At 36.7% G+C, this 72,089-nt stretch overlaps 1 non-coding gene across 1 annotated transcript; it reads right to left on the reverse strand.

Moving 5' to 3' along the window:
* Positions 1 to 9,820: 9,820 nt before the first annotated feature.
* On the reverse strand, positions 9,821 to 9,927 carry LOC122752088. Its single transcript, XR_006355889.1, has one exon. It is a non-coding gene; the product is annotated as a U6 spliceosomal RNA (small nuclear RNA).
* Between the last annotated feature and the right edge of the window lie 62,162 nt (positions 9,928 to 72,089).

The following is a 72,089-nucleotide window of genomic DNA, read 5'->3' on the forward strand; positions in this document are numbered from 1 at the left end:
CTGTAAATCAGGGCTTATAGCATCTGCCTTACAGGGTTGCTGTGTGGATCAATTGAGATGACATGTGTAATATAATGCATGTACGTATTAAGGCACACATGTAATATATAAACATATGTAATGCACACACATGTAATGCTTATCTATCATCTATCTATTTGTACATGTATATATATACATCTATCTATCTATTTGTACATGTATATATATATATACATCTATCTATCTATTTGTACATGTATATATATATACATCTATCTATTTGTACATGTATATATATATACATCTATTTGTACATGTGTATACACACACACACACACACATATATATATATATATATACACTGATCAAAATTGGGGGACATTTTTTGCGTCTGTTTTGTATATCTGAACTCACAGATGTACTGCTTTTACTCCTGCTGTGATCCTTGTAAAGCCCTCTCTTGCAGGTTCTATGTAGCTTGGGCCAAGAACATGTATTCACTCTCCACTGTACTTTGAAGGTGTTGTATATATGTATTTATACACACATATATACAATATATATACACATATGTTCATACATACATATATACATGGACACACATATACATATACATACATATACATACATATACATATATACACACACACACACACACACACACATATATATATATATATAACGTTTTGCAAGCCTTAACGTGCTATACAAATGTTAGTTCTTTATATTATGGTTACTGCACTCCTTGACAAAGGAGAGAAAATGACCTGGGAGCCCGTAGATGACTGTTAGGAGGATCTGCATATGGTGATAGTGTTTAGTACTAATAAGTATTTCAGGAGCAGAAGGAAAGGTAATGATAGTTCCTTCCATTACCACATATCTCTTTGGCAAGGAAAAAGCTGTAAGATCACAAATCACCATAAAAAGAGATTGGTCTGGAGCAGCTAGGTGGCGCAGTGGATAGAGCACCGGCCCTGGAGTCACAAGGACCTGAGTTCAAATCTGACCTCAGACACTTAACACTTACTAGCTGTGTGACCCTGGGCAAGTCACTTAACCCCAATTGCCTCGGAAAAAAAGAGATTGGTCTAGCTAGTTCAGCTTCAAGGGCTCAGAAAGAAACAAAGGAGTTGGCCATAGCTGCCTAAATAATGAAAAAGAAAAGCCAGTTTGTAAAATCTTCGAGGACTAGGACCATATCTTATTCATCTTTGTTAACATCCACAACAAACTAACACTATGCCTTATACATTTAGGGTGATTTAATAAAAGAATAAAAGAAGGCTTCAGGAAGAAAATCCAAAAGAGTAAACAAGTTATTGATTTCAACTTATAGTAGGGCAATATGAGAAGAAATATTGAATCATAACTTGGAATTAATAAGAAAGAAGGTACAGTAAGGAGTTAGCAAGAAAAAAATAGAGGAAAGATACAAGGCAGACTTGTTTCAAGGCCTTGAATGTGTCTGAGGCCCAGAGTGAAAAGGTTGGTGGAGAGAATGTGGAAAAATCATTGTCAGGGAAAAGGCACAGAGGACAATTTTGCCAGTTTGTTTGCCAAAACAGTACTGATATTTCCTCAAACATCTCATTTCCCACCCAGCTGTACTAATTCTGGACTTCTTTATCTTCTTCAACATGCTCCAGGAAACTTAGCATTGAGAAATCTCATCATTTTCTAAGATCCAATCAGCCTTTTTACTAACACCACACCAGGACTCTCTGTCCCTCTTCTTGGAGAGTGGAGACATAGACTCCATTTTTAAGGAGAGAGAACAGGACTGACATTTCCTTATCTCCCTCCTATCTGGCTGAACTACTTTTAGACTCTTTGACTTCTCCACCATACCTTCATGTCTTCAGTTACACCGTCACCTCCTTCCTCCCCTCACCTCACTTTCAGCTTTCTTTTGTGTGCTGGCTTTCCCCCTTAGATTGTAAACTCCTTGAGGTTGTTGTATTCCCAGAGTTTAGCACAGTGTTGGGCACATAGTAGGCATTTAAAAAAATGGTTATTGACCTTGAAAACTTGCCACTGCATAGTATCACTATATGAATTATAAAAGGAAGAGAAATAAATTATTTAAGAGAAACATATACAGACCTTGGGAAAGTAAAGAAAGACATCTGTTCAAAGAGGGATTTCTAAAGAACCACCCCCCCCCAAATAAAACCAACCTTTTTCAATCTAGATAAAAATGGTATAAGCCATAACAGCATGAACATCCAATATATATGGCACTGATAATTTCATAGCATAGTGAAGAGATTTTGTTTCAAATTTTGAACTCAATACTTATTCACTATGTCACCCTAAGCAAATCATTTGTGGTCTCTGAGCCTTAGTTTACTCATCTCTAAGAAGGTGATAATGATACATATATTGCCTGTTCCTCAGAGTTCTTTCAAGGAAATGAAGACACCAGGCATGAGATTTCAGTAATATAGGAAGAAAATTCCCCCTACCAATGCAGGTTCACACCTTTTCTACAAATTTGAGTTTTAGCAAATTACCTACACTAGAGGCCTGTGGGAATGAGTGACTTGCCCTGTGAATCATAGTCATTGTCAGAGGAGGGATTTAGACTCTGTTGTTTCTGGCTGTAAGGATGGCTTTCTATCTGATTTTGGCAGTTGTAAGCAAGGAACTATAGAAATAAATACAAGTTTTATTAAGAATGTAGAAGGCAGGGCAGCTAGGTGCTACAGTGGATAGAGCACTGGTCCTGGATTCAGGAGAACCTGAGTTCAAATCTGGCTTCAGACCCTTGACATTTAATAGCTGTGTGACACTGGCCAAATCACTTAGCCCCAATTGCCTCACCAAAAAACCTCACAAACCAGAATGTAGAAGGCAGTAGATGCAAATAACAGAGCCCTAGAGGAAATAAAGATGAAAAAAGGACAAAGGAAATAAATGAGAGTACATGTCTATTTATTAAGGACTGAGCTTTGCTGGAATATTTGTAGATTTTTATCTTTTTTGCTTCCTGGCGGGTAATAGAAATATGTCATTTAAAATATATTAAAATGAGGCATTTTTATGATATATTTTGGGTTGTAAAGCAATCTTTGTTTTTTTAATGTTATATTCTATTTTTCTTTAAATTTCACAAAAATAAGATCAATTATAAGAGAACATTATGAGAGCAAATTGAGGTTCAGAAGAGAAGATTCCTCTAAGACAGAGGTGTCAAACGTGACCTACTTGTGTCATTGAGGCTAGCAACACTCCTGAGTGTGGCCTGATCCAGATGAAAATGGAATTGGGAAATATTTAACAAAATAACTAAACTTACAATAGAACATAGATAATGTTAACATGTGGTTTTCTAAGTCAATAAGCAGCCAATAGGTATCCTTATGTGGGGTTTAGTGACCCTGTTTCTATTTGAGATTGACATAGCTACTCTAGGAAGATCCCTCTAAGAGAGAGGATCTATTTTACCCAGTCAAAGAAGAATTGACATTGTGAGCTGAATTTTTTCACCATCAGAATTGCTTCAGAATAAAATAGAGAAACAACTAATAGAACTGTCAGGCCTCTGGGGGCAACCTTATTAGTGCCTTCCTTTACAGGGTTTCTCTAGAGCTGTCTAAACCAGCTGCTCTCCCCTGGGCTTTCTTTGGCCTGGGTATGTATAAACAAATTATTTCTAAGTAGGAACTATAATATTAAGATCAAAAGAATAAAGTTTAGTAGAAATTGCCCATCCCTCTCTTGTGGCCACTTATGCTTCTCTTTAGACAGCAACTTGGCGTCCATCAGGAAATCTGCTGTAACTTCCTTCTTGTGCCAAACCAGCCCAAATCTTTTAACTGGCATAAGCTTTTAAGCAAGTCCAACTGAGGGGGAAGGCCTCTGATGAGTAGTTTCAGGCATGGGTAAGTGATAGCATGAGAACTGAAATATATTCACACAGGAATGAAAATATCAATTCTTGGCTCCAAGATGGTATTATGAAAAACAAGTTATATTACTCTTTTTTGTTTTTGTGTCAAAGTCATTTCTGGAAATGAGCCCATCTCTCTCCCTACCCCCAACTCTGATCGCTATTCTTTGGCAGACTGAACCTAGGAATTAAGAAAAAAATAATAAAAAACAGCCAATATAGTAAACACAAGATAATTTGTTTATGTGTGCTTGGGCCAAAAAAAGCACATGGGAAACCAGTTGGCTTGAAGACTCCTGGAAAAATTCCATGAAGGAAGATATTTCCAATGCTTCACAAAGACAAGCATACAACATCCTGTCCTAATAGTCCCTGGTATTTCTGTCATAAAGAAGGGAGGTATATTTCATCATCTGTTCTCTGAGTCTCTTATTGGCTTAACAGTTACTCAGGGTTCAGTCTCCTTATAATAATCTTTTTATTTGCATTATTGTAGTCATTTGTTCTTTTGTTTCTCTTATTTTGCACTATAACTTCCAACATTTCTCTGATTTCTTACTATTCAATAATATTACGTTCATATATGACAACAAATTATTTGTTCATTATGCAAATTATATATGTTAACATTATTTCCAATACTTTGTTGCCACAAAAATTGTTATGAATATTTTGACATAAATAGGACCTCTGACTATTTTTGACAACCCTGGAATATATGCCCATTTGTGACAGAGAATTGACATTTTAATTATACTTCTTGCACAATTTCAAATTGATATCTGGAATGATCAGACCAATTCATAATCCCACCAACAATGTATTTATCATCCCACAGCCTGCCTATCACTAAGTATTCTTGTTTTTGTTCTATTCCTTTCTATTTGGCTAGGTGTCAGGTAAAACTTCAATTTCGATTTGCTTCTTTGTTACCTATAGTGATTGGGAGCATATTTTCATATTGTTATCATAATTTACAACTCTTTGGTAAACTGCTCATATTCTTTACCCACTTATGTATTAAGAATGGCTCTTGGTCTTATATCTTGGATACCAAACATTTACGAGAAATATTTGATACAATTTTCTCCTTCACAAATGAGAGCTATTCATCTGTATTATCTTTCCTGCTACACCAATAATTTTGATTAACCAATAAACAAAAGAATGTTAAAGCCATTTAGATAGTGATGAATTATTAAGAAATTAAAAGTATGTTTTCATGTGTCTATATCTAAATTGGCACATGAGTATGGGATGAGGCAGGTTTTTATTTTAAATTTAAAATAGTCAAACATCATCACAGAATCACCAAGAAAGCAGTGAACTAAAGGGTCTAAGGAGATAAGAGATAAGGGGAAAAATCAGGAGTACTCAGTCAAATGTTATTTTTTTATTAGTTACTCTTTTGGTTTTTGTTGTTTGCTTGTTTTAGGGGTTGTAGGTGATGCAGTAGATGGAGCACTAGGCCTGAAGTTAGGAAGACAACTTTGTGAGTTCAAATCTGTCCTCAGACACTTACTAGCTGTGTGACCCTGAGCAAGTTACTTAACCCTTTTTGCCTCAGTCAACTTATCTGTAAAATGAGCTGGAAAAGGAAATAGTAAATCACTCTAGTATCTCTGCCAGGATAATCCCAAATAGGATCATGGAGAGTGAGACATGCTGGAAAAAAAAATTTGCTGATTTTTCTATTGTCTCATTACTATAAATGTGCTTCTTTCTGTCAACTTTTTCCCCTTCTTTAAGTCCATTGCTGTTGTTCCTGTCTTTCATGTTTTACTGCCTAGTCTCTTTTCTTTTAGATGTTATGTTTGGTATAGAAATTTGGCCCTCAAGAGATAAGAATGACTAGATGAGACATTACCACAATGAGACTCAAAGAAGACTCTAATTGGCCTTGTTCCCCACTTTTCTCTCAGTGAGCAACTTACTTTAGACCTTAGACTGAGTCTAGGAACTACTCTGAAATTATATATATTCTCTACCTTTCATTTATTCTCTCCACTGACTGTTTCTTCTTATAGAATACTAACCATTGACGTCCAGCATTGAATTTCTGAATATTTCCTTCTTTGATAATCAATCAACAAGCATTTATAAAGTCTTTACTAAGTGTCTAGCATGCTACACACAGATGATATAAATAATAAAATTTTTTTAAAAAGACAGCCCCTGCCCTAAAAAGGAGCTAAGATTCTAATGAGGGAAACAAAACATATTAATCAGAAAAATAAAAGATAAAATACAGAGTAGATAAAAGGTAGCTTTAGAAGGAATGGAATTCAGAAGGGGGGAGGGTGGGAAAGAGGAGGAAAGGAAAGGGATGCAAGGAAATGTTTCCTACAGGAAATGGAATTTGAGTTGCATGTCCAAAGGAAGTCAAGAATCCTGAGTGGGTGGTGAGAAGGAAGAACATTCCAGACATGAAACTGACAATCAAAGGGCATAAAGATGGGAGATAGTGTATTGTTTGTGAGGAATGGCTGCAGGCCAATGCAGCTAGATTGTTGAGTGAGTAGAAGGGAGGAGAATAGTCAGTCAAAAATCATTTATTAAGTGCCTACTATGTTCCAAGGCATATAATAGCAGAGGTTTAGAAATTCAACTACAGGTTCATTCTATTCAGTTACATTGGATGCCAGTGTTTTCAAGGGTATTACCACATAGCAGAAGAGAAAAAAAATAAAAACCTCACAACCAAAACTTATTGTCGTTAATTATACCTGAGGAGTTAATATTATATGTCACATTTTTATAGCACTTTCAGATTTAAAAATCACTTTCCTCATAACAACTCTATGGAGTTTGATATTGTAAACATTAATCCTAAATTAAATATGAAAAAAGAAGAGGCACATTGGTTGTGGTACTGACCCATGGTCATAAAGCTAATACATATTAGACTGAAGCTTTAAATCTAGGTCTCCATATTATGTTCAAAACTTTTCCCATGATGACATAATGTTTCTGTCAAGCACAGTAGTTTCTACATGGAAGCAGAGGAAAAGGAAAATGATTTTACTCAAGAAAAATGAAAGGAACCTTAGACTTTTTAATATGTTCTGAACCTTCAGGTCAATTAGTAATTATCAATCACTCTCTGTGTGTCAGGCAAAGAAAGGAAAAATACAAAATAGTCCCTGCCCTCGAGCAGCTTATATTATTTCTAATAGGGAGGATAAAATGCAAATAAGTAGGTACATATAAGGTAGGTACATATAAAGAAGAAGAAAAGTGGGGGGCAGCTAGGTGTCACAGTGGATAAAGCATCAATCCTGGATTCAGGAGGACCTGAGTTAAAATCCAACCTCAGACACTTGACACTTACTAGCTGGGTGACCCTGGGCAAGTCACTTAACTCTCATTGCCCTGCAAAATAAATAAATAATATTTATTTTTTTAAAAAGGAGAAAAGTAAACTTAGAAGGGAAGACTCATGTGGTTCCTATAGCCAGCTAGATTCCTCCTTCAGGAGCCTTGCAGGTGGTCTAGTAATTAATGGTACTCATACTACCCTGGAAACAGCTGTCCCTAGTATACTGCCAAGGTAACTAGGTGGTACAGTGTAGAGTATTGGACCTGGAGTCAGAATGAGCTGAGTTCAAATTCAGGCTTAGACATTCACTATCTAAATGCACCTAGGCAAGCCACTCAACCTCTATTTGCATCAATTTTCTTAACTACAACATGGGGATCTTAACTACTTAAAAGAGTAGTGAAGGGTGGTACAGTAGATAAAGCACCAGCCCTGGATTCAGGATTACCTGAGTTCAAATCCGGCCTCAAATACTTGACACTTACTAGTTGTGTGACCCTGGGCAAGTCACTTAACCCCCACTGCCCCACCAAAAAAAAAAAAAAGAGTAGTGAAGATCAAATGAGGGAGTATTTGCAAAAGTACTTAGCACAATGCCTAGCATGCAATGAATGCTTAATAAATGCTTCCTTTCTTCATTTTGAAAGGTGAGTTCTAAAATTTGAGGGCTAGAACCACAACCATTGTGGACAAAGTAAAAAGAAAACACACACTCATACAAACAGTAGTTCCTGCTCTGAAGAAGCTCACATTCTACATTATGTTCTATATTTCTATAACATTTACTACATTGAGTACATTACTCAGTTTTGTACCTCTGTGCCCAATATAATTCTATACATGATAATAGTATTTGTTGCCTGTTGTGGTATGTTAAAGTATGATGATAGCACAATCATGGTCATCCTGTCCAAAGTAGTGGGGATGGGGGTGGAGGGTATGTGCCACAGTTCCCCTTCCCTGTAATGGTCACAGCATCTGGCCCTCAATGAATAATACAGAACAGCACAGGAAGAGATCATTTATCTGTTGTGGATGACTCATATTGTTCTGTCTGAGCTTTAGCCATCTGGACCTTGTTATCTATAATGAATTTTTAAAAATATTAAATGTTTAAAATACTAAGTAAAGTTATTCATTCTGTTAATAAAAACACTCTGGTTAATGTATTAATCCTTTTGACTGGAAGAGATAGAGGTAAGGCCTTATTCTTAAAACCTTAGGAATCATATTTATTGGCTTTTTAAATTTAGAGGAGTATTTTTAAAATCCTGTCATTGGAAATTCTAGACATTTACTCTTTCATTTCATTCCCTATCCACCATTAAAAATACTAACATTACATTATTATGCTCCCAGGATTGCTATCTGTCCATACTTTGGTTGTTGTGAGAGCATCCCCAGGCATCATATGCCTTCTTAATATCCCCTTCACCTTTTTTCCACATCAGTGGATTTTATTGCCTGTTAACTATTTTCTGTTTCTTTTTTTAATTCATAAGGAGACAGCCTAAAAAAAAATCTGGTATTTTATTCATTGCTTTTGATTTCTTCAGCAATCCCCTTACCATTTTTTCTTCCAACCCCTGACAGATAAGTGACTTCCCTCCCTTCATTCAAGGTTCATTTAAAAAAAATTATTTTTTATTTTTTTTCTTAGTGAGGCAATTGGGGTTAAGTGACTTGCCCAGAGTCACACAGCTAGTAAGTGTTAGGTGTCTGAGGCCAGATTTGAACTCAGGTACTCCTGATTCCAGGGATGGTGCTCTATCCACTGTGCCACCTAGCTGCCCCTAAGGTTCATTTATTTTTAAAAAATTGTGTTCACCCATTTATATCAGCCTGTTTCCATTATCTCTGGCCACATTTTCCTTTCAGTACTCTAAGCTGGGAATGTGGGGGCAGGGGAGACTCTATGGCAGTCAGTTACACAGTAAATGCTTCAGATTTACAGATTTACAATGAGCAATTTTAATGAAGAAAAGGAAGGTTTCTGATTTTTAAGTAAATTGAGCTCATGGTAAGTAAATTCTGGTCTTAAAGATAACATACCAAAACTTATGGGATACAGCCAAAACAGCTCTTAGGGGAGATATATGTCTCTAAATTCTTACATGAATAAAATGAAAAGCAGATTGATGAATTAGGCATGCAACTGAAAAGAGTAGGGCCAAAAAAAAAAAACCCAAAACAAATTAAAAATCTCCAAGTAAATACCAAATTAGAAATACTGAAAATCAAAGGAAAAATTAATAAAATTGAAAGTAAGAAAAAATGCTAAGGGGATTTCAGAAGAAATCAAAAGGATTTTTTTCTGTGTCAACAGTAACTGAAAATAATTTTATTTTCCAAAACATATGTAAAAAAACAAATTTTGACATAAGTTGTTTTTTTGTTTTTGTTTTTGTTTAATGAGGCAATTGGGGTTAAGTGACTTGCCCAGGGTCACAAAGCTAGTAAGCATTAAATATCTGGGGCCAGATTTGAACTCAGGTACTCCTGACTCCAGAGCCGGTGTTCTATCTACTGCACCACCTAGCTGCCCCGACATAAGTTTTTTTTTTTTTTTTTAATCAGAGAGGGATTAGCTTTTATTGTTTGGGAATTAATTAGCCAACAAACAGAAAAATATGGAACGCTTCACAAATTTGCGTGTCATCCTTGTGCAGGGGCCATGCTAATCTTCTCTGTATCGCTCCAATTTTAGTATTCATGCTGCCGAAACGAGCACCTGACATAGTTTTTAAAAACTTTGTGTTCCTAATGCATTGTTGGTGGAGCTGTGAGCTGATCCAACCATTCTGGAGAGCAATTTGGAATTATGCCCAAAGGGCGATAAAGCTGTGCATACCCTTTGACCCATCAATCCCACTTTTAGGTCTTTTGCCCAAAGAAATCATGGAAGGGGGAAAGGGACCCACGTGTACAAAAATATTTATAGCTGCTCTTTACGTGGTAGCAAGGAATTGGAAGTTGAGGGGGTGCCCATCAATTGGGGAATGGCTGGACAAGTTGTGGTATATGAATACAATGGAATACTATTGTGCTGTAAGAAATGATGAGCAGGAAGAGTTCAGAGAAACCTGGAGGGTCTTACGTGAGCTGATGATGAGTGAGATGAGCAGAACCAGAAGAACATTGTACACAGTATCATCAACATTGAGTGTTGACCTACTGTGATGGACTATATTCTTCTCACCAATGCAATGGTACAGAAGAGTTCCAGGGAACTCGTGATAGAAGAGGATCTCCAAATCCAAGAAAAAAAAAGAAAGAAAGAACTGTGGAGTATAGATGCTGATTGAACCATATTATTTCTTTTGTTTTGGGTGCTGTTGTTTTTTTTTCTATTTTGAGGTTTTGCATCACTGCTCTGATTCTTTCTCTTGTAACAGGATTAATGCAGAAATAGGATTAATGTTATTATGTGTATATATATGTGTGTGTATATATATATCTATATGTATATGTATAGATATATATAGATATAACCTATATCAGATTACCTGCTGTCTAGGGGAGGGGGGAGGGAGGGGAGGGAGGGAGGGAGAAAAATCTGAAATTGCAAAGCATGTATAAACAAAAGTTGAGAATTATCTTTACATGTAACGGAAAAAATAAAATATCTCAAAAAAAAAAAAAAAAAAAAAAAAAAAACTTTGTGTTCCAACTTCTCTTCCTTCCTCCCTTCCCACCCACCCACAAGAACTCAAGTAATTCAAAATAAGCTGAAAACACAAAGTTTTTAAAAATTTTATGTCAAAATTTGTTTTTTTTTACATATATTTTGGAAAATAAAATTCTATTCAGACAGTTACTGTTCACACACACACGCACATGCACACGCACACGCACACGCACACGCACACACACACATACACAAAAGAAACACTGTATTTAAAACATTGTTTCCCAGCTTTCTGCTTTCTTTTTAATCTTGGTTGCATTGGTTTTGTCTATGCAAAACATTTTTAATTTAACATACTCAAAATTATCCATGTTGCATTTTATAATATTCACTATCTCTTGTTTGGTCACAAATTCTTCCCTACTCCATAGATCTGACAGGTAAACTACTTTCTCTTTTAATTTGCCTATAGTATAACCTTTTATAAGTCTAACTCATGTTCCTGTTTTCACCTTATTTTTATAAATGGTGTAAGATGTTGATCTCTGCCTAGTTTATGTCATACTATTTTCCAGTTTTCCTAGCAGTTTTTGCCAGAGTTCTTTTCCCAGAAGCTAGAGTTTTTGGGTTTATCAAATAGTAGGTTATTATAGTAATTTACTATTGTGTCCCATGTGCTCAAACTATTCTAATGTTCCACTGCTCTACTTCTTAGCCAGTACCAAATAATCTTGATGACTACCACTTTATATTACAGTTTTAGGTCTGGTAGAGCTACATTACCTTCCTTAGCATATATTTTCACTAATTCCCTTGATATTCTTAACCTTTTGTTCTTCCTGATGAATTTTGTTTTTATTTTGTTTAGCTCTATAAAATATATTTTGGCACTTTGGTTAGTATGACACTGAATAAGTAAAATAATTTAGGTAGAATTGTCATTTTTATTCTATTAGCTCAGCCTACCTATGAGCAATTGATGTTTTTCCAGTGTTTAAATCTGATTTTATTTGTGTGAAGTGTTTTGTAATTGTATTCATATAGTTCCTGGGTTTGTCTTGCCAGATAGATGCCCAAATATTTTATATTGTCTACAGTTATTTTAAATGGAATTTCTCTTTCTAAATCTCCCTTCTTGACTTTATTGAACATATACAGCAGTGCTAATTATTTATGTGGATTTATTTTATATACTGCAACTTTGCTAAAGTTAATTATTTCAAGTAGATTTTTACCTGATTCTCTACAATGAGTGTGTATGTTATTCCCTCTTTGAACCAAATCTGATGAGATTAAGGTTTAAACTATGCTCACCCCTTCCTTTCTTTCCCTCTACTGTAATAGATCTTTTTTTAGTGATTTCTAAATGTCTATTTTTAATTAATTTATTTAGAATTTTCCCCAAGGTACATGTAAAAAAATCCCAATTTTTCACGTAGATTTTTTTTTTATTTTTAATGTATAAGGTATTTTATTTTTTCCGTTACATGTAAAGATAGTTCTCAACTTTTGTTTATACAAGCTTTACAATTTCAGATTTTTCTCCCTCCCTCCCCTCCCTCCCCCCCTCCCCTAGACAGCAGGTAATCTGATATAGGTTATATCTATATATCTCTATACATATACATATACATATAGATATATATACACACATATATATATACATAATAACATTAATCCTATTTCTGCATTAATCCTGTTACAAGAGAAAAAATCAGAGCAGTGATGCAAAACCTCAAAATAGAAAAAAAAACCAACAGCACCCAAAACAAAAGAAATAATATGGTTCAATCAGCATCTATACACCACAGTTCTTTCTTTCTTTTTTTTTCTTGGATTTGGAGATCCTCTTCTATCATGAGTTCCCTGGAACTCTTCTGTACCATTGCATTGGTGAGAAGAATATAGTCCATCACAGTAGGTCAACACTCAATGTTGATGATACTGTGTACAATGTTCTTCTGGTTCTGCTCATCTCACTCATCATCACCTCACGTAAGACCCTCCAGGTTTCTCTGAACTCATCCTGCTCATCATTTCTTACAGCACAATAGTATTCCATTGTATTCATATACCACAACTTGTCCAGCCATTCCCCAATTGATGGGCACCCCCTCAACTTCCAATTCCTTGCTACCACATAAAGAGCAGCTATAAATATTTTTGTACATGTGGGTCCCTTTCCCCCTTCCATGATTTCTTTGGGCAAAAGACCTAAAAGTGGAATTGCTGGGTCAAAGGGTATGCACAGCTTTATTGCCCTTTGGGCATAATTCCAAATTGCTCTCCAGAATGGTTGGATCAGCTCACAGCTCCACCAACAATGTATTAGTGTTCCAATTTTCCCACAGCCTCTCCAACATTTATTATCTTCCTTTTTTGTCATTTTAGCCAATCTGATAGGTGTCAGGTGGTACCTCAGAGTTGTTTTAATTTGCATCTCTCTAATCATTAGAGATTTAGAGCATTTTTTCATATGGGAATAGATAGCTTTGGTTTCTTCATCAGAAAACTGCCTGTTCATATCCTTTGACCATTTCTCAATTGGGGAATGACTTGGATTCTTATAAATTTTATTTAATTCCCTATATATTTTAGAGATGAGGCCTTTATCAGAAGCACTGGCCTCAAAAATTGTTTCCCAGTTTTCTGCCTCCCTTCCAATTTTGGATGCATTGCTTCTGTTTGTACAAAATTTTTTTAATTTAATATAATCAAAATCATCCATTTTGCATTTTATAATATACTCTATCTCTTGTTTGGTCAAAAACTGTTTTCCTTTCCAAAGATCTGATAGGTACACTATTCCTTTCTCTCCTAATTTACCTATGGTATCACCTCTTATGTCGAAATCATGTATCCATTTTGACCTTATTTTAGTATAAGGTGTAAGATGTTGGTCTATGCCTAATTTCTGCCATACTATCTTCCAGTTTTCCCAGCAGTTTTTGTCAAATACTGAGTTCCTATCCCAGAAGCTGGAGTCTTTGGGTTTATCAAACACTACATTACTAGTGTCATTTACTACTGCATTTCCTGAGCCTAGCCTATTCCATTGATCTACCACTCTATTTTTTAGCCAGTACCTGATAGTTTTGATGACTGCCGCTTTATAGTAAAGCTCCAGGTTTGGTACTGCTAACCCACCTTCCTGTGAATTTTTTTTCATTATTTCCCTGGATAGTCTTGATTTTTTGTTTTTCCAGATGAATTTTGTTATTATTTTTTCTAGCTGTATAAAATAATTTTTAGGTAGTCTGATTGGTATGGCACTGAATAAGTAAATTAATTTAGGCAGTATTGTCATTTTTACTATATTAGCTCTGCCTATCCATGAGCAATTGATATCTTTCCAATTATTTAGATCTGATTTGATTTGTGTGAAGAGTGTTTGGTAGTTGTGTTCATAGAGTTCCTGGGTTTGTCTTGGCAAGTAGACTCCCAAGTATTTTATATTATCTACTGTTACTTTAAATGGAATTTTTCTTTCTATCTCTTGCTGCTGGACTTTGTTGGTCATGTATAGAAATGCTGATAATTTATGTGGATTTATTTTATATTCTGCTACTTTGCTAAAGTTGTTAATTGTTTCAAGTAATTTTTGACTTGATTCTCGAGGATTCCTTAAGTATACCATCATATCATCTGCAAAGAGTGATAGTTTTGTTTCCTCCTTGCCTATTCTAATTCCTTTAATTCCTTTCTCTTCTCTGATTGCTAAAGCTAACATTTCTAGGACAATATTAAATAATAGGGGTGATAATGGACATCCCTGTTTCACCCCTGATCTTATTGGGAAGGCCTCTAATTTATCTCCATTGCATATAATACTTGCTGATGGCTTTAGGTAGATACTGTTTATTATTCTAAGGAAAGCTCCCCCTATTCCTAAACTCTCTAGTGTTTTTATTAGGAATGGGTGCTGTACTTTGTCAAAAGCTTTCTCTGCATCTATTGAGATAATCATATGATTTTGGTTGGTTTTCTTATTGATGTGGTTGATTATGTTAATAGTTTTCCTAATGTTGAACCAGCCCTGCATTCCTGGTATAAATCCCACCTGGTCATAGTGTATTATCCTGGTGATCACTTGCTGTAACCTCCTTGCTAATATCTTATTTAAGATTTTAGCATCAATATTCATTAGGGAAATTGGTCTATAATTTTCTTTCTCTGTTTTTGCTTTGCCTGGTTTTGGTATCACCACCATATTTGTGTCATAAAATGAATTTGGTAGAACTCCTTCTTCACCTATTTTTCCAAATAATTTGTATAATATTGGAATTAATTGTTCTTTAAATGTTTGGTAAAATTCACCCGTAAACCCATCTGGCCCTGGGGATTTTTTCTTAGGGAGTTCATTAATAGCTTGTTCAATTTCTTTTCCTAATATGGGTTTATTTAAGGATTTTATTTCCTCTTCAGTTAACCTGGGCAGTTTGTATTTTTGTAAATATTCATCCATTTCATTTAGATTGTCAAATTTATTGGCATACAGTTGGGCAAAATATTTCCTAATTATTGCTTTAATTTCCACTTCATTGGTGGTAACATCACCCTTTTCATTTTTGATACTGGTAATTTGGTTTTCTTCTTTCTTTTTTTTAATCAAATTAACCAATATTTTATCTATTTTATTGGTTTTTTCATAAAACCAGCTCTTAGTTTTATTGATTAATTCTATAGTTTTTTTCTTTCAATCTTATTAATTTCTCCTTTAATTTTCAGGATCTCTAATTTAGTGTCTAATTGGGGATTTCTAATTTGTTCTTTTTCTAGCTTTTTAAGTTGCATGCCCAATTCATTAATCTCCTCTTTCTCTTTCTTATTCATGTAAGCATTTAGAGCTATAAATTTTCCCCTAAGCACTGCTTTGGCTCCATCCCATAGATTTTGGTATGTTGTCTCATTATTGTCATTCTCTTGGATAAAGTTATTGATTGTTTCTTTGATTTGTTGTTTGGCCCATTCATTCTTTAGAATGAAATTAGTTAGTTTCCAATTGATTTTCATTCTACTTTTCCCTGGCTCTTTCTTACATGTAATTTTTATTGCATCATGATCTGAGAAGGATGCATTTACTATTTCTGCCTTTCTACATTTGACTATGATGTTTTTGTGCCCTAATACATGGTCAATTTTTGAAAATGTGCCATGTACTGCTGAGAAAAAGGTATATTCCTTTCTATCCCCATTCAATTTTCTCCAGACATCTATCATGTCTAACTTTTCTAGTAATCTATTCACCTCTTTCACTTCTTTCTTATTTATTTTTTGGCTAGATTTATCTAATTCTGAGAGGGGGAGATTCAGATCCCCCACTAGTATAGTGTTACTGTCTAATTCCTCTTGTAACTCATTTAACTTCTCCTCTAAGAACTTGGATGCTATACCACTTGGCACATACATATTTAATATTGATATTACTTCATTATCTATAGTACCTTTAAGTAAGATGTAATTTCCTTCCTTATCTCTTTTAATGAGATCTATTTTTGCCTGCACTTTGTCTGAGATAAGGATTGCTACCCCTGCCTTTTTTACTTTAGCTGAGGCATAATATATTCTGCTCCAGCCTTTTACCTTTACTCTGTGTGTATCTCTCTGCTTCAAATGTGTTTCTTGTAAACAGCATATTGTAGGGTTCTGGTTTTTAATCCACTCTGCAATTCGCTTCTGTTTTATAGCAGAGTTCATCCCATTCACATTCACAGTTATTATTACTGACTGTCTATTCCCCTCCATTCTATTTACCCCCTTTGTACTTTCCCCCCCTTCTTTCACCCTATTCCTCCTCACCGACGTTTTACTTCTTACCCCTGCCTCCCCCGATATGCCTCCCTTTTTATCACCCCCCTCTCTTTTCTTTACCCTTTTCTCCCTTGCTTTTGTCCTCCCTTCTATCAGTCCCCCCCTTTCCCTTCCCCTTTTGTTTCCCTAAAGAATGAATTAAGTTTCTTAATCCCAATGAACGTATATGTTATTCCCTCTTTGAGTCAAATCTAATGAGAATAGGGTTGAAACAATGTTCCTCCCTCCTTTCTTTCCCTCTATTGTAATAGGTTTTTTTTCCACCTCTTCATATGATATAATTCATCCCATTCCACCTCCCCTTTCCTCTCCTCCCCATAGACTCCCTTTTTAACCCCTTAATTCTTTTGTATCATCACATCAAAGACAATTTATATTTATACCCTCTATATAAAGTCCTTCTCTCTGCCCAAATACATTTACAGTTCTTAAGAGTTATGAGTATTATCTTCCTGTGTAGGGATATAAACAGTTTAACCTAATAGGGTAACTTTTATTTTTCCCCTCTGTTTACCTTTTTAAACTTCTCTTGAGTCTTGTATGTTGAGATCAAATTTTCTATTCAGTTCTGGTCTTTTCACCAGGAAAGATTGAAAGTCCCAAATGTCATTAAATGTCCATCTTTTCCCCTGAAAGAAAATGCACATTTTTGCTGGGTAATAGATTCTCGGCTGCAATCCAAGCTCCTTTGCCTTCCGGAATATCATATTCCAAGCCTTGCGGTCCTTTAATGTTGAAGCTGCCAGGTCCTAAGCAATCCTGACTGTGGCTCCATGATATTTAAATTGCTTCTTTCTGGCTGCTTGGAGTATTTTCTCCTTCACCTGATAATTCTGGAATTTGGCTACAATATTCCTTGGAGTTTTCCTTTTGGGGTCTCTTTCAGGAGGTGATCGGTGGATTCTTTCAATGATGATTTTATCCTCTGATTCTATGATATGAGGTCAGTTTTCCTTAATAATTTCCTGGAATATGGTGTCTAGATTCTTTTTCTGGTCATGGCTTTCAGGCAGTCCAATGATTCTCAAATTGTCTCTTCTTGATCTGTTTTCCAGATCAGTTGTCTTTCCAATGAGGTATTTCACATTTTCTTCTATTTTTTCATTTTTTTTATTCTGCTTGACTGATTCCTGGTGTCTCATGGATTCCTTATCTTCCAACTGTCCCACTTTAATTTTTAAGGCATTGTTTTCTTCAGTGAGATTATGCACCTTTTTTTCCATTTGGCTAAGTGAATTTTTTAAGGTATTGTTTTCTTCAGTGAGATTATGCACCTTTTTTTCCATTTGGCCAAATGAATTTTTTAAGGCTTTGTTTTCTTCAGCTTCCTTTTCCAAGCTGCTGATTCTTTTTTCATAGTTTTCTTGTTTTGCTTTCATTTCTCTCCCCATTTTTTCTTCTACCTCTTGCAATTGATTTTTAAAATCCTTTTTGAGCTCTTCCAGGAAGGCTTTTTGTTCTTGCGACCAATTCACCTTCCCTTGTGAGGCTTCAGACATAGACAATTTGAGGCTATTGTCCTCATCTGAGTTTGTGCTGGCTTCTTCCCTGTTGATACAGAAGTTCTCAATGGAGAGGGCTCTTTTTTGCTTCTTACTCATTATTGCAGCTTATTTATTTATTCTTTAAGTCGAGGTCTGCTCTGGGGGCACCAGGGTCCCTGTTTTGGGCTTCTTGAGCAGGGGTATAGTTGCTGTGTGACCGGGCTTTTACTCTGAGGCCTTTATGGTGTGTGGCAATCCCCCGCCCTGCACTTCCTGTCTGATTGCGCTTGGCCAGCCAGGCGCCAGACCCCGGCATCTGATCTCACCTGACCCATTCGTCTCCCTCCCGGCCAGTGCAGGTAGGTTTTTCCACTGTCCTTCTTGGCCACCAGATTTTTGAACCAGGTTCCGGGAGCCTCAGTTGTTCGGCTGTGGCCCGCAGCTCCTGCTGACTTGGCCCGACCCCCTTGGCGCTCGGTTGCTGCCCTGTGCTGGGCCTCCCTTTTGCCCGAGTCAGACCGACCTTTTCCTGAAGTCTTCTAAATTATCTCTGGTTGGAGGACTGTGTCTCTCTGTCTCTTTGCAGGTTCTGTAGTTTCAGAATCTGTCCAGAGGCTTGATTTAATGTTCGTTTTGAGGGAACAGAAGGAGAGCTCAGGCAGCTTGCTGCTTCTTCTCTGACATCTTGGCTTCGCCCCCCTCACATAGATTTTTTTAAAACTTTCTGTTCCAAATTTTCCTCCTCCCTCCCTCCTGACCCTTCCCTAAGAAATCAAGCAATTCAATATAAGTTATACATGTGCAGTCATGTAAAACATCTTCACATTAGTCAGGTTGTGAAAGAAAACAGACAAAACTTTAGAAAGAGGAACTAACAAATAAAATTATACTTCAATCTGTATTCAGATAGCATCCACTCTTTCTCTGTTGATGGTTTGCATTTTTCATACATCTGTCTGATAGCATCCTGCTCATCATTACTTTCACAATTACTATTGCTAACTGTATTACCCGCTATCCTAGTCCCTTCTCTTGATATTCACTCTATTGTCTATCTTCTTTCAGCCTGTCCCTTCTCAAAAGTGTTTTGCTTTTTTACTTCCCCCTCCCCAAATCTGCCCTCCCTTCCTTTGTCTCTCCCCCCCTTATCCCCTTTCTCTCCCACTTTCCCTCAGGGCAAAATATATTACTATACCCACTTGGTATACATGTTATTCCTGCTTTGAGTCAATTTTGATGAGAATAAGGCTCACTCACTCCCCTGCTCCTTCCTCATCTTCCCCTCCACTCCATAAGCTTTTTCTTGTTTCTTTTTTGTGAGCTACTTTACCACCTTCCACCTTTCCCCTTCCCTTTCTTCCAGTGCATTCCTCTTACCCTTTAACTTTATTTTAAAGATGTCATCATGGGTCAGAGAGATGGCACAGTGGACAAAGCACCAGCCCTGGACTCAGAAGGCCCCGAGCCCAAATTCGGCCAGACATTAGCCACCCCACCATGCATGCCCCACAAAAGACAAGGATAAACAAAAAAGAAATGCTTTACAGATATCATCCCTTCATATTCAATTCATACCTGTGCCCTCTGTATAAGTATATTCCTTTCAGCTACCTTAAAACTGAGAAAGTTCTTATGAGTTAGAAGTATTATCTTCTCATGTAGGAATATGAACAATTTAACCTTTTAATATCCCTCATGGTTTCTTTTTCCTGTTTACCTTTTTATGTTTCTCTAGGGTCTTGCATTTGAAAGTCAAATTTTCTATTCAGCTCAGGTCTTTTAATCACGAATACCAGAAAGTCCTCTTTTTCATTGAAGTCCCATTTTTCCCCCTGAAAGATTATACAAAGTTTTTCTGTGTAGGAGATTTTTGGTTTTAATCCCAATTCCTTTGCCCTCCAGAATAACATATTACATGCCCTCTGATCCTTTAATGTAGAAGCTGCTTGATCCTGTGGCTCCATAGTATTTGAATTGTTTCTTTCAGGTTGCTTACAATATTTTCTCCTTGACCTGGGATCTCTGGAATTTGTCTATCATATTACTGGAAGTTTTCCTTTTGGGATCTCTTTCAGGAGGTGATTGGTGGATTCTTTCAATTTCTATTTTACCTTTTTCTTCTAGAATATCAGGACAATTATACCTGACAATTTCTTGGAAGATGATTTCTAAGCTCTTTTACAAAAATATATTTATTTATTTATTTATTTATTGTTTTTTTTGTTGTTGTTTTTTTGTGGGGCAATGGGGGTTAAGTGACTTGCCCAGGGTCACACAGCTAGTAAGTGTCTGAGGCCGGATTTGAACTCAGGTACTCCTGAATCCAGGGCCGGTGCTTTATCCACTGCGCCACCTAGCCGCCCCCTCTAAGCTCTTTTTTGGTCATGGTTTTCAGGTAGTCCAATGATTTCCAAATTATCTCTCCTGGATCTATTTTCCAAGTCAGTTGTTTTTTCCAAGGAGATATTTCATATTGTACACAATTTTTTTATTCAGTTGGATTTTCTTTATTGTGTCTTGATTTCTCATAAAGTCATTTGCTTCTATTTGCTCTATCCTAATTCTGAAGCAATGATTTTCTTCAGAGAGCTTCTGTGCCTCCTTTTTCCATTTGGCCAATTTGGCTTTTCAAGCTGTTGACTTTTTTTTCATGACCCTCCTTCATCCCTCTTATTTCTCTTTCAATTTTTTCCTCTACCTTTCTAACTTTTCCCTCATCCTCTCTTACTTTATCTTCAAATTCCTTTTTGAGTGCCTCAATGACCTGAGACCAATTCATATTTTTCTTAGAAGCTTTAGAAGTAGGGGCTTTGACTTTGTTATTTTCTTCTGAGGGTATATTTTGACCTACCTTGCCACCAAAGAACCTTTTGATGATCTTGTGCTTTCTCTGCCCACTCATCTTGCTGACCTATTTTTTGGCTTTTAATTCCTTCTTATAGTGGAGCACTGCTTCCAGGATGTACTATCCCGAGATACAGGGGGTCCCAGGTGGTACTATTTAATTAGAGGCTCTTTCTCAGCCCACCTGGCCTGTAAGTAACCACAGCCCACTTTTTTTAAAACCTGGAAGCAGAAATCTGATTGAAATCTGATTCTCTGTTGTTGGAATGTTGGTGTGCCTGTGCCCCTCCCCCACTGGGCCACTACCACTCAAGTCTGCTTACTGGTTCAGAAAATGGGTGCTCTGTCTTAGCTCCAGCAGAGACCAAAGCTATTTTTCCATGGCCAAACCCTGTACCCCCTCACCAAGGGCTTCAGAAGAAGCTGGTTCTGGGGCTGGTTCTGAGTGTGTGACTGTGCTCCCCTCTCAGCCAGGTTCCTCACTCCTATTTAAGAAGTCTTTGGCTGGAAAATGGTTTCCCTCTGTTCTTTTGTGGGTTCTGCTGCTTCAAAAAATTGTCTTATGGCATTATTTTGAAGGTATGTGGACAGTTCATGTCAGGAGCTGCAAGGGTCACATACTTTCCTCTGCCATCCTGATTCTGCCCCCTATAATAGGTCTTTTGCACCTCTTCACTCTTCTTCCAGTACAATCCGCTTTTTTCACCCCTTAAGGGTTTTTATAATATCATCATATCAAAGTCAACTTATACCCATACTCTCTATCTATGTATACTCCTATCTGCCTTAGTAGAGATACAAGTATTAACTTCCCAGGTAGAGATATAAACAATTTAGCCTTGTTGAATAAGATTTTTCCTGCTTATCTTTTTATGCTTCTCTTGAGTCTTATATTTGAAGATAAGATTTTCTGTTCACTTGTTTTTTTCATCAGAAAACTTTGAAAGTCCCCCATTTCATTGAATGTCCATCTTTCCCCAGAAAGATTATACACAATTTTGCAGGGTAGTTGATTCTTGGTTGCGACCCAAGCTCTTTTACCTTCCAGAATATCATATTCTAAACTCTCTGATCCTTTAATGTTGAAGCTGCCAGGTCCTCTGTAATTCTGACTGTGACTACATGATGTTTTAATTGTTTCTTTCTTGCTGTTTGCATATTTTCTTCTTCACCTAATAATTCTGTTATTTGGCTACAATATTCCATGGAGTTTTTATTTTGGGTTCACTTTTAAGGAGGATATTGGTGGATTCTTTCATTGACTATTTTACTTTCAGGTTCTAGGTAATTCTCAGTGACAATTTCCTGAAATACGTTGTTCATGCTATTTTTTGATCATGAGTTTTAGATAGTTCATGAATTCTTAAGTTATCTTTCCTGGATCTATTTTCTAGGTCAGTTGTTTTTATGATGAGGTAGTTTATATTTTCTTCTTTTTTTAATCCTTTTTATTCTGTTTAACTGATTTCTGATGTCCCAAGGAGTTAGCTTCAACCTTCCTAATTCTAATCTTTAAGGAATTATTTTCTTCAGTCAGCATTTGTACCTCCTTTCCCATTTGGTCAATTTTTGTGCTTCCTTTTCCAAGCTGTTGACTCTTTTTTTTCATAATTTTATTGCATAATGCTCATTTCTCTCATTTCACAGATAGGAATTTTGAGAGTGTTGTCCTCCTCTGAGTTTGTGCTTTGAATTTCCATGTCATCATTTTAGTATTCTGTGGTGAGAGCTTTCTTTTTCTTAAGCATATTTTAACCTATTTTGTGCCTTTTAACAATGAGCTCTGCTCCTGTGGCACAAAGGGCACTGTCTCAAGCTTCTTGTGCTGAGGTCCAGGGGCCTGAACGCTGACTTTGTTCTCTGAGGCCTTAGGGGCTTACATATTGTTCACTAGTCTGGGGAGAGGGCCTAGTCTAAATGTATCTGTTATGTAGGGGACACCCCAGTTGTCGATTTGCTTTCTGCCTTGGGCCTGGAGGCCTCACAACTGGCATGCTGTGCCAATATCTTGCTGAGCCAGGACCCAGGGTCCTTAACTGCTGATCTGTGCTGTGGCTAAGAGTCTCCCCCTGGCTTACCCAGGGAAACTGGGTAGAGCTCAATCAATTTCTTGGCTTCTCTTTGCCATCTTTGCTCCACATCACAACCACATTTTAATACCATTGGATGATGTGTGGGAGGGAAAGGAATCTTATTTTATTCATATCACAATGAAATTAATTTGCTGAAGGTTATACTTCCTCACATAAGAGATGTTCAGATCTTAAAAGATAGTATGACTTTATAAATCTAGTAGCCACTCAAGAAAAGAAAGTACAACTCTCAGACATAATTGCTTCATGTTGATTTTGTATCTGAAATAATTGCTATAGGACTGAAACTTAGTAGATGCATAATGAATGGTTATTGATTGAAGACAAAATCAAAATTCGATGTCAGGGCTAGGATTTTCTGTTCATTTAGGTACTAATGTCATATGGAAGAACACAGTAACAAGACTAAAAGTTACCTGACAATGTAGGCTTAGAAGCCCTTTTTGAAGGGCAGCAGCCTAGCACAATGGAAAGAGCTCTGGATTTGGAATAAGAAAATATAAGTTCAAATCCATGAAAGGTCAACTAGGTAACAAACTGATAGAGCACTGGACTTGGAATCAGGAAGACTCATCTTCCTGAATTTCAATGCAGTTTCAGACATGTACAGCTGTGTGACCCTGGCCACGTCGCTTAACATTGTTTGCCTCTATTCATCATCTGTAAAATGAGCTGGTAAAGGAAATGGCAAAGCCTTTTAGTCTCTTTGCCAAGAAAACCCCAAATGGAGTCATGAAGAATTGTACATAACTAAAAGACTACTGAAACAACATTCTCTCCCCAGTAGAAATCTTCCTGCAAGTAGAGTCTGGTAGTTATCCTGCCAGCAAGAGTACTAAAAATGTCTCATAGAGAATGGTAAATCAAGATTCCTTATGGATATTCTTGATTCTAGGGCAAACCACCAATCATTCTTTTGCTTCAATTCACTAATCTACAAACCCAAATCCTATTATCTTGAGTAATTTTACCTCATTTACAAAATGGGAAGGTGGGACTAGATGACTTCAAATGTCCATTCTAGCTCTAAATCTGGGGCCCTGTAATTTATCACCTATACAGCATGTACTTTAGAATTTTTGTGTAATGGGTTAATGGATTTGCAGTAATTCATATTTAAAATTTTATTTACTTTTAATATTTAAAAAAGAATTTGAATTCCAATTTCCCTCCCTCCCTCCCTCTACCCCTTACCAACCCATTGAGAAGGCAAACACATTTCTATATTAGCTAAGCTACAAAAAAGTGAAAAAGTATATTTCTATCTCCACTCTGATTTCATAGTTCTTGATTTGTAGGTAGGTAACATTTTTCATCGTATCTTTTCCTCCCTTCCCCCCACAAGAATTCAAGGAATTCAACATAAGTTATACATCAGTATTCATGCAAAACATCTCCATATTAGCCAGGTTGTGAAAGAAAACAGACAATTCAACATAAGTTATACATCAGTATTCATGCAAAACATCTCCATATTAGCCAGGTTGTAAAAGAAAACAGACAAAAATAAAACTTCAGATTAAGGAACTATCAAAAAATTATGCTTCAGTCTGCTTTCAGATACTATCAGTTCTTCCTCTGTAGATGGATTGTAATTTTAATAAGTCCTTCAGCGTGATCTTGGCTCATTGCATTGCTGAAAATAACCAAGTCCTTCACAGCATATCAATTTTAACTATTGCTGTTATTTTGTATACAGTACATTTCACTCTGCACCAATTCATGTAGATCTTTCCAGGATTTTTCTGATAGCATCCTGCTCATCATTCATTTTTTTCTGTTTCCAATAAAGTAACTTACAAAAAATATGTATCTATCTGTATTCAAATACCGTCACTTTTCTCTCTGTAGATGGACTGCATTTTTCATAAGACCTTCAGAGTTATTTTGGATTATTGCATTGCTGAAAATAACTGACTCATTCACAGCCAATCATCTCACAATATTACTGTTATTTTGTATTCAGTAGATTTCACTTTGCATCAGTTCATGCAGGTCCCTCCAGTCTTTCTGATAGCATCCTGCTCATCATTTTTTAATAGTAAACTACATTTATATAGAACTTTAAAGAGAGATTTGCTTACAATAAACCCATGAGGTTGATTATTGCAACAACAGTAATAGATAACTTTTATATAGTACTTTAAACTTAACAAGGATTTTTCTTCACAATAGCTCAGCAAAGTATATACCATACATTTTGCCACCATCATCATCATCATTATCACCACCACCACCACCACCATCCTCAGCCAATCTTAATCATTGTCAATCAATCCTCATCTTCTTCATTCAATCCTCACTATCATCTATTAGTCTTCCTCATCAATCAATTCTCATCTTCCTCAAATCATCTCCATCAATCAATCAATCCATCATCATCAATCATCATCATAATCTTACATTACTTTTGCCTCTGCTTCAAAATATTTTTGACAATTACTATTGTTAACTGTCTCCCTCATCCTATTCCCTTTCCATGATATTTACTGTTTTCTCTCTTCTTTTATCCAACCCCTCTCCAAAATTGTTTTGCTTTTGACTGCCCCCTCCACCCTCTGCCCTCCTTTCTTTCACCCCTCCCTCCTTATACCCTTCCCCTCCTACTTTCCTGCAGGGTTAAATTGATTACTCCACCCAATTGAGTGTGTATGTTATTCCATCCTTGAGCCAACTCTGATGAGATTAAGGTCTTTGAGCTAATCCTGATGAGTGTAAGGCTCATTCACTTCTCCAGCCCTCCCTCATCTCTCCCCTGACTCCATACACCCTTCCTGCTTCTTTCATGTGTGATTTCACCCCATTCTACCTCTCCCCTAACCCATACATTCCTCTCTCCCCTCAATTTTATCCTAAAGAAGTCATGATGGGGCAGCTAGGTGACACAGTGGACAAAGCACCCACCCTGGACCCATGAAGACCTGAACCCAAATCTGGCCTGAGACACAAGACACTTACCAACTCGACCATCCCACAAAAAAAGAAAAAGATAAACAAAAAATAAATGCTTTACAAATATCATGCCTTTATAATCAATTCCCACCTTGCCTTCTGTCTAAATTTATTCCTATCATCTACTTACTACTCATAAAGCTCTTATGATTCCCATATAGGAATGTAAGCAATTTAATTTTTTAACATCTCTCATTATTTCTTTTGCCTGTTTACCTTTTTATGCTTCTCTAGGGTCTTGCATTTGAAAGTGAAATTTTCTATTCAGTTCAGGTCTTTTAATCACGAATACCAGAAAGTCCTCTTTTTCATTGAAGTCCTGTTTTTCTTCCTGAAAGATTATAGAAAGTTTTGCTGGGTTGTAATCCCAAGTCCTTTGCCCTCCTGAATATCATATTATATGCTCTCTGATCTTTTAATGTAGAAGCTGTGAGATCCTGTGCTGTCCTTGCCATGGCTCCACAGAATTTGAATTTTTTCTTTCTGGCTGTTTGCAGTATGTTCTCCTTGACCTGGGAGCTCTGAAATTTGGCTATAATTTTCCTGGAAGTTTTCCTTTTGGGATCTCTTTCAGGGGGTGATTGGTGGATTCTTTCCATTTCTATTTTATCTTCTGCTTCTAGAATATCAGGACTCTAAGCTCTTATTTTGATCATGGTTTTCAGGTAGTTCAATAATTTTGAAGTTATCTCTCCTAGATCTATTTTCCAGGTCACCTTCCAAGAAGATATTACATATCATCCTCTATTTTTTATTCATTTGGATTTACTTTATTGTGTCTTGGTTTCTCATACAGTCACTAGCTTCCATTTGTTCAATTCTAATTCTTAGATAATTATTTTCTTCAGAGAGCTTTTGTGTCTCCTTTTCCATATGGTTTTTCAAGCTGTTGACTTTTTTTTCTAATGACTTTGCTGCATCACTCTCATTTCTCTTTCCATTTTTTCCTCTACTTCTCTTGCTTTATCTTCAAAGTCCTTTTTGAGCACTTCTATGGACTGAGACCAATTCCTGTTTTTCTTGGAAGCTTTGGATATAGGAGCCCTTGATGTTGCTATCCTCTTCTGAGGGTGCACCTTTTCACTAAAGAAACTTTCTATGTTTTGCAACTTTCTCTGCCTGCTCATCTTACCTCTCTTTTACTTGACTTTTAACTCCTTAAAGTAGGGCCCTGCTTCCAGGCTGCACTGTCCCAAGCTTTACAGGGTCCTAGGTGGTATGATTTAAGGAGGGGCAGGTTCTTCACCAGCCTGGCTTATGCTCTGGTTTGTAAATAATCCCAGGCCCACTTGCTAATTACCCAGGCAACAAAATTTTGTTTTCTGTGGTTGTTAGCTCCAAGGAGCCTGTGCCCCCCCACCCCCACCCCCTGCACCTTGGCTGCTGCCTTTCAAGATTTCTTCCTGGTTACCTGCTGGGTTAGGACAATTGAATTTCTCAGTTACCACAGACACCCCTGTATTCTTCCCCCCATCCCAACAGCTGCTCAGCCCTCTCACCAGACTGTGAGCTTGGTTCCAGGAGACGCTGCTGCTGTAGCTGATTCAGAGGATTGGGTGTTATTTTTTCTGGTACAGCCTGCCTGGGGCTGGATCCTTGTCAGTGTAACCATGGGGTTGGACTCCCAGACTGGAACAATAGTCCCCTCCTGCTAAATTTTTAAGCTGTCTTTGCCTGGAAAATGATTTCAGCCCATCTTTTTTCAGTTCTGATGTTCCAGGTGTTGTCTTATGGCTGTGTTTAGAGTTTTTTGGAGTAACTGTGTCATGAGCTCTAACTGCTTTATGCCTTTCCAGTGCCATCTTGGCTCTGCCCCCCTCACAATACAAATCTGATTAGTGGATTCTTCCGATTTATATGGTGTACTCTGGTTCTAAGATATCAGGGAAGTTTTCCTTTATACTTTCTTGAAATATGATATTTAAGCTCTATTTTTTATTATAACATTCAGGTAATATAATAATTTTTAATTATTTGTTAATCTATTTTCTGGGTCATTTGTTTTCCAGATAAAATATTTCAAATTGTCTTCTTCTTCTTTTTTTCATTCTTTTGACTTCGTTATATTTCCTGATATTTTGTGGAGGAATTAGCTTCCAGATGACGAATTCAAATATTTAAAGAATTATTTTATTCAGTAAGCTTGTGTATCTTTTTCCATTTGGACAATTATATGGGGTTTTTTTGCTTGTTTTAGTGAGGCAATTGGGGTTAAGCCACTTGCTCAGGGTCCTACAGCTAGTAAGTGTCAAGTGTCTGAGGCCAGATTTGAACTCAGGTCCTTCTGAATCCAGGGCCGGTGCTTTATCCACTGTACCACCTGCCTTCCTCCTATCCTTTTTCTTTCTTTTTCTTGTTAGCAGAAGTCCACATCAAGATGAGATCAGGGAGTAAGTAAAAGCTAAGCTTTTTAATTGTTTGGGACACATTCATCCTATTGGTTTTAAAGCTTTAAAACTTATAATGTGTCATACCTTCTTTGTAATTTGTCTTCATTCTATAGAACATTATTAGTTAACACCACCTATTTTCTTGGGTTTCTGATCAGTGTTCTTGTTAGAGCAGCACAGATTGATTTATAAATAAATACCTTCCTAGTGTTTTGCTGCTCCTCATATATATATATATATATATATATATATATATATATATATATATATATATATATATATATATATATATATATATATATATATATATATATATAGTCTGTCTCTATCTCTCTATTTCTATCTCCATTTCTCTATCTCATCTATTTAATTGTACCTACATCTATATCTCTACCTCTGACTATATTTCTACCTCCACTTCAAGCTCTACCTTTATCTCTATATAGTGGGTATGAGAGGTTACTGGACCCAGCTCAAACTGGCTTATGGGAGCTGATATATTTTCAGTGTGAGCATTTCCACCTCATAAATTGACAAATGCTATAAATCAGGATTTGATTTGTTTTATTGATTATCATGACAAGAAAATCATGGATAAAATGTTAATGATGCAAATTAAACAAACATATATTGTGAGTACATATTTTCTTTATAAATCAAATTGTTAAGCATTTATCAGCACATATATGCATTTGTACCTATACATCTACCTATAACTACGTATCTTATAATATGACTTCTATCCCCTTATATTGCTATAATATTCAATCAAATGTTTATAAAGAATGTACTGTATACCAGACATTTGCTAGACACTGCAATTATGTGTACCATGGTGAATGAAAATTCTAAGAGACAGAGTTTTCAAGTAATTAATATTAAACTTATTTATTAGATTAGCTAATAATCAATAAATTGATGGGCAGTAGTTTCTTTCAGCAACCACTTAAATCAGATATGGCCTTGTGACAGGGAACTCTTCTGACAAATGAAACTCAATTGCAATTGGTGGACACTTTATGAGGAGGTGGGCCAAAAGTCTTCAGCTCCTCTTGCTGAAGACATGGCTTGATCATTAGGCTCAATAGCCTCAAGGCATCTGGCTAGGTGAAGCCACTTCCAGACCTTTCTGGCTAGTTGCTTTGTGAGCTGAGTTGTCCTAAACACTAATGGAAGGGATCAAGGATAGTGGGTTCTTCCCCTAGGCTAAAGATCACCCAGATTGGATTCTGTTTATACTCAAACCAGAAATTAGGTTTCCAATTGGGTGGAATCTTGCCCAACATAATTAACAAGCATGTTCTTGGGACTAAGAGTAACCTTATCACTTAGTCATGCCTTTCAGAGACTACTTCAGAGGAAAAGGATCGGTCACAAATTAATAATTAGATATTAATATAATAGTATAATATTTTCTCTCAGTACAAAGAATAATGCAGTCTTCTCTTGTAAGCAATGAGCTTAATCAATATGTATATATTTGTATATATTTATATATAACTAATCAATATCTATATCTGAGAGTATTGTATGTATTGGATAGAGTTGGCCCCAGAGCCCGAAAGATCTGCATTGAAGTTTCTCTTCTGACATATACTTGCTGTGTAGCCCCAGATAAGTTTTTTAAAGTATCGGTAGTCCAAGCAGCTCCTTAAGACTATAAGTTCCAATGGGGCAGCTAGGTGGCACAGAGGATAGAGCACTGGCCTTGGAGTCAGGAGTACCTGAGTTCAAATCCGGCCTCAGACACTTAACACTTACTAGCTGTGTGGCCCTAGGCAAGTCACTTAACCCCAATTGCCTAACAATAACAAAAAAAAAAGACTATAAGTTCCAGAAAAGGTACTGATCTATATTGTTAGCAGTTTCTTGATCTAGGAGTTCTCTGTATCAATGAAATCATCTCTAGTCAGTTAATCAACATGCATTTTTTAAGGGTTTACTATATGCTATGCACTGGGCTAAGTACTGGAAATACAAATACAGAGGAAAAAGAAAGACACTCTAACCTCAAAGATTTTATATTGTAATGGGGAAGATAGCACATTAAAGGGGAGCTTAAAGTGAGATGTGGAGAGGGAGGTACTTAGGAAGGCATGATGGTGAAGTCTGGCAAATAAAGGGTGGATGGTCTGATCCCTTCATGGAAATGGAAGTTTCAGGAAGACAGGTTTGTAGCATCTATCTCACATATATTAGCTGTATGTATGATTATGGGCAAATAACTTGGGCTCTCAGGGCCCCTGACAACCCTCTAAGTCTACAGGTCAGGGCTTGGGTTGCACTGGTAAAAGGGAATTCTACCTGTGTTATTCTCCATGTGGGAGATATCTTATGTTCAACCATCCATTTCTCTACTCCCCTAAATATACACACATATAAATGCATATAAAAGGTTATGATGTTTATGCATGTACATATATATATATTATTTGTGTAGTATATAGCATATGTAATATATAGTAGTAACTACTACTACTACTACTATTATTACTACTACTACTAGGTAACATTTATATAATGCTTACTAATGTGCCAGGCACTGTGCTAAGTGCTATAAATTACTATTTCATTTGATCCTCCCAGTCACCATGAGAGGTAGGAGCTATTATTATCTCCATTTTACGGATGAGGAAACTGAAATAAACAGAAGTTAAGTGATTTGTCTAGAGTCACACAGCTAGTAAATGTCTGAGTCCAGACTTGAAGTCAGATCTTGTTGACTCCAGGCCTGGCGCTCTATCCAGTGAAGACACACAAATTCTGTGGGAATCTCAAGTCTACAATTTGTTTGGTCCTAATGAATGTAAATTGATTTGGAGTCAGGGGAATCTGTGTCTAGATCCCACATATTACCTATGTGACCTTGAGCATAAGTGTAAATTTTATGACTCATCAACTATTAGCAACAATATTATAATAATAATTACCAGAGATATATTCTGTCTACATATTAGACATTTTATAACTTAGATATCCCACAACGTATTTGCTCTTTGGTTCCAATGTCTATCTATCTTGCCTTGATGAAAAGGTCATTTGTATTTAGCCCAGAGTTCTAAAGAGAAGTGTATAGTAACACCTCCATTAATGGAGCGGATATATTCCAGTATCATAGTTTATTGTCAGAAACTTCATTATCATATACAGAAATAAAATTGGATTCAAAGGGATGTGTTACAGGTGGTCAGTCCCTTCATAACCAATCACAGCTTAGTTATTCATATCCTTCTTCTCTTCCATGTTAGGAAGAAATCTTGCCTTTCAGAACAAGGATGCTCTTCCCTTCCTTAAATTCATCCCCTATTCAGTGATATAGCTTTGCTAAAGTAACACCTTTCTTTTGAACATTGGGGTTGTGGCCCCCTTCTGAGTTGGATCCATCAGAAACTTCTGACATTTCAAAGTACACAGACCTACAGTATTAAAATTCAACTCAACAAATATTTATTAACATTCTACAATGGTCAAAGCACTGTGCTAGGTTCTGGTGATACATAGACAAAAATAAAACAGTCCTTGCCCTCCTGGAGCTAATAGTTGGAGGAGAGGGAAGCTATGCATTGTTTAACCAGATAACTTGAACAAGGAAAGAGCACTAAAAACCAAGGGGATGAAGATAGGCTTCAAAGAAAAAATAGATAAATTGGGCCTTAAAGGAAGCTGAGGATTGTGGCTCTGTTCAATTCAATATGCATTTATTAAGCAATTACTATGTGCCAGACACTGTGTGCTAAGTGTTGGGAAACAGATAAGAAAAAGAAATGTAGACCCTCCCCTCAAGTCACTTATAATCTAATGTATGAAAACAACATACAAATGGAAGCTAGAAAGTTGGAGGGCAGAATGACATCAGCACTAGGGGGTACCCAGTGTGGAAAATGGGCCATCCTATTCTATGGAGTTCAAACCAAGCACAGTTATAAATGGAAAATGGAGAGTGAGGGAGATGCAGATCCCTGCCTTCTATAAAGGAAAGCTTTGGGAAAAGAGGCAGAGATGAGATATGAGCCCTTTCCAGGTCTGGAGTATGATCTTTCTAAATGTAGAGAGGCAAAAGTTGGTATAAGGCTTCAAGGAGCAGTATAGTGTCTGTACTTGATTCTAAGAAGATCAGGATTTGATTAGATTGAGTCAATGAGGCAAACATTCAGATGATAATACCATGGACACAAATACTAAAAGATATTCAAGGACAAGTACAATTCTCTAAGCCCTTCCCCACCTCTATTCAGTGGTCAGCAGTAATAGCAGTCAATAAGAGAATGAGACTTTTATCCAGCCACCTTTGCTTTTTGAGTTATATGAGATCCTCATATAAGCAAAAGCAGACTTTAATGGATTTAGCCAGTCAGCTGAAGCATAGTAACCCTATAACAGTGTTTTCTCTATTCAGGGGTATTCTGGAACCCACCTCTTAACTGGCTCTCATGAACAAAATGTCAGATTTTTTTTAGTGACAGTATTTACTCTGAAGAAATTAGTAAATGCTACAAATCAGGCCCTTTTTTCTGGGGGGGATTCATTGTCCAAGACATTAAAAAGTGATGGAAGGAGACTAAATTTGAGGGAAGAGAGTTTGTAAAGAGAGTAGGAACTCTAATAGTCTGTCCAAAAGGGAATGGGGAAACAGCATCTCAATGGGAATAACAGAAGTAGCATTGACAAGATTTAATTACTGATTGAACACAGTGTCTGGGAGAGGCAATTGGCAAGGACATCCCTTAGATTACAAATTTTGATGACTAGGAAGGAGCCCCAGCTGAAATAAAGTGAGGGGAAGGGTGAGTGTGGTTTTTGTTGTTGTTGGGCAAAGAGGGTTAAGTGACTTGCACAAGGTCACAGAGCTAGTAAGTGTTAAGTGTCTGAGGCCGGATTTGAACTCAGGTCCTCCTGAATCTAGGGCTGATGCTCTATCTACTGTGCCACCTAGCTGCCCCTGTGAGTGTGGTTTTAGTGGGAAACATCATGAAGTCTGTTTTGAAAAAAATGCTTTGGAGATAGAGGTAGGATATTCAAGTCAAGAAGAGGAGCAGCTAAATGGCGCAGTGGATAGAGCACTGGCCCTGGAGTCAGGAGTACCTGAGTTCAAATCCGACCTCAGACACTTAACACTTACCAGCTTTGTTACCCTGGCCAAGTCACTTAACCCCAATTGCCTCACTAAAAAAAAAAAAAAAAGATGTCTAGAAGAAAATGATGCTGGGTTAAATTCTGCTTGAAATCTTAGCACAGTGTCTAGCACATAACAGATGCTGAATAATTTCTATTTGATTGATTAATTGATAGGATATATAGGTTTAGGGGCAGCTAGGTGGTGCAGTGAATATAGCACCATCCCTGGATTCAGGAGGACCTGAGTTCAAATCCGGCCATAGACATGTGACACTTACTAGCTGTGTGACCCTGGGCAAGTCACTTAACTCTCATTGCCCTGCCAAAAAAAGGATATAAAGGTTTAAAGAATCATCTGCATAGGAAAAACAGTTGAACCAGTGGAAGCCAATAAGATTTGTCAAATAAAAGACTCTATAGAAGAGAAGAGGTTCCAGTACAGAACCCTGAAGGAAACTCATAGTTCGGGGGCAAGAGATGGGCAATGATCCAACAAAAGAATAAAGTGTTGTTTCCAGAGGATTCTCAATTGTGATTTCACAGTGCTAATATTTATAAGATTACATACCTAATCATTGATGGGAACTAATTAGAACTCTTGTTTCTAGATTTGGGGTTTGATAACCACTTTAGAGAGAGCATTTTTTTTTGCAGGGCAATGAGGGTTAAGTGACTTGCCCAAGGTCACACAGCTAGTAAGTGTCACGTGTCTGAGGTCGGATTTGAACTCAGGTACTCCTGACTCCAGGGCAGGTGCTCTATCCACTGAGCCACCTAGCTGCCCCCTTGATAACCACTTTAAAACAGTCATTCTCAGAGTGTGTTCTGGGATCCCTGACTGTTCCCAAGACTCTTTTGTTGAGTTGTTTTTGTTGTTCAGTCATTTAAATCATGTCTGACTCTTTGTGATCCCTTTTTGGGAGGTTTTCTTAGGAAACACATTGGAGTGGTTTACCATTTCCTTCTCCAGCTCTTTTCACAGATGAAGGAAGTGAAGCAAACAGGGTTATGACTTGGCTGGAGTCACACAACTGGTAAGTGTCTGAGTCTGGATTTTAAACTCAGGAAGATGAGTCTTCCTGATATCAGCCCTGGCGCTTTATCCACTGTGCCACCCAGCTGCCAGACATTTTCATTTCTCATATGGAAAATATTAGTAGCTATAACTTTCATAAGGAAAAGTTCTTTGGGGGAAGCTAGGTGGCGCAGTGAATAGAGCACTGGCCCTGTATTCAGGAGTACCTGAGTTCAAATCCAGCCTCAGACACTTAACACTTACTAGCTGTGTGACCCTAGTCAAGTCACTTAACCCCAATTGCCTCACCAAAAAAAAAAAGAAAAAAAAGAAGGAAAAGAAAAGCTCTTCGCAGGCTCTTCAGTGATTTTAAAGATTGTGACAGGGTTCTGGAGCCAAAAAGTTTGAAAACTGCTACTCTAGTTGCCCACATAATGAGATGACAATTTAGAGAGCATTTCACATGGGTTAAGATTAGTTAATCACTACTATCATTAGGCTTCATTTTATGAAAAGAGCAAATGACTGCATAACTGTCCAACTGAACAGCTCGAATGACTCTGAGTCCTACTTGTCAGAATAACCTTGTAGGACTGAGTTAAGTGAAATTGCAATCACTACACACAATGATGAAGGTCATAGGTACAACATTCATGAAAAATAGATGAGGAGTAGATTGGCACCAGGTGTATGTTTCTGGTCCCTAACTGATAGGAAGCACAGGAATGAAATACATAAATTAAGGTCAGGGAAATTTCTTTCCAACTAACTGGACCCGCTCCCACAAGGGAATGCACCAACAATATTCTGGTCTGGTAATTTGGAGGCAGTGCTGGTAGATGTAAGGAACATGAATAAAAAGCAAAAACTTCTTGCAATTTCATTTGGTGACTAAGGCTATGTCTTGGGCTTTTCTCTCACTTTTGTAAATAGTAACTTCTTCCTACCTATGGGGCAGCTGGGTAGTGCAGTATATAGAGTGATGGACCTGGAATCAGGAAGGCCATGTTCAAATTTGGCTCCAGACATTTACTAGCTGTGTGACCCTGCTCATGTCACTTAATCTTTGCTTCAGTTTCTTATTGGTAAGATGGAGATAATAAAAGCGACTGTCTCCTAGAATTATTGTGAGTAATCAAATGAGATAATCATTGGAAGGTGTTTAACACAGTTCCTGACACATCATGTTATATTATCTATTGTTATTGTTGCTAAACTCATGCATCTTGAAGAATTTCTATTCAATTTTTCATATTTTCAATGGTCCCAAGCAATCTCTTTTTCCCACCCATCCTCACCTCCAGTCCTTGCTTAGACAACACAAGCATCTGCCTGTGGCAAATGTTTTCTTTTAAACAGATGCCTGGAAAAAAACAACATGAGACTAGGATAGGCCTTGGGAATTATTTTTCTTTTAGGGAATCACCAGGTACCTTAGACTTTGAATGGATAAATTTAATGGTCTATGTTTATGGGCCAATAAATTTTTCATGACTGTGCCCAGAGCCTTATGAATAGACTTAATAGATGAAGACCTCTAATAGGACTCAGAAGCATGGGGTGGGGGTGAGGTCTTCCTCTTCAAAGAAATGCAATATAATGATTGGTCAAAATGCATATTCTTCTAGAAGAGAACATCATTGAAACTGAGACACAGAGAGACACAGAGACAGAGAGAGACAGAGATAGAGAAAGACAAAGAGACCCACACACAGATGGGGAGACAGAGAGACAGAGAGAGAGGGAGAGGGAGAGAGATGGATAGAGGGAAACAGAGAGACGAAGAGAGGGAGAAAGGGAGAGAGAAGGAGGAGAAAGAAAGTGGAAAGAAAAAGGAAGATAATTTATTAATTGCTTACTATATGTTAGGAACTGTGCTAAGCACTGGGAATACAAATACAAGAACGCAAGACAGTCCCTCCCATCGAAAGGCTGAATGATCCATTGGCTGGTGTGGAGATGTCTGGGAAGTACCATTGAGCTTTTGTTCTTGGAAAGATGAGGTAAAAACTCGCCTACTGCAGCCCAGAAGGACATCAAAGTTCTGGTGGGAGGGGGAACAGGACGAAAGATGAACAGGCAGATGGAGATGGTTGGAAGGTTTAGCTTGAATAAATTTTATGTCCTTTTCTGAGGTAAGGGAGAGAAAAGAAGAATGCTGATATCTGAGGCAAAGTGGAAGGAACAAAACTGAATAGCACAGGGTCCAGCTCTTCTTCCACATATTCCACATAAATTAATACCAAGAAAATGTCTGTCTCAAACTTACCACCTGTGAATACACACATATGCCAATGTAGCACTTCAAGGATTTTGAATCTTTTTATATTTATTATCTAATTTTATCCGCACCACAGCCAAGTGGAGTAGGTACTATTATTATCATTATATAACAATTTGGAGAAACTGAGACACTTGCCCATACTCACAGAGCTAATTAAATATTCTTGACTCCAAGTCCAATGATCTATCTACTATACCTACATATGTATGCATGCTCCCTATAAGAATTTAAGGGGGCAGCTACGTGGCACAGTGGATAAAGCACTGGCCCTGGATTGAGGAGGACCTGAGTTCAAATCCTTCCTCAGACACTTGACACTGGTTAGCTGTGTTACCCCGGGCAAGTCACTTAACCCTCATTGATCTGCAAAAAAAAAAAAAGAACTTAATTACTAAGCCCTTTCCCTATAACCTTAAAATGGTGACATATGATTGTCGTTCAGTTTGAAATTCCATTTTCCTAGCAGCTAAATCTTCATACCTCATTAACATTTTCCATTTCTTAAAAACACTTAAATCCATTTACATTATTTGAATATCAAGTAGAATTTCAACATTTTTAAATTTCCACCTTTTTATCCCTCAGCAATCAGAGCAATCCCAATACCATTAATGCTAGCTTTCATTCTCATTACACAATAAAGTAAATTGTCACATTTCTATCTACATTTATAAATGTCTTAGCATTTACATTTTACATACAAACTGTAGTACCTTCTATGCTTCCAGGTTAGTAGCATATGCAGCATGCACTGAATCCTCAGAGTTTATATGCATTATAGAGAAGCTTACAAAAGTAACAGAGAATATGAAATATCTTGCACATTTTTTCAGTTATTGTTGTTGATGTCCCCATTTTAAAATAAATATATTGATACTTTTAGTTTTTACATTATATTCATTTTTGCTTATGGTACTTCTACCTAGTGAAACTTCTCTTGGAACAAAGATTAAAATAAAACAAATAAACAGAAACCACAACAGTACCCTAAAAAGTAGCTAATTTATCCACCATGCAACATCCCACATCCATAGACTTCAGTGACAGAAGGGACATATAATATCTAATCTTTTCTACAAAACCAAGTTTGTTCATTATAGCAGTCTCTGTTCATTAGGTGATGCAGTGGATAGAGCACTGGACCTGAAGTTATAATTCAAATCTGTCCTCAGGCACCAAATGTGTGATATTGGGTAAATGGTTTAACCTCCATTTGCCTCAGTTTTCTGATAAAAATAGAGGAATGTAAAATAGGGTTTGTAATAGCACCTACCCCCCAGGGTTGTTGTGAAGATCAAATGAGATAATATTTGAATAGCACTTAGTACAATACCTGAAACATAACAGGTATTGTGTAAATATTAGCTATTTTTATTATTATAGCAGCAAAACATGAAGCTTCATTTTGTTGTTCTTTAGCCTGGCATCATTGCTGTCATTATGCATATGATTTTCCAGCTTTTGCTTACTTCACTATGCTTTAGTTCATAAAAAATCTTCCTACATTTCTCTGAATATCCCATAGTCATCATTTATGTCATAGTAATCTTCCACTATGTTTATATGCTACAATTTATTTAGAAATTTTGCATTTAGTGGGCCACCACATTTTCCCCACCTCTTTGCTACCATAAATTATGCTTCTATGAATAATTAGGCTATAAAGGACCTCCTTGGAGTACATACCCCACATGTTGACTCTGAAAAACATAATGCCAAGTGATTGTCCAGAATGGCTGGACCAATTTACAAATTGTGCATCTGTGTACCTGTCATCTCACAGCCTCTCTACTAACATTTTTAGTTTTTGTTATCTGAAATTTTCCAGCATATTATATGACAACTTAAAATTGTTTTAATTTGCATTTCTTTGAAACCATCTTACACATGATTGCTAACAATTTGTAACCTTTTTATTTTTTAAAGAAAAAGTTCCTTCCTATCCTTTGATGACTCATCTCTTGGACCATTGTTCATGATCTCATACATGTTTCAATTCTCAATATGTTTTAGATAGCCAACCTTTATTAGGGATATCTGATGCATAGATTTTTTTCCCCAACTGATGTTTATTTTTCAGTTCCAGTTGTATTGCTTTTGTTGATGCAAACTTTTTTTTTAATTTCACACTATCTATTTAACCTTATGTGATCATCTCTAATGCTTGTTTGGTTAAAAATTCTCCATTTATCCATAATTATGAAAACACTTTCATTATGTTTCTTCCTTTTGGGAATAAAAAATGATGTGACCTTTACAGTTAGGTCAATTATCTGTTTTAAATGCATTAATGATATAATTGTGTTGAACAAAATGTATTTATTGACCAACTGCTTTCCAATTTTCCTGGAAATTTTTTGCTGAGTAAGGGTATCATTCCCTAAGTATTTTACATTCTTGAGTTTCCTGAACCCTGAGCTCTTGAATTTGATTGCTTCTAATTCTTCCTTTCCTATTATATTCCATTAATTTACTTTTGTGTTATACTGAAACAGAATCCAATAGTTTTGATAATGTTTCATATATAGTTGGAAATCTGGAAGTGCTATTTCTTCTTCCTTAGAAATTAAAGAAATAATATTCTGACATTCTGACATATAAGGATTGTACTCTTTTAAGTAAATTTTATTATTTTTTAGTTATATACATTAGACCCTTAATAATTTGATTTCTATAGCACTAAACTTGTAAATTCATTCAAATAGTATTATTTTAATTTTATTTGGATATGTCAACTAAGAGCAATTGATGTTCTTCATATAATTTGTCTTTATTTTTGTTAAGTATTTTATAATTATAGTTATATGTCTTCATTGTATCTTGATAAATCAATTCCTAGATACTTTATATATTTTGTAGTTATTTTGATTGGTATTTCTATATTATTTCTTATGGGATTTTGTTTTTGCTATATAGGAAGGCTGATCATTTTCTGGATTTATATAATAACTAGCTAGTTTATTAAAGCTATTAGTCATCTCAATTAGTTTCTTTTCTAATTCTCTGGGGTTTTTGAAGCAAACAATCATGTCATCTGCAAACAATGATGATTTTTTCTGCTTTTCCATTGCTTATGACATTCATTTTTTTCTCAGTATTATTGCAAGGATTTCTACAATTATGTCAAATAGTAATGGGGAGAAATAATCTTGTTTTACCCCTATATTTAGTAGGAAAGCTTGTAGTGTTTTTCATTAGCAAATAATGCTAGCTGTTGGTGGTGGATACAATTATTTTTATTTAATTAATAAATTACCCTTGCTATATCTAAGATTTTATAGTTTTACCATAAATATTAGATTTTTAAAGGCTTTTTAAAGATTTGGTTTCCATCATCACATAGTTTTGGTAGCATTTGGTTTTAATCTGATTAATTTTGTTATTTACTTACCTTGTCCTAAAACCATATTTGTTGGCTATAGTGAATATCATTGTTGCTATATTGTGGTAGTCATTTTACTAGGGTTTAATTTAATTTTGTTAGCATTAGTATTTACTGGAAATATTGTTCTGTTTAGTACCTGTGCCTTTTATGGATTTGGGGGAAGGAATTGGTATCTGTTGCAGTGGGCCGTCAGGTGCTCACTGGAATCTGAATAAAAAATGGACAGGAGTTGAGCCATCCAAGAAGTTCAGTGGCCTCAAATATCAACCCAAATATGTGTCCAAAATTTAAGCAACAAACAAGGGGAACTAGAGTTTCAAATGCAAGGAGGTAAATTTGACCTCATGGCCATCACACTTGGTGAGATGAGACCAATTATGAGGACAACTCTGAACTGTTATACATTATGAAAAAGAAGCATGATAGATAAAAGTGACTTGGGTTGGAGTAGCATTGTAGGTTTATTCATGTTAGAAAACCCAGAAACCAGAGGAGGGAAGAAGCAGAGTGCAGAGCATTTGGAAGAAAATCAAGGAAGGAGGAAAGTAATTTTGTCATATGAGTATACTATGAGCCACCTGTACGGAAAGAAGAAATAGAATTGGGGTTTGGGAAACATTACAAGCCTGTCACACAATTAACAGTAGTGATGGAAAGCCTTATGCAGAATATTGGATTCCTTAAAGGATACCATGTTTTCAGAAAGACACTGGTAAACTAGCAGGTGCTCAGAAGTGGGCAACAATAATGATGAAAGGCTTTGAGTCCATGGAATATAAAGATCAGTTGAATGAACTGGTTAGATTTAGCTTAAAGAAGGGAAGACTCAGGAGGGACCTGATGACATTCTTCAAGCACCTTCAGGTCTATTGTGTGGAAGAGGGATAAGAATTGTTCTATTTGTTTCCAGAGGGAAAAACTGAGAGTAATGGGCAAAAGCTGAATAGAGGGCAATTTGGGATGAATGTCAGGAAAAATTTTCTTTCCCTGGATGAACTGGATGGCTGCAGGCTTTTAACTCTCAAGTTCTATGGCTTTGAGACTTCAATTATCTGGACATCACCTACATCATTTATAGCACTCGGTGTCTTTGTCTTTCTCTGTCTCTTTGTCTCTGTCTGCCTGTCTTTCTGTTTCTCTCCCTGTAGGTATGACAGTTTAAGAAAGACTGAAAAAAATTATAAATGATAAGCTGGAGTGTATCCAGGGTAAGGCAATCAGGATAGTGAAGGGCCTTTGAGACCATGTTATATAGCATGTATGCAAGAACCTATGACATGATAGCTATCTTGAAATATCTATGGGGTAGAAGAGGTATATGGCTTCTTTTATTTTTCTACACTAGAAGCAGAACCAAGCAGGAAACTTCAAAGAAGTAGATTTAGATTTAAAGTCAGGAAAATCTTCCTAACATTTACAATCAAACTGAAGAGGGATAGAATTCTTTGGTAGACAATGAGTCTTCAAACAGAGTTTGGTTAATGGGTAAGCTCCAGAGAGAAATTGGATTAGAGGGTTACTGAGGTCCTTTTCAAGTCATAATTTCCATTATTCTGTGATACTGAGAATTGGCCCTATGATGGGCTTATAGCTACTCTCCAAGGACCTTTATAGACATATTGGGAGTGGTTTATCACCAGCTAAGTCACAGGTACTGATTTTTAAATGTATTTTATTATTTTCCAGTTACATAAAAGGATAGTTTTCAACATTTGTTTTCACAGGATTTTTAATTCCAAATTTTTCTCCCACCCTCCCTTCCCTCCCTCCTCCCCAAAATGGAAAGAAGTCTGATATAGGTTGTATATGTACAATCACATTAAACATATTTCTGCATTAGTCATTTTGTGAAAGAGGAATCAGAGCACAAGGGAAAAACCTCAAAAAAGAAGGAAAAATCAGCCCAAAAGTAGAAATAGTATGGTTCAATCTGCATTCATATTCCACTGTTCTTTTTTTCTGGATGTTTAGAACATTTTCTATCATGCGTTCTTTGAAACTATTTTGGATTGCTGAACTTCTGAGAAGAGCCAAGTCTATCACCATTGTTTATCACACAATGTTGCTGTCACTGTATACAATGTTCTCCTGGTTCTGCTCTTCTCAGTCAGTATCAGTTCATGTAAGTCCTTCCAGGTTTCTCTGAACTCCTCCTGCTCATCATTTCTCACAGCACAATAGTATTCCATTACATTTATATACCACAACTTGTTTAGCCATTCCCCTATTGATGGGTATTCCCTCAATTTCCAATTCTTTGCCACCACAAAGAGAGCTGCTATAAATATTTTTGTATATGTGGTACTTTTCCCTTTTCTATGGTCTCTTTGGGATACAGACCTAGCAGTGGCATCACTGGATCAAAGGGTATGGACAGTCCCATAGCCCTTTGGGCATAGTTCGAAATTGCTCTCCAGAATGGCTGGATAAGTTTACAGCTAAACCAACAATACATTAGTGTTCCAATTTTTCCATAGCTTCTCCAACATTGATTATTTTCCTTTTTTGTCATATCAGCCAATCTGATAGGTGTCAGGTGTTACCTCAGAGTTGTTTTAATTTGCATTTTGCTGATCATTAGTGATTTAGAGCATTTTTCATATAGGAATTGATAGCTTTGATTTCTTCATCAGAAAACTGCCTGTTCATATCCATTTCTCAATTGGGGAATCAATTGGATTCTTATAAACTTGAATTAGTTCCCTATATATTTTAGAAATGAGGCCTTTATCAGAAATGCTGTCTGTAAAAATTGTCTCCCAGTTTTCTGCCTCCCATGTAATTTTGGCTGCATTGCTTCTGTTTGTACAAAATCTTTTTAATTTAATGTAATCAAAGTCTTCAATCTGGCATTTCATAATATCCTCTGTCTCTTTATTGGACATAAATTGTTTTCCTCTCCATAGATCTGAGAGGTAAATTATTCCTTCGTCTCCTAATTTATCTATGGTATCACCCTTTAAGGCTAAATCTTGAAACCATTTTGACCTTATTTTGTATAAGGTATAAGATGTTGGTCCATACCTACTTTCTGCCACACTATCTTCTAGTTTTCCCAGCAGTTTTTGTCAAATACTGAGTTCCTATCCCAGAAGCTGGGGTCTTTGGGTTTATTAAACAGAACATTATGAAATTCATTTGCTACTGTGTCTCCTGTACTTAACCACCATTGATCCACCACTCTATTTCTTAGCGAGCACCAAATAGTTTTGATAACTGCCACTTTATAGTAAAGCTTCAGATTTGGTACAGCTAGCCAAACTTCCTATGAATTTTTTTTCATTTGTTCCTTTAATATTCTTGATTTTTTGTTTTTCCAGATGAATTTTGTAATTATTTTTTCTAACTCTAAAAAATAATTTTAAGTAGTCTAATTGTTATGGCATTGAATGGGTAAATTAATTTAGGTAGAATTGTCATTTTTATTATATTAACTCGGCCTATCCATGAGCAATTGATATTTTCCCAATTACATAGATTTGATTTTATTTATGTGAAAAGTGTTTTGTAATTGTGTTCATAGAATTCCTGGGTTTGTCTTGGCAGGTAGACTGCCAAGTATTTCAAATTGTTTACTATTACTTTAAATGAAATTTCCCTTTTTATCTCTTGCTGCTGAGTTTTGTTGGTCATGTATAGAAATGCTGATGATTTATGTGGGTTTATTTTATATCCTGCAACTTAATTATTTCAAGCAGTTTTTTTTAGTTGATTCTTTAGGATTCTCTAAATATACCATCATATCATCTGCAAAGAGTGAATGTTTTGTTTCCTTGTTGCCTATTCTCATTCCTTTAATCCCTTTTTTCTCTTATTGCTATAGCTAACATTTCTAATACAATATTAAATAATAGAGGTGATAATGGACATCCATATTTCACCCCTGCTCTTATTGAGAATGCCTCTAACTTATCCCCCTTACATATAATGCTTGCTGATGGTTTTAGGTAGATACTGCTTATTATTTTAAGGAAAATTCCACCAATTCCTGTGCTCTCTAATGTTGTTAATAGGAATGAGTGTTGTATTTTGTCAAATTCTTTCTCTGCATTTATTGAGATAATCTTATGATTTTGGTCGGTTTTGTTATTGATGTGGTTGATTATGTTCATAGTTTTTCTAATGTTGAACCAGCCTTTAATTCTTGTTATAAATCCCACCTGGTCTACCATCAAAGTCCTAAGTATGCCCGACCCTGCTTAGCTTCTGAGATCTGATGTAATCAGGCGTGTTCCCCACCTGCTCATAGTGTGTTATCCTGGTGATCACTTGTAATATCCTTGCTAACATTTTATTTAAGATTTTTGCATTAATATTCATTAGGGAGGGCAGCTAGGTGGCGCAGTGGATAGAGCACCAGCCCTGGAGTCAGGAATACCTGAGTTCAAATCCGGCCTCAGACACTTAACACTTACTAGCTGTGTGACCTTGAGCAAGTCACTTAACCCCAATTGCCTCACTAAAAAAAAAAAATATTCATTAGGGAAATTGGTCTGTAATTTTCTTTCTCTGTTTTGGCTTTGCCTGGTTTAGGTATTAACACCATATTTGTATCATAAAATGAATTTGGTAGAACTCCTTCTTCACCTATTTTTCCAAATAGTTTGTATAGTATTGAAAGTAATTGTTCTTTAAATGTTTGGTAGAATTCATTTGTAAACCCATTTGGTCCTGGACATTTTTTCGTAGGGATTTCATTGATTGTTCAATTTCTTTTTCTAAAATGGGCCTACTTAAGGATTTTATTTCCTCTTCAGTTAATCTGGGCAATTTGTATTTTTGTAAATTTCATTTACTCCATTTCAATTAGATTGTCAAATTTATTGGTCTACATTTGGACAAAATAGCTCCTAATTATTACTTTAATTTCCACTTCATTGATGATGAATTCACTCCTTTCATTTTTGATACTGGTAATTTGGGTTTCTTCTTTCTTTTTTAAAAATCAAATTAGCTAAAGGTTTATCTATTTTATTGTTTTTTCATAAAAACAGCTTATTTTTATTGATTAATTCTATAGTTTTCTTGCTTTCAATTATATTAATTTCTCCTTTGATTTTCAGGATTTCTAATTTAGTATTTAATTGGTGATTTAAAATTTGTTCTTTTTATAGCTTTTTTAGTTGCATGCCGAATTCATTGATTTCCTCTATTTTTTTAAAAATTAATGTAAGCATTTAGAGATATAACATTTCCCCTAAGCAATGCTTTGATTGCATCCCATAGGTTTGGTATGTTGTCTCATTATTGCCACTCTCTTTGATGAAGTTATCGTTTCTATGATTTGTTTTTGACCCACTCATTGTTTAGGATGAGATTATTTAGTTACCAATTAATTTTCAGTCTACCTTTCCATGCTTCTTTATTACATATAATTTTTATTGCATCATGATCTGAGAAGGATGAATTTACTGGTTCTTCCTTTCTACATTTGACTATGAAGATTTTGTGCTCTAATACATGGTCAGTTTTTGAGAATGCACTGAGAAAGAGGTATATTCCTTTCTATCCCCATTCAACTTTCTCCATATATCTATTGTATTTAACTTTTCTAACATTCTATTCAGCTCTTTAACTTATTTCTTATTTATTTTCTGGTTAGATTTATCTAATTCTGAGATGGGGAAGTTCAGATCCCCCACTAGTATAGTTTTGCTCTCTATTTCCTCTTGTAACTGATTTAACTTCTCTCCTAAGAATTTGTATGCTATACCACTTGGTGTATACATGTTTAGCATTGGTATTATTTTATTATCGGTCATACCTTTTAGCAAGATGAAGTTTCCTTCCTTATCTCTTTTTATTAGGTCTATTTTTGCTTTTGCTTTGTCTGAGATAAGAACTGCTACCCCTGCTTTTTTTTTAACTTCAGCTGAAACATAATTTATTTTCCTCCAACCTTTTACCTTTACTCTGTGTGTCTCTCTTTTTCAAATGTGTTTCTTGTAAATAGCATATTGTAGGATTCTGATTTTTAATTCACTTTGCTATTTACTTCCATTTTATGGGAGCATTCATCTCATTCACATTCACAGTTAAATTTAAGTGTTTATTTCCCTCCATCCTATTTTCCCCTTTGCTTGTACTCCTTTTCCCTTCTTTCAGCTTATTCCTCCTGACTAGTGTTTTGCTTCTGACCACTGCCTCCCTCAATCTGCCCTTCCTTTTTTGCCTCTTTTCCCCACTTTTTCCCTCTCTTCTATCAATACCACCCTTTTCCCCTTCCCCTTTTGTTTCCTTAAAGAGTAAGCTAAGTTTCTTTATACAAATGGGAGTGTATTTTATTCCCTCCCTGAACCAAATCTGATGAGAGTAAGGTTGAAACAATGCTCACTCCTCCCTTTTCCCCTCTATTATAACGGGTTCTTTTTGTGCCTCTTCAGATGATGTAATTAACCCCATTCCAACTCCCCCTTCCTCTCCTCCCCCTAATATCCTTTTATTCTGCCCCTTACATTTCTTTATATCATCATATCAAAGTCAACTTAGTAACAATAACTTAATAGAGATACAAATCCCAAGATTTAAAAGTATTATCCTCCCTCATAGGGATGTAAGCAGTTTAACCTCATTGAACAATTCTCTCACCCCAGCCCCGCCTTGTTTATCTTTTTATACTTCTCTTGAATCTTGTATTTAGAGATCAAATATTCGGCTCAGTTCTGGTATTTTTCTCAGGAAACCTTGGAACTCCCCCATTTCATTGAATATCCATCTTTTCTCCTGAAAGAGAATGATCAGTTTTGCTGGGTACTTGATTATTGGTTGTAATCCAAGCTCCTTTGCCTTCCTGAATATCATATTCTAAGCCCTGTGATCCTTTAATGTTGAAGCTATCAGGTCCTGTGCAATCCTAACTGTGGCTCCATGATATTTGAATTGTTTCTTTCTAGCTAGTTGGAGTATTTTCCCCTTCACCTGATAATTCTGGAATTTGGCTACAATATTCCTTGGAGTTTTCCTTTTGGGGTGTCTTTCAGGAGGTAATTGGTGGATTCTTTCAATGATGATTTTATCTTCTGATTCTATAATTTCAGGGCCGTTCTTCTTGAAAATTTCCTGGAATATGGTGTCTAGCTAGACTCTTTTCTTGATCATGGCTTTCAGGTAGTCCAATAACTCTTCGTTTATCTCTCCTGGAACTAATTTCTAGGTCAGTTGTTTTTCCAATGAGCTATTTCACAGTTTCTTCTATTTTTTCAGTCTTTTGATTCTGCTTCACAGATTCATTGGTGTCTCATGGAGTTATTAGCTTCCATCTGCCCAATTTTAATTTTTAAGGCATTATTTTCCTCAGTAAGCTTTTGTACCTCTTTTTCCATTTGACCAATTTTTTTCTCCCATTTGGCCAACTTTTTATCTCATTTGGCCATTCTTTTCTCCCATTTGGCCAATTTTTTTCTCATTTGGCCAATTGTATTTTTTAAGGAATCGTTTTCCTCAGTCAATTTTTGTCCTTCTTTTTCCAGCATAACTCTAATTTCTCTCATTTCTTTTTTCATTTTTTGTTCTACCTCTTTCATTTGGTTTTTAAAAGCCTTTTTGAGCTCTTTAAAGAAGGCTTTTTGTTCTTGAGATAAGATCCTCTTCCCACTTGAGTCTTCACTTGTAGGCATTTTGACAAACTCATCTGAGTTTGAGTTTTGGTCTTCTCTTTCACCATAGAAGCTGGCAGTGGTAAGGGTCCTTTTTTGTTTCTTCCTCATGTTGTAGTCCATTTTTAAACTTAAAAAGTTGAGGTCTGCTCCTGGGGCACATGGGTTACTGTTGCTAGCTTCTTATAGCTCTGAGCTGCCCCACTCTCAGCTGTGTTGAGCTGCAGCTCTGTTGAGCTGCCCACTGAGCTAGGCAGCACCAAGCTGCACCAAGCCAAACCCAGCCAAGCCAAACCAAGACCAGCTATGCTGAGCTGCTCTCTCCTTTCAACCAGGTGAGACAGACCTTTCCTGACGTCCCCTAAATTATCTCAAGTAGGAGGATTGTGTCTCTCTATCTTTTTATAGGTTCTGCAGTTCCAAAATCTGTTTAGATTCTTGATTTACTGTTGTTTTTGAAGGAAAGGGGAAAGCTCAGGCAACTTCCTGGCTTCTCTCCACCATCTTGGCTCCAGCCCCACCACTGGTACAGATTTTTTAAGGTCCACAAACTAACAAAAATTATTATTGAGTTATAGAAAATCTTTCTATTCAGTTTAGAAAGTCTCAGGAGAGCTGAGATCTGTGTTAGTGGACAGTTTCTATACCAATGAAATTGCCATTCCTTGAAATACTGAAATAGATTTTATCTTATTAAATTCCATTCATTACTCTTACTTTTATCCTAGATTTGTCATCTAATGTGTTGTCTGAAACCACCTGCTTTAAATTACCTTCAAATTAAAAAAAATGCTATTTATACCTTCATCAAAATGAATAATAAAATTGTTGAACAGAATAAGACCATGGTTATTATAAAATGAAAGGTGCAAAAAACCTATCAAAATAGAGGGAAAGAAGGAAGGGGTGAGCATTGTTTCAACCTTACTCTCATCAGATTTCGTTCAAAGAGGGAATAACATACGTTCATTTGGATACAGAAATTTAGCTTATTCTTTAGGGGGTACAAATTAATAGGGGGAAGGCCAGGAGATGAACAAACATAGAGAAAAGGAAGAAATGGACTTTAACATGATGAAAAATGTATAATTTAAAATTTGCTAAAGAACAGTCACCAGAAGAAAGAAATATCAAGCTATCTTCACTAGTTGCCCAAAGAACAAAATTGGGCTTAGCCCAAGACATCTAAAATTGGATATTAAGCACTTTGAAGGAAATAAGAGGATTTTATGTCAATTTTGATCTGGTGTTAGTTATGTGAAAACTTTGATAGTATAAAACTGAAAGAGGAAAAATTGATAACAGAAATCAATAACATAGAAATGGATATTTCAAGTAAAGAAACTGAATTAATGGGAACTAAAATTTCAAGAAAGACTACAGTTATGCAGAACTGAAAGTACATGCAGTAAAAACAAAATCATAGGACAACACAAGGAGGGAACAAAAAGGCTTCAAAAGTTTACCAGAAAAAGTGATGGCATTTAAAGACAAAGCCCAGAGGGGAAACAAAATCTAAAAATCCTTAGATTCTCTAGAAATGTATAGTAACTACTATTTTCCCAGAAGATTTGTAAAGACATTTCCCAGAACTAGAAAGAGCAAAGGACAGACTGTAAATGAGTAAAATTCACTGGACAACCACAGAGAGAAACATGTGGTTCAACTTGCCCACACACATTATTATTATCAAACATAGTAAAGAAGATTTTACAAGCCACTAAGAATAAAACAATTATTTACAAAAAGTCAAATAATATAAAATGTCACTACCTCAAAACATTTTTCCAAGTCATACCAAGATTGATATTCAAAATATTTAAGACTATATTTTCAATTCCCCACAACATTTCTGAGTATTTCAACCAACAAATATGTATAAAGCATGAGTATGTATTAGGAAGATGCTGGGCATAGAAAGATAGTACATGAAATAATTCCTACTTTCAAGGGGGAGATAGTTTATGAATATAAAAGTTAATTCAGACTTAATATGAGTAAAATAAATACAAAATTAATTCAAGTAGGACACTTGTAGTTGAGGGATCAAGGGGGGCTTCCTATAGAAGGTGCTTCTTGAGCTGAATCTCTAAGGAAATTGGGGATTCTGGGAGGTGAAGGGGAGAAAGGAATGCATTAGGGGCATGGAATACAACCAGTGAAAGTCTTAGAGAGATAGAGTGCCATGTGTGAGCAAAAGAAAGAGAAGGACAATTTGGCTATGTAGAAGAGGCAGGTAGGGGAGAAATAACATGTAATAAGTGGGAAAGAATATGAGGCTATGTTGTAGAAAGCTTTGAAATCAATATATAAGATTTATATTTTATTGTGGAGGAAATATGGAGTCATTGGAATTTATTTTTGTAGTGAAGTGAAAAAAGTCAGATTTTCACTTAAGGAAAAAATATTTTGGCATCTACATGAAGGAGAGATAGAGTGGAGTGAGACTGCAAACACAGAGAACAATTCAGAGTCCATGATGATAGTCTAGGTGAGACTTGATGAATGTATGAACTAAGATGGTGTAAAAAATGTATGAGTAAAGAGAAGAGGTATAATGCAAAAGACAGTGTAGAGGCAGAAATAGCTAGATTTGGCAACTGAATGAATATGTGAGGTGAAAGAGAGGGTGGAATCAAGGAAAATATCAAGGTCATGAACCTGGGAGATTGGGAGAATAGTGATGCCTTCCATAGAAAATGGAGGTTTGGATAAGGGTTGGGTTTGGAGGGAAGTGGGGTATACATTGAGTTCTTGTTTTCACATGCATAGTATGAGATGTCTCCAGGAAATCCAGTCTTAAATGTCTAATATGCAGCTGGTTATGTGGAACTAAAGCTCAGGACAGAGACTGGGGCAAGATTCATGAATTTGTGAGTCATCTGTACAAAGATTAGGAGGTCATTCATCTAGGTAAAGTGCCTTGCTGATATTTAAGTAGATAATCATAAATTATAAGTACTTATAATATTTCATTAATATTGTTATGTGGTAATCAGACTAATTATCATAATCATTGTAAGATAAGATCTGGATTTATTGTTTTGCATTTGTGGCATCATATTTTGGGAAGGACATTGATAAACTGAAGAGGACCCAGAGTATGTCAGTGAGGATAATGAAATGTTTTGAGTTTATGCTGCACAAAGACATAAGGATTGGTTTAAAGAACTGGTGAAGTTTAGATTGGAGAAGACAAGACTCAAGGAGGAGTTTTCAAATATATTTCAAATATATTACTAGCAGTTTTCAAATATTTTTCATGTAGCTCAATGATTTAATAACACTTCTGTACCTACCATGTACCAGGCACTTTAAGTGCTGGGGATTTAAAGAAAGGCAAATTAGGGTCCCTGCCCATAAGACAAAATGTAATGGAAGAGATACAGTGTAAACAAGTATTTATAAGCAAGCTATATAAAGGATGAATAGAAAATATATTTAGAAGAGGGACTTGACTTGTCCTGGTTGGACCCAGAAGATAAATCTAGAAACAATATATGGATATTGTAAAGTGGTAGATTTAGTACCTATGTGAATGAAAATTTGCAGTGAGAGCTATCCAAATGTTTAATGGGCTTCCTTGGGAGGCAGCTGATTCTACCTCTCTAGAGGCCATTAAACAAATGCTGGGACAATCACTCCAAAAAACTTCAGATAATGCCATAAGAAAATTCCTGGCGTAGCAGAACCCACAAAAGGATGGTCTGAGATCATTTTCTAGCCAAAGATGGCTTAGAAGTTTGGTAGGATGGATCTGATGTCCTTGGGTGGGAGTGGAGCCAAACCTTGTGGTCTTGCTGACACAGATCAAGACCCAGAAAACTGCGCCAGAGAAATTTACCCCTGAAGCCTCTGAATTGGCTACAGCACTGGTGTCTTTTGAACTAAGCTCACAGTCTGGTGAGAGGGCCAAGTGGTTGGCCAGAGGGAGACTATAGGGATTTCTGCTGGAGCTGAGGTGGAATTTGGTTGTTCTACCACAGCTGCTGAGAACCAGGAAGCAATCTTGAGTGGCAGGCTCAGGTAGGGGAGAGGCACAGGCTCACCAGAGTTATCAACCCAGTAAAATGAAATTTTGTTTCCTGGTTGAAGAGCAAGTAGGCTTGCGGTTATTTACAGACCAGAGCACAGGCCAGGCAAGTGAAGAACCTGCCCCTCTTTAAATCGTACCACCTTGGACTCCCTAAAGCTTGGGACAGTGCAGCCTGGAAGCAGTGTCCCACTGTAATAAGGAGTTAAAAGTCAATAAATAGGCTAGGAACATGAACAGACAGAAAAAAATGCAGACCATAGAAAGTTTATTTGGTGACAAGGAAGATCAAAATATACCCTCTGAAGAAAATAACAAAGTCAAAACTCCTACATCCAAAGCTTCCAAGAAAAATATAAATTGGTCTCAGGCCATAGAGGCACTCAAAATGGATTATGAAGATGAAGTAAAAGAGGTAGAAGGAAAAATGAGAGTGATGCAGGAAAGTCAGGAGAAACAAGTCAACAGCTTGAAAAGCCAAATGGAAAAGTTCTCTGAAGAAAATAATTGCCTAAGAATTAGGATTGAACAAATGGAAGCTACTGACTTTATGAGAAACTAAGGCACAATAAAACAATCTAAATGAATTTTAAAAATAGAGGGCAATGTGAAATATCTTCTTGGAAAAACAGCTAACTTGGAAAATAGAGCCAGGAGAGATTATTTGAAAATTATTGGACTATCTGAAAGCCATGATCAAAAAAAGAGCTTAGACATCATCTTCCAAGAGATTGTCAGGGAAAATTGAATTTATATTCTAGAAACAGAAGGCAAAATAGAAATTGAAAGAAACCACAAATCACCTCCTGAAAGAGATCCCAAAAGGGAAACTTCCAGGAATATTATAGACAAATTCCAGAGATCCCAGGTCAAGGAGAAAATATTGCAAACAGCCATAAAGAAACAATTCAAGTATCGTGGAGCCACAATAAAGATAGCACAAGATATAGCAGCTTCTCCATTAAAGGATCTGAGGGCATGGAATATGATATTCTGGAGGGCAAAGGAATTGGGATTATAACCAAGAATCACCTACCCAGCAAAAGTGAGTATAATCTTTCAGGGGAAAATGGGATTTCAATGAAAAAGAGGACTTTCAGGTATTTGTGATGAAAAGACCTCAATACAAAAGTTGGCTTTCAAAAACAAGACCCTAGAGAAGCATAAAAAGGTAACCAGGAAAAAGAAATCATGAGGGATGTTAAAAGGTTAAACTGTTTACATTCCTACAAGGGAAGATGATGTGTCTAACTCATAAAAACTTTCTTAGTATTAGGGCAGATGATAGGAATAAATTTAGATAGAGCGCACAAGTGGGAATTGATTATAAAGGGGTGATGTCTGTAAAGCATTTATTTTTTGTTTGTCATTTTTTTCTGGGGCAGTCAGGGTTAGGTGGAATACCTGGGGTTGCTGAGTTGGTGATTGTCTTGTGTCTGAGGCCAGATTTGGGCTTGGGTCCTCCTGGGTCCAGGGCAGGTGCTTTGTCCACAGTGTCACCTAGCTGCCCCATCATGACATATTTAGGATAAAATATAGAGGGAAGAGGATTGCACTGAGGGAGGGGGAAGGAGAAAGGTAGAATGGGGGTGAAATCTCACATGAAAGAAGAAGGAAAGGGCTTATGGAGTAGGTGGCAAGATGGGGGAGGAGTGGGGCAGTGAATGAGCCTTACACTCATCAGAATTGGCTCAAAAACCTTATTCTCATCAGAGTTGGCACAAGGAGAGAATAACACATACACTTAATTAGGTGGAGTAATCTATCTAATCCTGCAGGAAAAGAAAAGAGGAAGGGAGTAAGGAGGGAGGGGTGAAAGAAAGGAAGGCAGAGTGGGGCAGGGGACAACCAGACACAAAACACTTTTGGAGAGGGGTTGGATAAAAGAAGATAGAAAATAGAATAAATAGCATGGGGAGGGAATTGGATGGAGGGAAACAGTTAATGGTAGTAACCGAAAAAAATTTTGAAGCAGAGGCAAGAGTAATGTAAGATGATGATAATGATTGATGGATTGATGATTGGAGGAAGATGAGGATTGATTGATGATGAAGAAGATTGATTTAAGATGATGATCATTGATAGATGATTGGTTGATGATTATTATGACAAAACATATGGTTCTTACTTTGCTGGGCTATCTTGGAGAAAATTCTTTGTTAGGTATAAAGTACTATATAAATGTAATCTATCACTGTTGTTGCAATATTCAACCTCATGGTTTTGTTGTAAGGAAATCTCTCTTTAAAGTACTCTATAAATGTAGTTCACTATAAAAAATGACGAGCAGGTTACTAGCAGAAATACCTGGAAGGACATGCATGAGCTGATGCAAAATGAAACATATTGTATACAAAGTAACAGCAATATTGTGAGATTATCTACTGTGAATGACTTGATTATTTTTGCCAATGTAGTGATCCAAGACAACTTTGAAGGTCTTATGAAATATGCAATCCAACTACAGAGAGAGAACTGATGGTATCTGAATACAGATTGAAGCATAGTTTTTCCGTTAGTTCATTTATCTAAAGTTTTGTTTTAGTCTGTTATCATTCACAACCTGGCTAATGTGGAGATGTTTTGCATGACTGCTCATGTATAGCTTATATTGAGTTGCTTGAGCTTTTGCAGGGGGAGGAAGGGAAGAAGAGAGTTGGAAAACCAATGCTTTTTTAAAAAATGATGTCAAAATTTGTATTTTGCATGTAATTTGGGAAAATAAAATTCTAAATATGTAAAAAAATTAAAAATTAAAAACCAAATGCTGGAAGAGGACTTGGGTATATTGCAGATATTTTTTATAGGTATGGGTTGAACTAGATGGTCACTGAGATGTGTTTCAACTCTAAGATTCCAGGATTCTGTGAGAGGGCAGTGCTTTGAAGCCCAAGGGCTAACATTAGAGAAAATAGGGAAACAAGAATCTCTTCACACTCAGTTGAGGGATTCTCAGTCCAGTCTCATCAGTGTTAATTAACAGTCCTAAAACATTCACCATAGACACAAGGTAAAGAAAACTAGATAAGAGATTGCTTGCTGTCTTGGGGAGGGAGAAGGGAATGGAGGGAGGGATAAAAATTTGGAACTAGACATTTTATAAAAACAAATGTTGAAAACTATCTCTACATGTAACTAGAAAAAAATAAAATACTTTTATGATAAAAAATTTAAAAAGAAAACTAGATAAATGGAATAAGCACTGTAAATATTTGTGGATGACATGATGGTTTATTTAGAAAATCTAAGAGAATCAAAAAATACTTAAGAACAAACCCCAAACTTTAGCAAAATAGCATGATATGCAACAAATCCACAAAAATTTGTCTTCTTGCTGTTCTTCACATGTAGCTTTCCATCTGATGTCTTTGTGCCATTTGCATAAGTTGGTCTGTATCTTAGGAACTTTAACTGCCTTCAATATAATCCAGACAAAGAACTGAAAAATAGAATTATGTATAGAATGGGTTTACATATATACATGTTTAGTAGTAGTAGTAGGTTTCCGCCAGTTGCGGACGACCATGGATCAGCGCCATGAAGAGCCATAGGCCACAGTGTGGCTGTGCAGTCCGATATAGAAGCCTCAGCTCCTGTCGCAATGAGGACATCGGAAAACTGTGCTCTCTGTTGCCCATCCGTTCCTGCGTCTCATTCGTTTTTCTTCCTCCTGAGCTTGAATGCCCATCTCTGCTGTGCTCAAGCTGCTCCTGAGTACTGAACTCCATCAGGTGTGGTCCTTGGCCATCTCCTCCCAGCTGCCGATGTCTATTCCCAGAGCCCTCAAATCTCCCTTGTATACATCTCTATAGAGAAGCTGGGGGTGTCGAGCAGGTCTTTGGCCTGAGGCTAACTTGCCATAGAGTAGGTCTTTAGGAATGCGCCTGTCTTGCATGTGGTGCACATGACTGAGCCAGCCATCTTTATTTCAGTAGTATGTAGATGCTTGGAAGTTGCATGCATTGGAGCACTTCTATTTTGGTGATCATATTTGACCATGATATGCCAAGGATGCACCTAAGGCAGCTCATGTGGAAGCTGTTAAGCTTCTTCTCTTGTCTAGTGTATGTAGTCCATGTTTTGCTGCCATACAGTAAAGTACTCAGGACGCATGCTCTATAGACGGCAAATTTGGTTCGTCTTGTCAGTTTACTGTTTGCCCAGACACACTTGGCAAGCTTAGACATGCTTGAAGTAGCTTTCCCAATACCCTGATTGATCTCAAAATCAAGTGACAATTTGTCACTGACAATAGAGCCAAGATATGAGAATTGGCTTACGACATCCAACTGGTAGCTACTGATGTGTATCAATGGAGGCGACATAGCACTCTGACATATGACTTTTGTCTTTTTAAGATTTATGGTTAGGCCAAAGTCCATGCAAGCTTCAGAGAAGCGATCCATCAAGTTCTGCAATTCATGCTCTGAGTGACAGGCAAGTGTGGCATCATCGGCGAAAAGCAGGTCTCTAAGGGTGCTACCTCTCACTCTGGTTTTGTGATCTCAGACGTGAAACGTTGAACAGGCCTCCATCCAACCGGGAATGCAGATATCCCGTTGACATCAGTTGACGAACCAAAAGCATGACGTAACAGCATGGAGAAGAAAATTCCAAACAGTGTGGGAGCAAGCACCCATCCTAGCTTGACTCAGATGTTTATGCTGAATGCTTCAGAGGTGTTGCCTTCGAACTGTACAACACCCTGCATGTTGCAATGAAAGGAGTGAATGAGGCTATGAAGTTTAGGAGGGCAACCATTTCTTGAGAGAATTTCAAAAAGACCTTCTCTGTTAACCATATCAAATGCTCTATGAAGGCAATGAAGAGGGGTTTTCTTTGTTCTCTGCTGTTTTCCTGCAGTCGGCAAAGCGAAAAAATCACATCAATAGTTGACCTCCCTGCTCGAAAGACATATTGCAATTCGGGGTAAACACAGTTGGTAAGTTTACACAGTCTTAGCAAGATGATCTTGGCAAACATTTTCCCAATGACACTGAGAAGTGAAATTCCTCTGTAGTTGTTACAATCACTCCTATCTCCACTGTTCTTATAAAGAGTAACTATACGGGCATCATGAATATCCTGTGGCACTTCACCTTCTTTCCAACACGGGCACAACAATTCATGCAGGGGCTTTAATAGGATATTTTTAGAGCATTTGATAATTCAGCTGTGATACTGTCTATACCCAGAGCTTTTCCACATCTTAGGGAGCTAATTGCATTCTCAAGTTCCTCAAGTGTGGGTACATTGTCCAACTTCTGTAGTACATGGAAGGACTCCTTGATGTTTAAAGCTGATTCTGTGATAGAATTTCTGATGGTATACAACTCAGAAAAGTGCTCTACCCATCTTTCCATTTGCTTAACTCTGTCTGTAATGTACTCTCCAGTGCTGGACTTGAGGGGAGCTGTCTTGCTCTGAGTGGTTCTGCAAGCTTTCTTGATGCCTTCGTACATTCCTGTGATGTTTCCCGTGTCAGCAGCAACGTGTATTTCCTTACTGAGCTCAACCCATTATTCATTTGCACACCACCTCGTGATTTGCTGAGCATTTCTGCTCGCAGCATGTAGTTTCTGAAGAGCACTTTCATTCAGGGAGCGTTTGTATTCAATGAGTACGCTGCGCTTGGCCTCAACAACAGGATTCATTTCACTGCACTTGGCTTCAAACCAGTCATTCATTTTGCTGGTCCTCTTCCCAAAGACATCAAGAGCAAGTCTGTGGATACTCTCATGTATCTGTTTCCATTTTTCAGCAGCTGATGCAGCAAAAGAAGACGCAATCAATGCATTCTTGAGAGATCTCAAAAATTGATCCACTTTGCTGAGATTCATGGTTTTGCTAGTGTCAATACGAGATCGCCCTGTTGGTTTAAGGTGATGCAAAGTTTTGGGCCAGAGCTGCACTTTGCAACAAACTATCGAGTGATCAGTGTCACAGTCGGCACTGTGGTATGACCATGTGTTAAGAATGTACTTGAGAGCAGACCGCCTGGTTATTATTAAGTCCAATTGGTGCCAATGTTGCGATCTGGGATGTCTCCATGATACTTTGTGCTGTGGCTTGGACTTATAAAATGAGTTGGGTACACACAAATCATGGTAAGTGCAAAATTCTAACAGTCTTTGCCCATTTTCATTAATCTTTCCAATGCTATATGGCCCAAAGCATGTTGGCCAGGAAACATGGTCAGAGCCAACTCTTGCATTAAAATCACCCAGAAGAATGATGAATTCATAACTGGGAATAGCTCCTAGTATTGCTTTCAACTTATCGTAGAACTCATCTTTGGTGCATACATATACATATTCATATACATACATATTTGTGTCTATTTGTAGCTATGTCTAGCATGGATGGGGGGAAGGAAAAAAGAGAAAAGTCACATGATAACTTCATTTTATATTTAAAAGGAATAGCAAGTTGTACATAATATATTTGCAGTTTCATATACAATCATCTTTTCCCCCTTTCTACTACATTATGGAAATATTTGTTTTATTTCTTAAGATCAGAATAAAATAAAATTTTTTAAATTAAAAAACCCCAAACAAACAAAAATGTGCAATGCAGGAACCAGCTGCTCTAAGAAGCCTTTCCTGATCTCCTCCTTCCCCTGGTTGATAGAATGTACTATCTTCCAAATTATCTCATAATTACTTGGTTTAGATCTTGTACTTCACAAGAAAGTGTAACCTCTATGAGGTCAGGGATTGTCTCATTTTTTTCTTTACCCACTGCCCAGAAAATAGTAATTGCATAACGATTGTTCATTGGATTAAAGCAAATTTGAGGTGAAATTCCAGGATCTGTCCAACTATTTCAGAAAACAGTGGGGAATTATAATTAAAATTTGAAAAAAATGTACATACTTTTTTTTTTTACCTAGTATACCAGATACTAGGAATATGTCCCAAGGAGATTATTGAAAAGAAAAAAAGACATATGGACAAAGATATTCCTACTAACATGATGTACATTACAGAAAATAAAAACAAAAACTGGTTACCATTAGACCATCATGATTCTGGATCCTCTCATTATCATAGATTACGTTTGTTGTGTTTTTATAATCATAATTTTGAAAATACAGCTTGAATCCCCATATAGGCTAGACAGGAACAATAAATCAAATAGCAAAGTAAATAAAACCAAATATTAAATCAAATCACTGAGAAAATGCAGCAGGAGAATTAGTCTATATCTATATATAGATATAGAAAGAGGTACAAACAATGTCCTCTATATTCTCATTGCTCCTGAGGAAAGGTACATCTTTTGGACAATCTACTTTGGAAACTGAAGGTATATTGCATATGTTTCTGATTTCTCTGTGTCTTGGTAAACTTAACAGGCACCAGTATTGTTTATTTTATCATCAAATTTGCTATTCACTACTTCTTCACTAAGTTGCTTTTGGTTCTTTGCTGGAGCTTTCATCAGTTGCTGTGGTCCCCTTTTCCAGTAGATTATCATTTATTTATGAGCCTTCTTTAAGCTAAAATGCATATGGTGGGAGGGTTAACATATTTTTGGCTCTCTTGTCTTAATACACCACATCCCACGGATAGAAAAAGATCTTTTTTTCTTAACGTGTTTTCTCCCAACCCAATGGAAAGTCCTCCAGTTTCCATTTTTACATTGATTAGGGCAAGTGAATTTCTTTCTCTTCATATCATGTATCTGGCATGGTACCCAGTGTACTAATACACCGGTCATAAAAATTATCTTGAGTCTTTAGTCAACTCAAAGAAGAACTCATAATCACTGGAGGAAGAAGAACAGAGCTTCCAACTTTACCTTGCAATCCTCACCTAACACTATGGTGAAGATCCCTCACTGCCTTGCAAGAATAATGTGACATGATTTCATAAGAAATAATACATTTGAAGAATTGAAAGACATATGAAAACACATATATGAGTGGGGAAGCAAACATATAAGTTTATAAGTAACACACTGTGCAAAGCACTTTACATATTATCTCATTTAATACATGAAGGGTACTTATTGATTGATGGAAGCAAAAGCAATATAACGACATATGCATTAACTACAAATAATTACTAAAAAACTATGAAATTAGCAACAAATTAGTATTGTATGCCAAAAACAAAGTAAAATTGATTATAATAAAATAATGTGAAAGTTAACATATTAAGGTTGATGTGTCCATCATTTAGCATGTGTTTATTTTGTTTTTTGTTTTTTGTTTTTGCAGGGCAATGGAGGTTAAGTGACTTGCCCAGGGTCACACAGCTAGTATGTGTCAAGTATGTGAGGCCAGATTTGAACTCAGGTACTCTTGAATCCAGGGCCGGTGCTTTATCCACTGCGCCACCTAGCTGCTCCATTTAGCATGTGTTTAATAGTTGTTATGCAAAAATTTTATAGACACATATAATAATTTGCTGTTCCTTCTGTATTATTTTTTTATTTTTCATGTTCCTTGTTACATTTTCTTTTCTTGTTTTATTCACACATTTGAATATCTATGCTTATAAAATTGAAGGTAAAACAAGAACTTTATTTAAAAGTAATAAAATAAGTGTTTGCAAATCACCCCTTTAAAATTATATTATAGATTTCTACCAAGAACCAAAGGCAAGCTCATTACCTTGTAATTTGAAGATTTCATTAACTTCCCTCTTTGGAAAATTAGGACATTTGTGTAACTCTTGACATGCAATAGCTATACAGTTGTCCAGAATTTCTCAAAGGTCAATGATAATAACTTAGACATGATTGTTTTGGTTTATTCATCTAAATCACTTGTCTGTCCAATTGTGGTAGTAAAACAGACCATATCAGTTGAGGGTCCATGGGCAGAGTAAAGGAAGAATATGTTTAGTACCAATTACTGTTTTCACTATCTTGGTTTAGTCTTCCTGATTCTATATTTCAGTTGAGTTAGCCTTATATCCCCCAGTCACATTAAAAGTTGACCATATTTTATATGAATAAAATCATTTGAATCTCATATAATACGTATATTATCAGTGCTGACTGGCCACTGGCAGATGCTCAAAAATGTTTCTTGATTGATTTTTACAAAGAAGACCTGGGTCAATAGTTAGGAATGCCTGTTTAATTTGGAGCTGACTTCCTGAATAATATTTAATAAATTCTGAGTTCCAGTTTGTCAGGCCACCTCAGAGAGCAAGTACATGGTGATCTAGCCAGCTGGAAATTGATTTTTTAATTTCTCTGTGCAGTGAAGGTGAAATGAGAGCTGCCTCATCAAATATGTTAATAACATAGAGGTTATTAAATATTTAAATTTAGCTAGGCTGATATTAACAAGGTGGTAAAAAGGAGGCTTAAAGAGCTAGGGGATTGAGCCCTGAATTACAGCTTGGGTTAACCAAATTGACCTTCTGATTCCACATCATTTGACCTTGCACAAGAGATATACCCATACCAATTTTTCCATCTCAGTAATGGAAGCAAGGACCTCAATTCTGTGATAAGTACATTGGAAACCATAGGGGGAAACCCTGATGCTAATGATCAGGAGGGATAAAGGAGCACCAAAACATTTCTTTTATGTCTCCTCTTCAAATATTTTTGTCCCATGTTTCAAGGTCTTGCTCAGGAACAGGAAGTGATATATCAATTGATGGTTATGGGAAAGGTTGGCAGGTGGACCCTAACAAAGCTGTGACTAAGGTGAAGTTTTCTTCTTGATGTAACAATGTCCTCTAAAGTCCCTCTCTGGGATGATCCAGTGTTTTAATGCTGCTCTGTAGCTGAGGTCCTGTTCTCAGTTCTGTATTGGCTAAAGTATTTGACTTCTTTTATCCTCCTTCCTCCCATCCAAACATCATTGTATTTAATTTTAATTCAATTAATGTTTATTAAATATTTATGATGTGCAGTTCATCATATGAATCACTGGTGCCAGTAACTGCTGAGATTACACACACACATATAAACACACAGTACTTTAAATATTGTAAGATATCAACTCAAGTCAAATCAGTAAGCATTTATTAAGTACCTACTATATGCCAAACACAGCGTTAAGCATTGGGAATACAAAGAAAGGCAAGATAGTCCTTGCTTTCAAACAGTTCATGATCTAATGGAGAAAATCACATGCAAACTATTATATATTTACAAAGAAGTTATATATATGTATAAATATATATACACAAATACTATAACTTATGTACATATATACACATATATAACTTATATACATGTACATATCTACATATCTACTATATACTATATATGACAAATTGAAGATAAACTTAGAAGAAAAGCACTAAGGTTAGGGAAGAATGAGAAAGTATTCTTTTTTTTTTCTTTTTTTTTTTTAGTGAGGCAATTGGGGTTAAGTGACTTGCCCAGGGTCGCACAGCTAGTAAGTGTTAAGTGTCTGAGGCTGGATTTGAACTCAGGTACTCCTGAATCCAGGGCCGGTGCTCTATCCACTGTGCCACCTAGCTGCCCCGAGAAAGTATTCTTATAGAAGATGGGATTTCAGCTGATATTTGAAGGAAGTGAGGAAGCAGATAATAAAAGCATGAGTTCCATTTATGGGAGACAGCTAGCAAAAATAGCCTGAGTCAGGATATGTGACATCATGAATAAGTAACAGCAAGGGAGGCAGTGAATTGCAAAGTATGTAGAGGTGAGTAATGTATAAGAAGACTGTGAAGGTGGCTAGGTCGTGAAGGACTTTCTAATCCAAACAAAGAATGTAATATTTGATCCTAGAGATAACAGAGAATCAGATGAATTTATCGAAGGGGGGAGGGGGTGGAATGATCAGACTTCTGCTTTAGGAAAATCAATTTGAAAACTGAGTGGAAGGTGGACTTGATTAGGGATAACCAGCAGGCTATTGTAATAGTACAAGTATGAAATAATGAAATCCTTCATCATGGTTGTGGCAGTGTCAGAGAAAAAAGAGGGTATATACAGGGAATGCTAGAAATGACAGGACTTGTCATCTGATTGTATATAGGGCTGCTGGTGAAAGAAAGAGGGAGGAATTGAGGATAATGCCTAGGTTGTGAATTTGGGTGATTAGGAGGTATTATCCTCAAGAATAATACAAAAGATAGTAAGAGGGGAGAGGGTTTTGAAGGGGAAGATAATCAGTTCAGTTTTGGGCATGGTGACTTTAAGACATCTGTGAAACATAGAGTTCTATAGGATTACTTCTTTTTTGGTGAGGCAATTGGGGTTAAGTGACTTGCCCAGGGTCACACAGCTAGCAAGTGTTAAGTTTCTGAGGCCAGATTTGAACTCAGTTCCTCCTGACTCCAGGGTTGGTGCTCTATCCATTGTGCCACCTAGCCACTCCAAAACATAGAGTTCTGAAGTGGATTTAGTGAGCCAACACTCATTTATTAAGTACTTGCTAGGTGTTAGGAGGTAGTAACTGTTGGGGATAAAAAGAAAGCAAAACACGAAAGCCCCTGCCCTCAAGAAATATGTTTTAATGAGAAAGGCAACACATAAGTGACATATTAAATAGACAAATGAGAGAGAAAGAGAGAGAGAGAGAGAGAGAGAGAGAGAGAGAGAGAGAGAGAGAGAGAGAGAGAGAGAGAGAGAGAAGGTGGAAGGGAAATTCAAAGATGAAGGTACCTGTAGCTGAGGGTACCTGGAAAGTCATTTTATAGAAGGCAAGACTTGAGCTGTGTCTTGAAAGAAACACTGGAATCCAAAAGGCAGTGGTGAGCAATCAGAACATTCCAGACAACCATTCAGAGGCTGAGGGGTAGGACTTTCTGTTTGAGTAATAGCAGGTAGTAAAATATGGCTAGATAATAAGAGTATGTAGAAGAAAGAGATGGGTAAGAAGAATACAAAGGTAAGAAGGGACCTGGTTATAAAAAAGCTTTAAATGCCAAAAGAGGACTTCATATTTGTCCTGAAGGTAATAGGGAAATACTGGAGATCATTTGAATGGGAAGAGGGTAAGGGGAGGTTGACATAGTCATACCTGTTTTGTAAAAGTCACCTTGTCAGTTGAGAGGAAGATGGATGGAAGTGGCGGAGAAGCTTGAATCAGGAAGACCAATTAGAAAGCTATTCTACAGTTTAAGGAAAAGTTTATGAGGGCCTGAGACAGGGTTGTGGTTATGTTGGTGGAGAGAAAGAAAAGTATACAATAGGTTGTATGACAGTAGAAAAAACAGGCAATAGGTTGGATATGTGGAATTAGTGAGCATAAAGAGTTGAGGATAACAATAAGACTGCATGCTTATGTGACCTGGAAGGTGTTGGTGCCATTTACAATAACAAGCAAGTTCAGAAAAGGGGAGAAATTTGAGAGAAAATAATGAGTTCTCATTTGGACAAGTTGAATTTGAGGTACTTATGGAACATTCACTTTGAGATATCCAAAAAGAAGTTGGTGATGCATAACTCTAGCTTATTGGATAGATAAAGGGTGATATATAGATTGAGAGATGAAAATGGTAGCCATGGGAGCTGATGAGATCACCAAATGAGATAGTATAGTATTTAAAAGAGAAGAGGACACAGAAAAAAGTGCCTTGGGAGACTCTAGAAGACATCAGGTGAATAAAAAGCCAGAAAGGGCATCTGAGAAAAAGTGGTCAGATATGTAGGAAGAAAACGAAGATGAATACAGTGTCAGGAAACACCAGAAAGAGAGAGTATCCAAGAGAAGACGATAATTTACAATGGCAAAGGCAAAAAAAAGGTAACAAGGATAAAGACTGAGAAAAGGCCATTAGATTTGTCCAGTGAGAGACTATTTGTAACTTCGGAAATAGCAATTTCAGGTAAACTATGAGGTCAGAAGTCATATTGCACATGGTTTAGAAAAGAATGAGGGAGAGGAAGTGGAAGCTAATGAAGATGGTAAATTTGATGTCAAAATTAGAACTATTCAAAAGTGAAATGGACTGCCTTGGGTGGAATTGGACTCCCCAACCTAGAGATTTTCAGATAAACAAAAGCAGATTATTCTAGAGAGAGAGAGAGAGAGCGTGCTGGTTTGGTTTTGGGTCAGACTAGAAATCCCTTCCAACTCTGAGCTACTGTGATTCTCAATATAAAACTAAGACCTGGGTAATTACTACCATTGGGCAAGTAATAAGTGAATGAAATGTAGTAGTAGGAAATAAAGTGGGAAGGTAGATTTGTGCCAGATGGTTTGGGGCTATAAATGACAAATAAGTGTTTGCATGTTTTCTAGAGAGTCACTGAAGATTTTGAAGCAAGGGAGTGACATGATTCTTAGGTGATTATCTTTTTTTTTTTTTTTTGCAGGGCAATGAGGGTTAAGTGACTTGCCCAGAGTCACACAGCTAGTAAGTGTCAAGTGTCTGAGGCCGGATTTGAACTCAGGTACTCCTGAATCCAGGACAGGCACTTTATCCACTGTGCTACCTAGCTGCCCCCAGTGATTATCTTTAAATGAACTATAGTTTGGAGAGGTGAGAGGAAAGTTGGACACAGCTAAGAAACTTAGTAATTCAGGCAAGAGAGAATAAGAGCCTGAATAGGGGTAGTAGTGGCATATAAGTGGAATAAAAAGATAAAAGAAATGTTGTGGAGGTAGAATCATTGGGGTTGGACAACGAATTGGATATGATAATAACTAACACATACCATACTTTTTTATATTTAGAGATACTTTACACACAATTTCTCATTCAATCATCAAAACAACCCTAGAACGTCGGTAATTCAGATATCATTCTTCCCATTTTACAGATGAGAAAATAGAGTCCAAGAGTTTAATGACTTAATAATAATAACCAGTATTTATATAGCTCTTTAAAGTTTGCAGGGGATAGCTAGGTGGTGCAGTGGATAAAGCACTGGACCTGGATTCAGGAGGACCTGAGTTCAAATACGGCCTCAGACACTTGACACTTACTAGCTGTGTGACCCTGGGCAAGTCGCTTAACCCTCATTGCCCCGCAAAACACCCCCAAACCCCAAAAGTTTGCAAATCACTTTACTGGGTTATCTATCTCATCTGATGGTCACATTAACCTTTTGAGGCAGATACCATTATTTCCCTCATTTTATAGAATAGGAAACCTGAGGATGAGAAAGAATACATGACTTGCACAGGATCATACAGCTAGTAGGAAACATAGACAGAATTTCACTTGATTCCAACTCCAAATCTTCTGTCCACTACAAAACCTAATGACCTTTGACATACTCAGGGTCCAATAGCTCATAAGCATTCAAGGTAATATTCAAATCCAGTTCTTCCAGACTAAATCTGTTGTACCATATGCTATACAATTCTGCCTTTGGAAGGAGAGGAAGAGCAAAGAGTCAAAGCTGACTGTGGTTTTGTGTCTGGGTGCCTATGAGGCTGGGAGGAAGGTGCTGCCATCAACTGGAATAAAGAAACCAACTATAAAGGAAGTTTAGGCTTGAGAAATGCTTTGGAAATGTCAAATTAGAGGTGTTGGTTAGCTGTCCAAAGGGAGAGCTCCTACAGTCACTTGGAAATATGGAACTGGAGCTCAGGGAAAATTTGGACATTTAGATATGAGGTGATGGATGAAACCATGAATGAGATCTGATTCCATTATCTCGGATGAACTAATTCTAACAAGTTTTTTAAATGAACTCAAGTCACAAATATCTTAGATCTGGAAATATCTTCCCTAGGGGAAAGATAATTTTTCAGGCTAGTTTGGGTAAAATAATTGTGCCTGTGTCTTTAACTTCACACTTGGGGAAAGAATTTCCAGATGTTGATATATCTAAAAGGCAGTCAGAGGGCTCTCTGGTTGGCCTTATCATCACACACTCTGTTCTTTCCAGAAAACTGACCTCTCTTCAACAGGGAGGTGCCAAGTGATAGTTTCCATAGGTCAATAGGTCCATAGGTCAAAAGATGCCTGGGAAAGGAACACCCAGAGAATAAACAATCTTTCCTTTCTCCTAGCTGGTGAGCACCCTGAGGAAGAGACACAGAAACATGCCCACATAAGGGAAAATTCCCTTAAGAACTTCGTGTAACCCAGTAATGTCTTTCCCAGACTCCCAGAATCTCAGCTGGGTCTGACTTTTTGCAATTTGAACAACTAAAACTATCCAAAGACACCAAGTTTGGTCAGTACAATCAAATCCCCTAGCAATAGATTGCAATAATTCTCTTATCTCTTTAAATATCCCAGATGATATTGCCCCAACATGCTTCCAGAATAATGGAGTAATATCTGGCATGGAGTAATATTTTCACCTGGTCTCATTTTCTTCATGTGGCTTCTTTAATTACAGGAGCAATAGCTTTAAAGAGAGAAGGGAATTTACAGGTCATCTAGTCTAATTGGTTTTTGGACTTTTGCTGGTGAGGGAATCCACTTAATGTTACACGTTAAATGGCAAAACCTGATTTGAAACTCAGTCTTATACTTCTAACCCGGCACTTTTTCCATTTTAACATACTGCTTCCTTGCTCAGCATTCCAAGAACATACTGCTTCCTTGCTCAGCATTCCAAGAGGACTATGTAAGTGTCAAGAAGTATCTCAACAAATTAGAGAAAGGGTGTGTTGTGTGTATATCTGTGTCTGTATGTGTGTAATTCCTTCAGAATGACAGAACCTATGCCATAGTTCCTACATAGCATGATGATATAGTCTTTTCCTCTAGGTTGCCGGACTGAGGATTCTATTTGCTGAGTTCATGAGGGAAAACAATTCCCATTTTAATTTCTGGGTAAAAAACAATGTCCAACTGTTATTAGTAGGATGTAGCATTTAGATGACACTATAGTAATGGATTCTACTTTGATTTTAGAATCCAATCTTGTCAATAACTTGCCAATAGCTCTGTTTCCCCCTCTTTTCCTTAGCCATGGGCAACTACAATGGACCAAGTGCTGGGCTGGACATCAGGAAGACTCATCATTGTAAGTTTGAATCTGGTCTCAGACATTTACTAATAGTGTGAGCCTGGACAAGTCATTGAACTCTCTTTGCCTCAATTCCTCATCTGTAAAATGAGTTGGACACAAAAATGGCAAATTTAGAGCTATTCAAATAGATGGTTAGGGATATGATTCTGGAAAAGTAAAAATGTTAGTCTAATAACATACTAACCCCTACCATCTTCTCTGTGTATTATCTAATTAGGTTTTATACCACACAGTTAAAACAATGCATGCCTACAGTAAACTCTTTCAGTGTTTCATTTACAAACCAAAGTCTCCTGGTTTCTCCAGTACTACTTCCTGAAGTGGAAATAAGTGGTGAAAGTTGATCAGATATCCTTTGGGACTAATTTTATTTTTTCTCTTGCATCCTGAATTAAATGTAGTATTTCCATTACTCAAATTACTTTAGGTTCATACTAGAATATTGGGGTTTTATTAAAAGTTAGTTCCCTAATCAGAGAGGGAGTTAATTTGTAAACAAAACAAGTGATTATTTCTGTAAGAATTTACACAAACTCATATGCAGGTGTCAAATTCTTGAACTCAGCCTGACTCTTTAGACCAAATTATGAGTAGAATTTGTTCCGAGTCAACCGTATCTCTTGTTCACAAGCCAAATTTCTAATTGATTAAATATTCAACCTAGGATGGCTGGATACCCCAGGCAAATTAACTGAAGGCACTCTACATACATATTAAAAGGCCCCATTCCAGACATATTACCAATATTTACTTAGTAGTTATGCAGATTAAATGGACAAATGCAAGGAATGTCATTCATGATGATGAGTGGAACACCTTGAGATTGATGTGACTTCCATAAGGAATCTTCTGTGGTCTACATGAATTAAAACAAAAATTGCCTATCAAGTCATTAACAAGCTTTCATTAAATGCCTAAAATGTGTAGGGGGCACTGAGCTAAGAGCTGGGTATACAAAGTAAGCAAAAAAATGAACTGTGTTTTCAAGGAGTTCACAGTCTAATGGGGATTTAAACTAGGACCAGTGGAGACTTTGATATGTAGTATTAGGAAAATGGGGAAATAATTATTCCAAAATATGATATTTTTACACCTTCATCTTACCTATTCATGGCAGCTATCTGCTTCATTAAAGCCTATACAATCTTCTACTTTAGATATTTTTATATTTTGATGGACTTGTGGTTTCATGGGTGTGGGTATTCTAGTCAGATGCTGAATGTAACACCTATATTTGATTTCATCCTGAATGATTCTTCTTCTATTTTTCCCATAAATACAGTAGATAGATTTTAACTTAGTTCCTCCTCCTTCCTCTTCCTCTAATGATTTTAAATATATTATTGTCTTTCAACTGTGATTTGCTGTCTCATTCTCAAGATCTAATCCACCCAGCTACTTTTCTAGTCAAATGTTCCTTCTGTGACATTTTTCTGCCACTCTATGTGCATGAGTAGTTGGTTATCTGCTGTCACCTTTTTATGCCCACCATCCAGCCCTCCACTTACTTTCAGATTAATATTTTTATTGTTCTGAGATTATTGTGTTCTATTATTTGCAGGAATACAATATAACCAGAAGATTACTGGTATTAAGGAAATGTATTGGTAACAAAGAACTGGAAACAAAATAGATGCCAATCAGTTGGTCCATAGCTAAAAAATTGCAGTACACAAATATAATAGAAACTTAGTATCCTAGAAGGCTCTACAGAATGATATTGAGAAGCACTGAAATATTTATGTGGAATGTTGCAAAGTGAAATAAGCAGCACCACTAAAACAATATATACAATGACTACAATAATTTAAATGGAGCCCCCCCCCCAACAATTCCAAAACAATCAAACATTGGTGTTGTGAAATTATAAAGCACAAGCTTGCCCCCAAGGAAGGTATGGGAAAATATGCCTTTCCCTACCCTTGTCATTTGCAGAGGTCAGGATTTATGGGTGGGAGTGTGTATCATTGGGTATAAGAGTAGATATTTTCAATGTGTTAATCAATTTGGATGATTTTTTTTTTCTTTTTAAACATCTTTGTTATAAGAGATGCCTTTGGAAGCAGGAAGGGGAGGACATAGAAGAAATCTAGGTTATGTAATAACAAATTGAACCAATAAAACTATGTGTTTTTATGAAATGGGCTTTTGCATCAAGGAACACTTTGAAATCTTTGAAAATACTGAACTACCACCCACATGCAATTCTAGCCTAAATGTTCTTTCCCTACTGTTTTCTCCCTACTCTATTCTGGACCAGTGCATCTTTCACCTATGGTGCCTATCCAAATGGAAAAAAAACCTCTATTAACATTTTTAAAACACCTGTGACTGTGACTGAATAAGCTGTTCTGACAAGTTGCATGTCATGGTCTGGGAAATATATGTTCTATATAACCTTTGTAACCTTTGTATTTTGAATGTGGATATAATATTGAACTATTTCGCTTCATAGATTTTACTGAGGATATTTTGTAGGATGCTGGGACACAAAAATAATAATAATAATACCTCATGTTTACATGGCACTTTCAGGTTTACAAATCACTTTGTTCCCAGTAACCTTGTGAAATAGGTACTACAAGTGTTATCCCAATTTTACAAATGAAAAAACAAATTCAGAGAACAGCTAAATGATTAGCTCAGAGTTACACATTGAGGTATGTTAGAGCTGGAAATCAAATTTAGGTTTTCTAAAACTGAGCAAAAATATACCATCCTACAAGATAGTTAATGTGATCTCATCTTGAAAGAGGAGAATTTGGAGAAGATGGTTGTCAGTAGGGCATTGTTTTATTTGTACTTATGCAGAACATCTTCCATCATGAAAACAAGTACCTCAAGTGAACACATTTTTTTCTTTTGACACTATGCCTAACATTCATAATCAATAATTTGTTTTAAAAAGGTTATGTACTGTAACGATTGGAATAACGCCACCTGCTGGATACTTACTGTAGAGGAGTTCTGCCCATGAAGGGAAGGTCTTTGAGGGCAAGACCAGGAGTCAGGAAGTGACGCGGGCTAGTGGGAGGAGGAAGGAAGAGACTGGCGCTCAGTCTCGCGCTCTTTCCTTTGGACGCTGGCGGAGAAGGGAGCTAGAAATGTGCTCTCCCTTTAATAGATAGGAATCTAGACCTTTTTCTCTCTCTTTACCAAATTCTTATTCTCCTTAATAAATGCTTAAAAGTCTAACTCTTGCTAAAGCTTATAATTTATTGGCGACCACTCATTAGATATTTTAGACAGTTTAGCTAGAATTTTAGCCCTTAACAGATGGCTGACCACGAAGAGGAAAGCTAACCCTCAGTCTTCTTCTGATCTTCTGGTTGGGTAAGAAATTTCCCCTCCCTCTCCCTTTAACTGCTAAGTACTAGCGTACTGGCTGTGTTTTCCCTTTAAATTTTTTCGAATGGACCTTTTAAACTCCCTAATTACCCTATTTTTGATTTTAGTCTGTTTAACCAGACAAATGGGAGATAAGATCATGTTAATGCTTTGTTTTTGTGGATTTTCTATTTTTCTTTTTATTTTTGTTAAAAGAGCCAGCAACTTACTCACACAAGGAAATATCTCTCCCTCTCCCAACCATGCTTTTTCAGAGAAACCTGAAGAGATTCCTGCAGCTTTTCCCAATTCTAACACTAATTGTTGCTCTAATTTTGCATGCCTGGAGGCAATGACCCACCCTCTAGAAGCTTTTAATCCCCTAGCACCTGGAGGCAAAGTGGGGGAAGAGGAATCCAGGCCTGAGTTCAAAATCAAGTCTCATTCAAATTGCTCTAGTCCCTCCCCTCCTCTCCAGACCCCACCCTCTACTCCTCCTATGGCCAAGCCCATAGCTTCCCCTGCCTGGGAAGTCCAGAGATCTGGTGCGCATGCTCAACTTTCTGTACCTGCATTTGCAGCTTCAGGCTCAGCCCTTCCCCGGCCTGGCTGTGCTTTTGAGACAACCTTAGAAAACTCTTTAAATTCCAGATATGCTCGTTTTGTTCATAATTTTGCTAACCTGCTTTTGTCTTTAATTAGTAATCTTATAAAGCATTTGTATGGTGAAAAGACTGACAGACAATATAGAGGGGTTAAAGAAGAAAAACTTAAGCTGAATAAGAATGACAATCATCACCATAGTTCAAGACTCTGCTTCTTTTGCCATGGAAGGGTACATATTTTACAGAAATGTAGAAGTAAGCAGCAAGGTATTGATATGAGTATTGGGGATTTTAGATATCGGAATCAAAAGTGTTCTGAATTCACTCAGAGTAATAATGTCAGTTCAGAGGTTACATAGGATTTCTATGCTATTATATATACATTTTGAAATTAATGGTATGGGTTTATTTTCATAGAGATTTTCATGCTTTTGAGATTGTGTT

This window comes from Dromiciops gliroides, chromosome 3 (assembly GCF_019393635.1).
Source record: "Dromiciops gliroides isolate mDroGli1 chromosome 3, mDroGli1.pri, whole genome shotgun sequence".
Classification (NCBI taxonomy): domain Eukaryota; kingdom Metazoa; phylum Chordata; class Mammalia; order Microbiotheria; family Microbiotheriidae; genus Dromiciops; species Dromiciops gliroides.